This window comes from Carettochelys insculpta, chromosome 3, assembly GCF_033958435.1.
Source record: "Carettochelys insculpta isolate YL-2023 chromosome 3, ASM3395843v1, whole genome shotgun sequence".
Lineage (NCBI taxonomy): Eukaryota > Metazoa > Chordata > Testudines > Carettochelyidae > Carettochelys > Carettochelys insculpta.
Window position 1 is genome coordinate 80,272,008 of NC_134139.1, and position 72,089 is coordinate 80,344,096.

Consider the following 72,089-nt stretch of genomic DNA (forward strand, 5'->3'; position numbering starts at 1 on the left):
GGAGCCTCTTATCTGCCCTGAGCACCACACCACAGGGTATGGAGACATGGTCAGGGGCTGCTGGAGGTGGCTATTACTATTGCCTGGCTCCAGTTTCTGATCTGGCCTTGGGCACGGCCCTGGTGGGGAAGAGGAGAACCAGGGGTCGGGAGATCAGGACGAATGGGAGTGGTGCCATGAAGGTGGCAGGTCTCCTGCATGTGTCCTGCTTTTGCCTTTTGAAAAGGTATCACCCTACTCCATGCAAAGCTTGAAGGGATACACTGGGCCAGTTAACCTATCGGCCACATCTGGAAAAGAGCCAGGGAGTGCTAAAGCTTAATTTGCTGGTGAAGTCCAGCCAGGGGGAGCTGAGTCAGGTTCCATGCAAAGCCAGGAAGATGACAACAGACAAGGGCTACAGGGAAGTAGTCTGCAGTCATTTCCTGGGTGAAGGGGGTATGTGCTGGAGCTTTAGAGAGTAGCCTACAAGTACTCCTGTGAGGAAGGTGTTTGAGCTGCTACCCCCAGAGAAGTGGGGGGATGACTAGAAGCTGTAGGAAGGAATGCAGGAAAGACCAGCAAGGGCCAAGGAGAAGCAGACCACAGTTGCAGGTATAGGGTCTCTGGACGGGAACCTGGAGCAGTGGGCAGGCCCAGATTCCCCTTTGAGTCATTGGAGAAGTGCCACTAAAGGACAATATTGGAGAGGACGGCCTGAGACTGTGCGGCTAGACTCTGGGTCATCCCTGGCAGCAAAAACCATATAATGAGCCAGCCAGAAGGCAGAGTCACAAAGAGGGGGCTGCAGTTCCTGGAACAAGGGGTGCCACAGGGCGAGACAGGACAGGTGAGGAAAGCAGCAAAGGAGGATGCAGGGCCTGGCAGAGTTAATCCCCAGGATAGCTGGGCGGAGGTGCCACCAGCTGTGAGTGAATCCTGTAACACTGTGGGGATGCCTAATGCTCTGAAAGATAAAGACTACTAATGACCCAGAGCCATGAAGAATAGCAGCAACAGCAGGCACTACTGTAGTTTCCATATAAAAGTGCTGCCAGAGCATCCAGTCTCCGTTCTAGGCCTCTCTTCAGCTGAGACTTCCACTGCTGATCAACAAATAATTGCACACTCCTTTGCATACATGTGGACAAGCATCCACAAAGCGCTCCGTTCTCTTGCAAGCTAAGACAGGTTTCTAGAGATGACCGGACTAATACATGCTAGGCTCCAAAAAGATGACTCTGGAAATTCTGATGTCTCAAATTCAGGCACAGAGATGGAAAGGTAAAGGATAGGGCACAAGACTTGGGGGTTAAGAAAACAGGATTCTCATTCCAGCTGTAGGAATTGGGCAAGTCATTTGCCTGTTCTTGAAAGTTTTTGGCTTTCTAAAATGTGCTGAGTTCCATGAACGAGAAGTGCTAGGTAAGAGCTACCATTATTGCAAAGACACCGAAATATTTGAGTTGCCTGGTTGTCTGTTGGTTTCCCCCAATACGTGGCTAACTTGCATGACAACCAGACACAGGGAATCTTTAGTGTTGTAATGGAAATACATGAAGAATGGCCTAGACAGTGGCACTAATCCAAGAATGGCACAGAAGAAAGATTGTTATTATGTGGCACCCTTGCTGCCTAAGATATTCTAAAATGAAGGGATTGTCTCGGTATCAGACAACTGCCCCTATTGTTTGGTTTCCTGCCTATATATGGATTTTACTTAAGACAGGAATCCTTTGTGGTCGGTTTCAACCCTTTTGCACCACCAAGGAAAAGTACCACATCCAAAATGAGTTCCAGCATCAGGAGGTCTGTCCACATATCTTGCAAGGACCAACCATAGACCAGGGTTACAAGAAAAGCAAGACTATTCACAGAACATTGTCATGAGTACTGGGCCATTAAGTTCCTTGAGTACTTTTAATAGCCTTCATTAGCACATCTAGATATATAAACAGGTTTATATTTCATATTTCTAATTTCAAATACAGGAATGATACATGCACACAAATAGAATATACCCATTCAGGAGTTTACAAGATCTCCAGTGATATATTATGTGCTATGTTTTGCAAGTAGTATATTCATTAGGCATACTCCTATTGAAAACAAATTTCCATAAAAATGTGGAGGTGAAACATCATGATATTCTTCTTGTCTGAAGCCACATGAAATAGGGATGTTATCCACTCTATCTTTGTCAATGCAACATTCTGATGGTAGTGTTTTCAGAATGTTTACTCCACAGGGGCTAACTTCTAATCTGATGGCGACACTGGATTGAAGGGTGCAGAGCAATAGGTGTGTTAGTTTGTATTCTATCAAAACAAAAAAGCAGTCATGTAGCACTATAAGGAATAACAAAATAATTTATTAGAAAGAAGTGGGTCTGTCCCATGAAAGCTCATCGCCTAATAAATTATTTTGTTAGTCTTTAAAGTGTTATTTGACTACTTTTTTGTTTTGACTGGATTGAAGGGTAGGAGAAACTCTTGTGAGCAGTTTTTTTCCTGATTTATACAGATTATTTAGAGGAATCCAAAAGATTTGGTCTTCTTCAAAGCTGGTTTAGTGTTTTAAGAGTCTGTGATACATGTGACCAGTTCTGCTCTTCCTTGTCTTGTTTAACATTGATGTAAAGCCACTGATTGCACTTTGAATTATTTCCAATTTGCATTACTTTAAATGAAAGCAGAACCCAGCCCAGGCATAGGTACGTTCCAAGAGCTTCAAATACACGGAACAATTATATTCACAAGTAATGGCAACAATAATAAAACCTAGCTCATCTTAATAATTAGTAAATAAATATTAACCTGATTTTCTACATTTTGCTCCCTATAGTCAGGGGCAGCTAGGCTCTAGCCTAGCATCTGATGTAAATCAGAGCAGCCTCAGGGCTGCTTTAACGAGTGATCTGTTTTCTATGACTCATTATGGGCCATGGGCAACAGCATAACAGGATACAGCATGCTCAGGCCATGTTCCCTGCCCTCCACCTTGCGGGGCTGGGAGCAGAGCTGGTGTAGTTTTGTTATGTCAGTCCTACAGTAACATGGAAGCCCTGTACAGACGGAATTTTCAGGAGGTCATTTCTGTCCCTTTTAGTGACCTTTAATACTGTCAGAGTGGCATAAAGGGGCCAGAGGTTAAATCAGAATTGGCCCAATATCTCTATAACTACATCTCCTTTCTATTTGGTCTGAAAACAAACAAAAAAAAAATCTCTGCTTAGACAAGGCCTAGAAGAACAAGAGCTGTGAATGGGTAATAACTCCATTCACAGATAGGAGAGGAATTCCTATGGACAGCAAGACCCTTTTATCTCTCTCGCTCCACAACTATATAATAAGAATGAAACCGAGGGAGAGGCTGAGCAATGAGGCTATGTAGAGTCTTGGAGAACTCTCAGGTACGTGTCGGCAGGGCCTGCCTGAGCCTGCCTGTGTGACTGACAAGCATTCCAGGGCAGGGAGAGTCGACATTTTCTGATTTTTGAATCACTACTAAGCATCTGCTAAACCCTCATAAAATAGCAAGAGTCAGAGAAGGCTGAGATGTCTGTGGTCTTGCAAAACAGGCATTAGAAGTAAAAGCCAGTTGAAAGTTTTCAAGGTGAACAGAAGGGGGAAACCCCCCCCCCGACATAAATAGAGTCATTTAGAAAAAAGGAAGGAAAAAAGTATATTCCATATCAGAACCTGGGGACAGATTTAAAGGAGTGAATAAATCAACACGGATGTCTGAATTTTGTCCGTAAGTAGACCTTCAATCACCTAGATCCTCACAGACCCCTGAGCAGATGCAGACAAAAGTCAGGTTGGAAAAGACTACAGAAATCATAAAAATTCAATTTAGAGCAAATGTGCATTGTCACAAACTTATTTATACCTCCCAAAAATGGAAGGTTAGGGATGGGATTGGCTTTTAGTTCAGTGTTTGTACAGTGCCTCGCACAAAGGACAATAAATGGTGAGACTTTCCATGTCAGGAGATTGTTTCGTGAGGAGATGAAGAACCTGAAGACCTGTCAACTTTGCCTCTTGTAGGAGGCTAATCATTTCCATTACTAGCGCTAATTCAACCTGCCATGAGGGAAATGGATCTACCTCAAAGCCTTAAGCCCCAGTACTGCAAATATCTTCAGAATCTCAGTGAAGAAAACCACAGAAAAATTGTCTAGGAAAGATGCAGTGCTTGGTTCCTGGCACAGGCTTTACTACTGGGGAGCTGCACAAGCTCATCTAAATTAGACCTCATCCATGACAGAGGTCAAATACTACTCCCAGTGAGAAACTGTGGATTCTGTCTCTGAGTAGAGGTAGTCCTGATTCACCAAGTTGCTTACAACTTGGAGCATTACCACAGATTGACATCTTATGGTTGCAATAGTGAAGAAGAAAAAAAGCTTTCTAGACTTCCCCTAGAGCCATGATACAGGACTTCAAAATTTCTCCATGTTTACAACTGATCAGAGACAGAGCAAAATTTCAACCATAGATGCCCTATTTTTCCCCTTCAGACTCATTTATCACAAGTTATTTGTATGCCAAGTTTAGCACAAAAAAGGAGGGGGGCAACCAGAAGCTTTTTAACTGGTGATTAAGCATAGAAGCTTAACATAAAGGTCTATGAGGTTATGTGTAACCTATTCACCATGTCTATAGCGTTCTTCCTTAGAGTAACTAGAATCCAGCCAGATCTATCAATCAGAGTGGAAATCTGGTCTTAGGGTTGGTCTGTGCTGCATTTGGGCTAGTTCCTCCTTCAACAGTTAATGGGATGACTGCTGTCCTCAACAGCACCTCTCCTGTTCTCATTCCACTTCAGTTCTTCCTCACTCTTTCCTGTCTTCATGTCTGTGGCATGTCAGACTACAGTCCAGTTGGGTTACTGGAAGTGGGAGGCTCACAAAATATCACCCAAACTTTAAAATAAAAAAATCAATCACAGAATTGCCTTTACTGTAAATGGAACACAAAAAGTGCTGTTTAAAATGAAAAAGAAATAACTTAAATGGACGCACGTCTAGAGGTCAAACGGATGAATGTTAGCTGACTATTTACTGCTCAAAGGCTAACCACTTGTAAACAAAATTGAGGGGGCTGAAGGTGACCCTCTGAAGGAAGGCTATTAAAGTTTATGCTCTCTGTAACATGAAAGCCACAAACGTTGAAAGAGCCATCTGTATTAAAGCAGGGCTGAGATCATGTTCATTAGCTGGCTGGCTGTAAATAAAGACTCCCTTTCTAGTACAAAAGGTAATGTGTCAGCTCAAACCACCACAAGCAGGTCTGCGTAAATATTTATTGTGTTGCTCACACTGTGTTGATGCCTCACAATTACATTATAAAATGAACTGGCAAGTTCCTGAAAACTGAGTAATATTAACTACCGTATTGTGTAGGAAAAGCGAGGTAGGTGCTATGTTCATACATGACTACAGGGCTTTTGAGGAGGTGCGGGTTTAATAATCCTGAAATCAGAATGCCAGTTTTGAATGGCACCTTTCACCCATGGAGGAGGTTTTCCTCTTTCTTCCTTTCATTTGGTGTTGAGAAAAGATTGTTGCCCTTGTTATGGTGGTGGTGTAATTCAAGTTATTTCCAGCAGAACTTTTTGCTTGTTTAAAGTTTGGAAGGGAGAAACCCCAGTGTGTTGGGTCATAAAACCACCTGAAATCAATAGAAGGTTAAGCGAAACTTCCCCTGTGGGACATTTTCCTGTAATTGCTCACTTCAGAATTTCTTGCAACTTCTTCTGTGGCATTTGGTAATGGCCCCTCTTGGACGCAGAATTTTCAACTAGATGGACCACAGACCAGATCAGATTTGGCATTTCCCATATGACTATTAAGCACCAAGAATAAGCATTAACTAATAAAGGACATAAAATGAAGACAGTTCCTCCCCTGAAGGACCTTACAATTCAATGTGAATAACAGGTACCTATTGCCATTCCAAGAGGCTGAGGTGCTTGGTGTAACCACACAACTAAACCTGAAGAAAAAGTTTGCATCCAGATCTTAAAGATCAATACTAACCTGGTATGGCTGTCGCCCATTCAGACTATACGGCCTTTGGAAGCTCTCCCGGCTTAGAATAATTATAATAATACATTATCCTTATATGTTGGGAAGGAGTCACTCCCATTCTCAGGCCAGGGTTTACACCTACTTTGGAGCAGATGTGTCACTCAGAGGTGTGAAAAACCACATGCCTGAGTGTCATAATTCTACTGCCTTTAATCCCCACATGTAGATAATGCTCTGTCAGTGGAAGAGCTTCCCCCACCAAGGTAGCTACTACATCTCCTGGGAGTGGAGTTAAGCCCGTGAGATATCTCTCTCTCCTGTCATCTTAGGATACTTATCAGAAGTGCTACAGTGGCACAGACGCATCAGTTTAGCCCTGCCCTCTTTGCTGGAGAGAAATGATTAAGTGGAATCTTTTCCTCCCACTCTGCAAAGGTCGTGGAGGACTCCCTGTTATTAGCCGTGTCTACACGTGCACGCTACTTCAAAGTAGCGGCACTAACTTCGAAATAGCGCCTGTCACGGCTACACGCGTTGGGCGCTATTTCGAAGTTAACTTCGACGTTAGGCGGCCAGATGTCGAAGTCGCTAACCCCATGAGGGGATAGGAATAGCGCCCTACTTCGACATTCAACGTCGAAGTAGGGACCGTGTAGTCGTTGCGCGTCCCGCAACTTCGAAATAGTGGGGTCCGCCATGGCGGACATCAGCTGAAGAGTTGAGAGACGCTCTCTCTCCAGCCCCTGCGGGGCTCTATGGTCACCGTGACAGCAGCCCTTAGCCCAGGGCTTCTGGCTGCTGCTGTGGCAGCTGGGGATCCATGCTGCAGGCACAGGGTCTGCAACCAGTTGTCGGCTCTGTGTATCTTGTGTTGTTTAGTGCAACTGTGTCTGGGAGGGGCCCTTTAAGGGAGCGGCTTGCTGTTGAGTCCGCCCTGTGACTCTGTCTGCAGCTGTGCCTGGCACCCTTATTTCGATGTGTGCTACTTTGGCGTGTAGACGTTCCCTCGCAGCGCCTATTTCGATGTGGTGCTGCGCAACGTCGAAGTTGAACATCGACGTTGCCAGCCCTGGAGGACGTGTAGACGTTACTCATCGAAATAGCCTATTTCGATGTTGCTACATCGAAATAAGCTATTTCGATGTTGGCTTCACGTGTAGACGTAGCCATTGAAACCAGGACCATAGGACAGCATCCTTCCTCTGCTTCCATCCCCTGTCTGGATGAGATTCCTTGCTAGAAACATTTAATTTGTAAAAGCCACAATGGAAAAGTCACTGGACTTGTTATTTTCAAACTAATTGTCCATGGATCAAGAGAGGTCCCTGGTGGCCCTTCCTTTTGGCCCCCAGGACAGAATCCATGTGGGATTTTAGTGTCATGAAATAAATGGAGCTTTGGAAGAAACTTTAGCATCCTAAGAATCTTTAGCTGCTTATCCCCACCTGTAGGAGAGACAGGCGGTGGGGAACTTTTCTACTAGCTCTCTGCTGTTGGAGCTCTCCATATTGCAGGGAAAGACAGCAACACTGGGGAAAAGTCCTCGTGGGGCGATTTCCCCACAGCCTCTCTCCACTGCAGTGAAAGGTTCTAACAGTGGGGAGCTGTGAAAGACTTTTCCTTTTGCCTCCTTGTTGCTTGACACCACAATGAGGATGAAGCCTGCTTTTCAGGGCAGCATGTTGCTATCCACCCGTGACTGGCCATCACCAGAGGGGCATAGTGCAGACATGGCCTTGTTGACTGTAATTTTCTTCTGTAGGTGGCATTGTATAATTAGATGTGTGCATTATGGAGTTATTTTGGCTTCTCCTGAAGTACTGGCTCCTACAGGAGGCAGGGCTTCATCTCCTTGGCTGACATAAATCAGTCTGACTCTATTTCAAGGCAACAGAGCAATACCAGTTTGCGCCAGCTGGTGATCTAGCCCCAGGTACTTAATTTGATAAGCCAGTGGTCTTACCTGGAGAAACAAACTCTTTGCTCTTGCTTTCCCATAATGTGTGCTGAACAGAAAATAGCCCCCCTGAGAAGCCAACCATTCACAACCCAGCCCATGAGTCTCTGTTTGTCATTTTATTTATTTTGAGGCACAAAACAAGCTCTGCAGCTCTTGCACATAATTCAGTATTTCAGCTGCAGAATGTAGGTAATTTTCATTTGAGGTAGAGTGCTGCCACTCACAAGTCACAGCTCTGCCAACTGTTTAAACAGAACAGCACGGCTCTTAGTATTCATTCATGGCTCACCCATTATTCCAACTCAAGGAAAACAGACCTGCCGTGCATAAGTCAGTGTTCCACTGTTCACTGTTGAATGGTGACAGAAGCCTTATTTTAAAGAAGACAAAAACATAGGTCTTAGGGTCTCTGCCCACCAAGCCTGTCTCCCTGAGGAGGGTTAAATAAGAGGAGGCTACATCCCACAGCCTCTACTGGTCTGAATGCTTTGTGTTATTATATCGGCAATAAATAGCCAAAATATTGCTAGAGGAAGAGAACAGTACTACAGGTTGAACCTCTCTCATCTGGCACCCTCTGGACTTGATGGCTGCCAAATCAGAGAATTTGTTGGACCACCGGAGGTCAATATTGTCTAGCAGCATTACCAACACTTCCACTACTTACTGGGCTCTTGGAAGCCATTTATGCATAAATTAGAGCTAAATAACAGCACAGAACACTGAAAGCCAGGACTGGTGTCTGTAAATGAACAATGGGACCACAGAAAACTTGGCTATGCCCATGATAAGTGGTCGTCTGGCTAACTAAAATCATGCCAGATTACGGATGTTGCCAGACAGGAGAATGCTGGACTAGAGAGGTACAACCTGTCGTCCTGTTGCAAGAAGCATAAAATCCACTCCTGTGCCTGTGCACACTATAGACGGTACGATATATCAATCCACCACTGGAAAACATACATAAGCGGTAAAAACAGGGCTCTGAACGGCTGAGGGAATTGGTCAGGAGTGACAAAGTCTTCTACACTAAAGTCATTTGGAGAAATCCAGCAATAACCAAAATACTTAGGCTAACTCAGTCCTGTGGAGGGGTTTCCAGAGCATGGAAACCATTATCTCAACTGGAAATATGGCTGGCAATCTCAGCAGAGGTCAAGGGTTGAGTAGGCAATGGAGAGGGAAGCTGGACTATCATGTCATTTGTTAAGGTGAGCCCTCCTCATCCAGGGTGGAGGCTATCCTGGCAAGGCAATATAGGGAAACCTGCCCTGTTACTGTGGGGAAATACCTGTTCTGTAGAGCGAGGACTTCAATCCCTAGGACTAGTGGTGCAAAATGCAAACACTCTTCCAAAGAGGTCTATGGGCCAAGAACAGAAAAAGTGCAACAGAAACTCCAGGAAATAAAAGAGAGACACTGCAGAACTTTTAGGGAAAACTAGTGTTATGTCTCAAGAGCTGCTCTTCAGAAGAGCAATAATAGTGCAGGGTAATAGCACGTTGGCTATAATATATGGGTATGTGGACAATATAACTGCAATGGGTTATAATTACACTTCTTAGCATTTATCCAACCATTAACCTCAAAAGCATTCTGCAAAGGGTCATTATCTCTGCTTTCTGGGTGAGCCGCTGGGGCCAAGTAGTTTGCCCACGGTCACGCAGGAGCATGTAGCAAAGCTAAGCATCAGAACTGGATTTATTGATTGCCAATCCTCATCTCTCAGCAACCGGACCATAAAGACATCTTTGGGTTTGATTCTTATTTGGATTTGGCTATGGTGCTTCGCACCAGCAGGGCCAATAAGAATGAGGACATCACTTCAGCTGATTCAGATAAGTCAGAACCAGAGGGAAGCCCCCTCTTCTTCTGGTTTTCCTACAGATCTGCACTCCTGGGAGCTGAATCCTGTCCTGAGATGCTGAATCCTGAAAGGAGGTGGATTTGAGCAAAAGAAATAAGCATCATGGCATTGTATTGTCTTCTCATAAGGCCCACTGCATGCCTGTCCTTAAAAAATTCTGAAAAATGACGGTACTCCAAATCATCCAGACTGAGGTGCAAGCAATGTTTAAAAGAGTAGCTGCTGTATCTATGAATTCACTTTACATTAGAGCTGAGTTTCTGCAATTTTTATCATCTGGGATGGAATAAATTTCGTTATGTGCACCGAGGCATCTGCAAATGGGCACCTCCCATGGAAACACATGCTGCTGGCTGTGGGTACTCTCCTAATCTGCTGGGTGGCACCTGAATCTCTCCTGGGCAGCTGCCCTAGTGCTCAGCTTACAGACAAGACTGACTCAGAGTATCAAACTCATTCCCAGTAACAAACTGAATCCACAGAAACCATAGTTATGTTGTCCCTGTGGTTGTTGTCAATGATTTGGACAAACGACATGGAAGCTGTGGTATCAGTGCTGAAATCCACCCCTCTTCATTACAGCTTTTACATGCATCACCTCTATGCCAATAACCAGAGGACTGCACTCTCTGTATGGGTCTACACTAGAGAGTTTTGTTGACAGAAGGCCCCTTCTATCAACACAACTCAGGGAGCATCTACGCATTTAAAGCACTCTGTCAACAGATTCTTGACAGAACTCTGCATTTGCCTCTGCAGTGTTACCCCTCAAAAATTTGAGGCATAACAGCCTCTTGACAGGGTAGACCCTTCTGCCAACAAAGATGATTTCCAGTTACCGGGCAGCCCTCTTTGCAGAGCTGCCATTCCACTTTCTGGCACCAGAGGGCAGTGCAGCACGGCCGTTTCCGGTCGACAGAGCAAGTGGTGCAGATGCAATTTGTCGACAGAGGTTTTGTCGCGGTGTCACACTGTCGACAGTAACTTCCGTCGACAGACACTTCTAGTGTAGGCATAGCCTCTATGGCACATTTTGTGCTGCAAAAATATTAAACAGCAGCAGCAGCAGCTAGTGGTGGGTCCCTGCTTCTTCCAAACCACCTCTGCTCGTTGTGATCTGTTAAGCTGCAGTTCAGAAGTGTGAGCAAGGAGACCGAGACAGGGGCATCATTGGAAAAAAGGAAACAAAAAGGGATTCTCCACTGAGGTGTGGCAATATGCTCAGGAAAATGCTTAAAAGAATCACAGAAATTAGGTCTGGGCAGAACCGGTTGCATCATTCAGTCCCTCTCCCTGCCAAATGCAGACGTGATTCCTAATGTATATTCTCCAGTGTTTTATTGACTCCATTTTGAAATGATGCACATGCTCAGTGCTGACTCAAAAAAACAGTATGGAAGACCCTGCCCTCTATGAAACAGGGATATAAGGGGTGGAAAACACTGCTTCCTTCCAGTGTCACTGACCGGCAAATGTCATAGCCACAGGGAGAGGCCAATTCATAGGGCCTGCCTGCAGCCATGGAGTAACCAACCAGTAGGACAGGGAACAGAACTCACCATCTGCACAGGATGCAGCTGTCTGGCAGAGCTTCTAGTTCACTGAGTGCCTGGGTCACAATTTGACACTTGTGGGTCTCTGCCTTGCTTCTAAGCTATCACTTTTTGGGCTGCAAGGAGTGATTGGTCAGAGTGGCCCATTCCATAGGGCTAGGTCCATTTTGTTCAGGAAAGCATTTTCAACACTGACCTTGCTCTGATGAGTTCATTGCCACATGGTCATTCTCTGTTGCATTTGGGGGGAAAAAAGTGTTTTTGTGCCTCCTGCTGAAGAGTAGCAAACTCTTTGGGACATAAATAGCAACAGTCATAATAAACCTGTTTCCATTCTGGATTGATTGAACAATCAGAGCAGGAACTTTCCTGTTTTTTCGCTCAAAAAGAGTTTAAAAATGGTACCATGGTTTTTATATTTGGTGAGTCATTGAGAAACACTCATCAAATACTCTTCGTTTTCAGGCACAAGGGATAGAGATTGTCTATTTGTTCTCTTTGTGCTGTGCTGAGCACCCTGGAGCCCTGGTCCATCCCCGGGGCTACCATAACACAAAAGATAGAAGCAACAACAATAATTTCATAAGCAAAATGATTAAAAAGATGTTTTTTTCTAACCATCAGCCCATAAAACTCATCTCGGAATCTGAAATAAAATCGAGGTTCAGTCTTCCTCGTGCATCAACACCAGCAAAAAGGAAGACTCTGCAGATGGTATGATGCTCTCGTTTACAGCCGAGCAAACCCGTCGGTGGCCCATGATCTTGCACTGGTAGCACTGACAGCAAGTACTGTTTCTTAAACTGTAGGTCAGAGCACCAAAATGGGTCATGATGGCCTCACCGTCTGGAACCAAAGTCTAAACCTTCAGCTCAGGGAGGGAGGACTCAGTTTATCTGCCCCCTGCTGGGGTCTGTGGTGCTTGGGGTTTGGTTCCCCCACCTGAGAAAGTGAAGCCCATGCTTTGGCCTCCCTATCTAGGGCAGCAGGGCTCAGGTGGGCTCAGACTTCGGTCCCCCCACTCCTGAAGCCATATGATGATTTTTGTTGCCAAAAGGAGGTCACAGTTCAATAAAGTTTGAGAACCCCTGATTTCAAGATAAATCGCCTATGTGAGGCGATAATTTGGCCCACCGAAACTCTACTGATAGTGTCGATCTGCAAGAAAGGAAGAACCCAGCTTGACCTGGAAGAATTTGGAAGGCTGGCAAAGAGAAAACCCATCCCTTTACTTTGAAACAGAGCACAGCTGATATGGAAATCTCATACAGTAAATAGGGACCTGCACTTTCTCACTTTTACCCTCACAATTCATGCAAGAAGCCTGATTCATAGCTGCCAGGCACCTTGGGCACAATGAGTGTAAATTAGATTGGCAACATTTTACATGTCTTCTACACCTGTGTAAAATATTGTACCAGGGCCAAAAGGGTGGTGGATTAAGGTCAAAATACTGATATTTCAAAGAGGTAGATTCTTTTCTTGTTAATCTCTCATGGAGGTAAGAGACAAATGACTAAATAGTTTGTGTGCATAGCACTGAACAGGACCCTTGTGTCTCCCATATCACAAATGTCTCGTTTGCAGCAAGATAGCTCCTGGAGGATGAATTCCTGAATGGCAGCTCCGATCAATTGCTGGGAAAGCCATAAAAAATTGAGGGATTTTAATGGTCAATTAGCAAACCAGTAGGTGGCCTCTGGTGCAAAAGAAGGCATCAGGTGGATGCCAAGAGAATGAGTCCTAGAGGGAATTATGGGAAAGTATCTGAGAATCACGAACACCTGGGTTGATTAGCCAGTGGGTGGGTTGCCAATCCGAATGCAAGCAGCCATCAGGTTTTAGATTATAGGGAAGCTAACATAGGTTGAAAGCATTAGAGGTCAGAGGTTGGGTCAGAGGTTTTTGTGTATGGATGTCATCCAAGTAAGCACCCAAATTAACTCATCAGTCTCTGGTTCAGATTCAGATTCCATGCAGCGTTCTCAACTCCATTTTGTAAATTCAGCCCGTGCAGCTCTTTGGGGGCCTACGCGAAATGGCTGGCAAGCTCAGCCCAGTTCCTAATGAATGGGGTTTGTATCACAATAAACTCTGCCAGAAATTGCCTGGCTTCACCAGTCTCACAGGACAGTGTACAGGTCAAATGGGCAGGAGCCTGGATTTGTCTCTTGCTCAAGGCCAGTGTCTGAAATAAAGTTGAGGGGAACTGATGGAGAAACTTGTGCTGCTACTGGCCATGTGGTCCCTCATCTTATAAATGATAAACTCTACTTCAGTTTCCAGTACCAGCTGCCTTTTTTTTTACCCATCCATCCTGACAATTCAAATCGATTATTAGGATTTTTTGACCCCCCCCCCCAAAAAAAATCCAGCTGTCCTGGGGCCAGAAATGCATTTTTACCAAGCAAATGTTGAGGCTGCTGCACAGAGGTGGAGAGGGGGGACTTTTCCTTTAAGCAGCTCCAGATGCTCTTTTGGCTCTTCTGAGTAGCCGTGTAATTGTCCTGAACCCGTTGTCAGTTGCTATAATTGGCGGTAAGGAACAGTGTCACGTTTCTGGATGCACCATTCTCAATTGAGACCTCTCTTAGAGTGCGGTTGGCAGTTGCAAGCTGGGGAGAGTATCATTGCAACAGATGGTTATCGTACACCTGGGCGTACCACTGCTGTACATCTATGTTAATTTCATCTGCTGTAATTCTCTTGGCCAGCTCCCCGACTAAACATCCGGGCAGCTGTGTAACTATGACTAGGCTAGTGAGGGCAGGGCTGCTGTCGCACTGTCATGGCCCCTCTGACTTCACCCCTTAGCTCAGTGCTGATTTCAAGAATTCCCTTTCTGGACTCCTTTTGCCCTGCACAGTTATGGAACCCCCATGCAGAAAGCAGCTGGAGAGCCCATGCCTGGTATAAACAGGAGAGACACTGGTGGGTTCCCCCTTGTGCAGGTTGAGGAGCTGCCAAAAGAGTGACATCATGCAACTCTCTGGGGAGGCCACCGGATAGTGAGAGACTGTAAGAAAGTCCCTGTTCTTTTTGTGCTGCCTTAACTCTCGCAGTGCTGGCCCTTCCCAACTGTCCAGTCAGATGACTGAATAGGGATAAATTTGGGAGACTTCTTTACGCTCACACTCACCCCTGAGATAAAAGGGTGCAGCACCACCAAAGAGATGTGCCTTTGTATCCCTAGAACCCAAACAGACACCGTCTCTTGGAGGAGCAAGCATCACCTGGATCAATTTACAACTACATGCTTAAAACTGGCTGGCTTTCAGCTTCTGCCAGGGCTGGGTTCAAACTCCACAGGGTTAACAGTTCTAATCAGTCTCAGGCTGCATCTACCCTACAAGATAAATTTGAATTTCAGGACGTTAGCTCGATATTATATCATGCCTGTCTTCACACTTAATACTGTTAACTTGATTTATTGAGCTGTAATATCGATTTTAAATATCGATATTATGGGATGGGTATAGCACCAAATTCAAATTTAAAATCTGGAATCAAGGCTAGTGTGGAAGTGCCGGGTCCCTAATTCAAATTTGTTAGCCTCCAGAAGTGTCCCGCATGTATCCCACAATGCTACGCGGTGACCCTCCAGGTATGGCTGCTTTGTTATGTACTGCTGTCAAGTGTGCAGGAAGAAGGTCAAGGTAAGCCTGTGAAGTTTGGATTGAATCTGAATGTGAATTAAAATTTTAATTGGAATTTAGCAGTGCCCAGCCCTGCAAATATAAAGGGTGGCCATTAGGAAAAAAATTCCTTTGCCCATCATGTTGCACCACATCGGAAGCCATTGCACTGCATAGGTAGCAATTATCGGTATCCCTGTATGGCAATCATGAGCACTCAGGATAACGATCTGCCTAGCACTTCTCAGGCTTGCAGGAGAGCCCCTGCTTGGATTCCCCAGGAGATTCTGGATCTTATTGCCATTTGGGAAGACCAATCAGTGGTTAAGAGACTTTTGGGTGGCCAAGAGACATGTGGCAATCTATGATCAGATGGTGTGCGAGATGGCAGCCTGAGGTTGCTCCTGGGACTCAAAGCAATGCCACGAAGGTTAAAAAACTCTGTCAGGCCTATCAAAGAAACTGGGAAGCCAACCAGCGGTCAGGGGCAGCTCCACAGACCTGCTGCTATTATCAACAGCTGCACATATTTATGGGGAGCGACCCCACCACGGAGGTCGGACTGAATTATAACACTTGTGGAGGCCTGGTGTGGTGTTTGAGGTGAGTCCGGAGGAAGAGGGCAATGGAAAGGAGGAAAGAAGCAACAAACAGGGGACAGAGGAAGTTGTTCTAGACAGCCTGGAGCTCTTTGCCGTAGACCTGGAACCAGTCCCCTTCATGGCAGGCCCTTCCATGGTGGTCCCCCCCACACCAGGACCCTCCACAACAGTCCCCTCCACGCTGGTCCCCGAGCTCCCAGAGCAAGCAGTTCAGGTGAGCATTTATTCTGCATCCTAGAAGCAGGTTTGGGGTGGGTATAGATATAGGGTTGTGTATAGGTAAAGATTTGCTAGCCGTGGTTCTGTGCCCCTCAGAACAGTGTGTTAAAGTTTCTTGGGATGGAGTGCTTCGCCTTTCTGGAGATCTCCTCGAAGGCCTCATCCAGGCACTCTTGTATTTTTTTCATGAGGCCTGACTTGTTGCGGCTTCCATGGTAGCGTGCCTTGCCACACCAGGCAACCAGATAGCGATCCAGTGTCATGGCACCATACAGCATTCGAGCAAATTTTCCAAGCTTTTAGTCACACAGCAGGAGTGCTGGTTCTTTTTCCATATCTGTTAGTTTTAGGAGGGTGATGTCTTCTTTGGCAACCTGCAGAAGCATGGGAATTTGCATCTTTTTTTTCTTAAACATGTTTCCTACCCCCATACATTTGCCTGCAGCAGCTAGCGGGTGCTCTGTCCACCCACAATGCGAGTTGCAGGCTCTGTGGGGGTTCCTGCCCCCATGTCCCTTTCCCATAGCATTTCTTTTCCAGCATTTCTTTTCATTTTTCAGGATTCTCCCATGCCATGTGGCTGCTGGGTTCTGCTGTGCTTTTCTCATCCCATGTCCCTTTCCCCCAGCATTTCTTTTCCACATTTCTTTGCATTTTCCTGGATTCACATGGCACTCTGTGGCTGCCGAGCTCTGCTGGGCATTTCCCCTCCCGTTCCCGCTCCCTCCAGCATTTCTTTTGATTTTCCAGGCCTCCCCGGAACCATGCAGTGGCAGGGTTATGCTGGGCATTTTCCTCCGATGTCCCTTTCAAAGCACCATTTGTTTACAGCTCTCAGGAGTCCCCCTCTGCCATGCGGGGGGTTCCTCTGCTGTGCTTTTCCCCTGCCACGCCCCTTTACATACAGCTTTTCTTTGGCTGTGTCTTTTCCTTTCCATTATTTTTATTGTACATTAAACCCCCATATGCAGCCATCCATTTTTCACTGCCACAGGACACCTGTCCATGACACCTGGTGGTTTCCCCTGCTTTGCAGGCCTCCTCATTCCATGCAAAAGAGGACAATTTATTATGGCTTACCATGTCCACAAAGTAATGTGCTGGATAAATGATGGCAAGTGAGGTATTGTGAAATGCACGTTTACTGTCCCATCCTTAAGAACCCATGTGTCCTTCAAAAGTGTACTTTCAGTGATAGTACACAGAAAGACCCATTCACTGCATTTCAAAATACATGATGTGAATTGTATCCTAGTTTTGAGCTTCATTTTCCGGGACCCAGTGCCCAGCATTCCAGAGATAACCAGAAAATGCAAAAAATGCAAACTAGATCTGATCCTGCAGCACATGGAAAACCCTGAGGCAGAGCACAAGAACCTGACAAAGGATGCTGCTCAGTGGTGTCACAATACAGCTGAGTGGTGTCAGAGTTAAGTAAATTTTAACAAGAGAATGCTTGACCTCCAGCAGCAGCAATTGTCAAAGATGAGTGAGGCCGTGGCAAAGCAGACTGAGGTTGTGGGAAAGCAGACCGAGGTTGCAGCAAAGCTCATAATGGCCATTACTGAGCAGACGAAGATCCTGTGCTCCTTCTGCAGCTGCAGAGGGATTCCCAACTAAGCAGGCCAGCAGCTGATACCAGCTGGCCAGAGTCCCCTGAGAAGAGGACGCCCACCCCACTCATATCAAATCAAATGGATAGGTGGAGGGAGGAGGAGTGTCACTGAAGGCACAGCTGCCCAGTGATACTTCCTTGTCCACAGAAGATGCACGGCTGAGGGAACCGAGTGGGTTGGCGGGGTGGAGGGCAGGCACTGAAGGCACAGCTGCTCACTTCCTATTTAGTGCAACTTAACTCTTTCCCACCAGGTAAAAGCATTCATTTGTTACAGCATGGTATCATTTATTGGCATTATGGCAGAGAAATACACTGGTGCGCTACAGATCAGTCATGAAGGTATTTTTTAAAGCGTCCCTTACTACTATAGCATGAGTGTGGCAACTGGTGGATGGCCGTGTAGATGGCTGTGAGTAAGCCCTGCCTATTGCCCCCTCCTTCAGAATTCCAGGTACACGGGAAAGTCTTCTGCCTTGATTCACATATGTTGTGCAAAATAGTGCATACTGTAATAACTGTGGGGACATTAGCTTCAGAAATGTCCAACTGGGTCACTAAACATCTGAACCTTGCTTTTAAACATCTAAAGGCACATTCCACCACCATTCTGCACCTGCTCAGTCTGTGATTAAAGTTTTTCTTGCTGGAGTCTAGGGCTCCTGTGTAGGGTTTCATCAGGCAGGGAAGCAGAGGATAAGCAGGGTCGCCCAATATAACAATGGAAATCTCTGCATCGCCAATCTTGATCTTCTGATCAGGGAAAAAGTCCCATCCAGGAGCTTTTGGTACAGTCCTGAATTTCAGAATATGCACACATCATGAACCTTCCCTGACCTGCCAATGTTGATGGAGGTGACGTATATCATATCTCATAGAGCTGAACAGGACCCTGGGAGATCATCGAATCCAGTCCCCTGGCTTATTGGTAGGACCAAGCACCATCATTTTTTTTCTTAATCTATTTGCCCCAGATCCCTAAATAGCCCCCTCAAGGACTGAACTCACAATTCTGGGTTTAGCAAGCCAATACTCAAACCACTGAGCTATCTAAAATGGCCTTTGTGATTTACCAACCCCTGCATGACCATGGAGAGGTACTCCTTTCAATTAATATATTCTGAGGCCAGGTGGGCCGGGGCCATTATGGGGCTGTGAGTGCCGTCTATTGCTCCACTGCAGTTAGGAAAGCCCTGGGCAGCAAATCCATCCACTATGGCCTGTACGTCTCCCAGGGTCACAATCTTCCTGAGGAGATGCTAACAGATTGCCTGGGACACCTTCATTACCACAGACCCCACCGTAGATCTGCCCACCCCAAACTGATTTGCCACTGAGCAGTAACTGTTGGGGTTTGCAAACTTCCACAGTACATTGCCACTCACTTATGAACCACTAAAGCCTGACTCATTTTGGTATTGCTGTGCTTCAGGATGGGCACCAGCACATCACAAAGTTCCATAAAGTTGGACTTGCACATGCAAAAGTTCTGCACTCACTGCTAGTTGTCCCAGGACTTCATTATGATGTGGTCTCACCAGTATGTGCTGGTCTTTTGAGTCCAAAACCACCACCCCACTGTCAGCAAAGCATTCATGGCAGCCACTAGCTCTGAGTTCTTGGACTGCAGTTGGGAGATTTGCTTTTCCAAACCATCTTTGTTATCATCATCATCATCATCAGCAGCAGCAGCAGAACCAGTAGGATGGCAAAGTGTCACTGAGCTTTTGGAACTGAAAGTCAAATTGCATGACAGCCGCTGTGGTTGCCACAACGATGAGTTGGAGCGTTTGTGGATCCATGCTTGTGCTGGAATGCTGCAGCAGGAAATGGTACAATGATCAGTTCTTTTTTTGCATGGTTAGTGGTGCAATGAATTCTAGGACAGTGCTTGGCATGCTGGGATTCCAACATGAAACACCCACAAGCAACCGGGGCTAAGGCACTGTGGGACAGGTACCCACAATGCAGTACTCACGCTGTCAAACTTGCACAGGGCAATAGGGAAGCAGAAATTCAACATGGAAAAAAGATGGGTTAAATTTCAAGAACCTTTGTGGACACTTTATTTGAATTCATTGTATCTTATAGTGTAGACGCAGCCTCAGAGGGGTACCCATGTCTGTAGCTTCACCAAAAACAAACAGTCCTGTAGCACCTTAAAGACTAGCAATTTTATTTGTTAGGTAATGAGCTTTTGTGTATAAGACACACTTCAGATTTTGAAGCAAAAATAAGAATACAGGGTATATAAATAGCAGGGAGAGGGGAAGACAAAGAGACGGGGAAAGTCATCTATTATGAATAGCACCAGTGAACAGAATAAAGTACTTTAAGAGGGCTGGGTGCCATTCCTGCAACTATCAAAGGTGGGGAAATTGGGCTTGTCAGTTTAAACATTTCCAGGTTAAATGTTTGCCTTAAATCTGGAGGTTTTTATGTTCATGTTTGTCCTAGTGTACCATAGGATCTACAGACCTGTTGATGTAAAATTTCGAACCCCTTGCCACCAATACGTCTGCCTCCATAAAGAGGTTCAGAAATCCCAATATAATTAATACCTTTTCCTGTTCGTACTGCACATGGGAAGAGATGGGTCAGCTAGCATCTAGATGCTCTGGTTTCTGGAATAAACACAACATGGGAAAGTTTTCTTTTAAACACCGAAATGGTGAGCCAATCTAACTGGCTCCATGCCACCTAACGATTGTCCTCTGTTGGGGAAATCTGTGGCTGCCACTTCAATGCACTTTTTCTGCTTGCTTTGCGCTGCCTTGGCAGTGCAACACAGGCGTAGTCAGTGCCAAGAATTTGACCCTTGTGATCCAAAAAACCAAATTGTTATTTCTTTACTCTCCACATCTCTCCAGATCCAAAGTAGCTGGGCATATGGATCAAGTTAAAATACATCCTGCAAAAATTATGGCAAAACCTCCCTATCAACATTGTTCTTTTCAGTTCGAAACAGAACATTATTCTCTTTCTTGGACCCTATCCACTTGCTTTTTCCTTTTGGCATAGGTGTGGGGGATGTACTCCTTGTTCCTCGGGCAGTGACAAATTAACAATGTCCGTTCCAAAGACGCACATGGAAAGGGAGTAATTTCCTCAGCAAGGGGAGCCTTATTTATTACTCAGAGTGTTTCTCTGCCTCGCTGTTTCATTTTTTCCCTGATTCACATAACTGTCAATCAACAGCTGTTGATAGCATACCTCATCTGAACAACACAAAGGGAGCAGGGACAGGGGAGGAAAGGAATCACCTGTCTTTGCTGCAGCTTGCCAGGAGCTAATGTGAGAAAAGAAAAAAAGTCTTTACCCAATTAAAAGCGAGAATTAAATCTGCTAATCGCAGCCTACATTTAAATACCAGTTTTGATCCAAAATCATGTGCACTTAACGGGTTCTGCAGCTGTTCATAGCTTATGCTGATAAAAGCTTTACACTGCACAGTGTATTTTAGAAATATGTACCTATGGCTTGTTTCAAGCATCACTTATATCATGGATGGGCAATCATTTTTCATGAAGGGGTCACTCCAGAATTTTGGTAAGTGGCCAAGGGCTGCATTTTTCTGTGGATGGAGTGCTGGTCTGGGAAGGAAGAGGGATGCAGAAGGGAGCTTGGGGAAGGGAACTGGGGTGCAGGAGAGGGTGTGGGGTCCAAGAGGGAGTTTGGGTGAAGCAGGGAGATGTAATCTGATCTGGGAAGTGGGGTGCATGATCTGAGATGGGGTTTGGGTGCAGGAGAGGACTCTGACCTTGGGGAGGGGTTTAAGAAGGGTTGCCAGGTCTGGAATGCAGTAGTGACCCGTGTCAGAGGGGAAAGGGGGACACAGAGGCTGCGTCTACACGTGCACGCTACTTCGAAGTAGCGGCAGTAACTTCGAAATAGCGCCCGTCACGTCTACACGTGTTGGGCGCTATTTCGAAGTTGAAATCGACGTTAGGCGGCGAGACGTCGAAGTCGCTAACCCCATGAGGGGATGGGAATAGCGCCCTACTTCGACGTTCAACATCGAAGTAGGGACGTGTAGACGATCCGCGTCCCGCAACATCGAAATAGCGGGGTCCTCCATGGCGGCCATCAGCTGGGGGGTTGAGAGATACTCTCTCTCCAGCCCTTGCGGGGCTCTGTGGTCACCGTGGGCAGCAGCCCTTAGCCCAGGGCTTCTGGCTGCTGCTGCTGCAGCTGGGGGTCCGTGCTGCATATACAGGGTCTGCAACTAGTTGTTGGCTCTGTGTATCTTGCACTGTTTAATGAAAGTGTGTCTGGGAGGGGCCCTTTAAGGGAGCGACTTGCTGTTGAGTCCACCCCGTGACCCTGTCTGCAGCTGTGCCTGGCTCCCTTATTTCGATGTGTGCTACTTTGCCGTGTAGACGTTCCCTCGCTGTGCCTATTTCGATGTTGGGCTGAGCAACGTCGAAGTTGAACATCGACGTTGCCAGCCCTGGAGGACGTGTAGACGTTATTCATCGAAATAGCCTATTTCGATGTCGCAACATCGAAATAAGCTATTTCGAAGTTGGGTGCACGTGTAGACGTAGCCAGAGGGTTTAGGTGATGAGTTGGGGAAAGAGGGGTGGTGACCGGAGGTGGGGAGTTGGAATGTGGGAGGGGTTGGGGTGCCAGAGGCAGGCTGTGTGCTGGGCACCTCACAGCCAGCAACTGGGGGCAGGTTCCCCGCCTGCTACAGCCCCTACAGCTGCTCAAAACAGCTGGAGACTCCCTCCATGTACCGCTCTGCTCTGCACACCTCTTACAGGAAACCAGCCAATGGGAGCATGGATAAGTTGGCTGGGGGCAGGGGTAGGGGCTGGGGCAACATGTGAAGACTCTCCCTCCCCCCAGCACTCACAAGATTTATGCTGCAGCTACAGGGAGCTTCAAGCAGCAGCTGGCAGGGCCTGTGGCTGACTGACGACAGGGCTTGCACTAGCCCAACAACTAGAGCCCAGAACTGATTGACTGTGGGTCTCGCTCTGTCTCTGTGTCTCCAGAGACAGTGTATCAACCCTGTATTTGCCCTGCCCTTGGCTGAAGGCTCTGGGGCTACTTGTCACCTACGTGGGCGCTGTACCCTGCCACAAGGAGAGGAGAGACCATAGAATAAGCTGTGTGGGGCCTCTGCATGCAGGGCCTGAAGGCTATAGGCAGTTGGACGCTTAGGCCTTTAGCCTGGTTGGGATGCTACATCTAACGTTAATCCCACTGGCGATGGCCCACCAATGTAGTGTGGCAGAGTGGCCCTCCCTCTGAACCAGAGTAGGAAGGACACCTGTACCACTGCTACAAAGCAATACTAAAGAATGGCTTAAACCTGACCCTACTTGAGATCACACCTGTAATGCTGTATCTAACTTAGTCTCCATTTTTCTACTAGGCCGTGGTGGTCCTTTGGCCAAATGTCTTGGTAAATGTCTGTTTGCTATACAGGAAGGCGCTAGGAGTAGCGGGGGAAATGAAGGGACTTAAAATTTGTTGCGGAGATGTGAACAATGACGGTGAAAGAACATGTTACGTTAGTTTGAAGAAAAGAGGCTCTCAAAATGTTGCTTGGCTACCTCTGTAAGATACAGTTGCAGCTTGTCATATAATTTTTTTCCAGAGTCTAGGTAGGCTTAAATTCTAAGGGAATGATCTCAGGCTCCTTTCAGTTCTGGCTCCAGAACGTAGTCTATCACTTTCTAGGCTTACAGGTATTGAGAGAGCACTAGACGTAGAGCTCTCAACCCTGTGGTTAAAGTGTGAAGACAGTGCTTCACATCCTTTTATGCATCCTTTAGAGGATGTGAAGCACCATGAAGGAGAGATCCTGAACAGCCTTAGCATGGAAGGTGTGAGCGTTTAATGGGCGTGTCTGAGGAGAGGAATGCTTAAGTGTAGTCTTGATCATGTTAATGAGGAATTCCACTTTCTGTTTCATACTTTAGGCGAACCTCTGTACACTAGGCAGAGGTAACTTGACTACTGCCAAGAAGCACTCTCATTAAATGTCGATCTGGGTGCCACAGTTCCTCTTTTCCTGCTCATCACTTTTCAGCTTGCACTCATGTGCACCACCATACCGGCATGGTGCACAATCAAGTCTCAAATGAGAAGTGTCTCGGAAATATATGGGAAACACGAAGCACAGTCTTATATGGAGTATGGTGAGGAGATAAGGAGGCCCCGTGACTCGTGGTAAGAAAAATAGGAGTAAATGTATGTAAGTTTCAAGACTTCTTTCTTCCTTTATTCTTTTCCCTCTTTTATCCCTAAGTGGGCCAAAGACCTGAGCCATTGTAGATTCTAGAGCACCTCCTTAAAGTTTTGTGATTTCAGCCATTCCATCATAATTAGCTTCATAGCTACAAAGACAATGATTAGAATAGTTAACCAAGGCAATGTTGTAAGAAGGCTTTAAGTAGAATATATACTATCTGTCTGTCACTGTAGGAAGTCCTAGACCACCCAGCCCTTGGCCTAGGGCGGTCGGCAACCAAAGAGGGGTTGCAACACTGGCCCGCACTCAGTTGGGGCGGTCAGCAGTTCCCAGTGCAATACAATACAGGCCCCAGCCCCTCAGTCCAGGGCGGGGCAGCAGTTCACAATGGCAATACAAGCTCAGCCCAGCCCTCAGTCCAGGGCGGGGCAGCAGCACAAGGGCTTAAGCACAGGCACAGCGCAGGCTGGCCCTGTCAAGGAGGGGGTAGGGGGTTGCAGGCCCTCCCACTCCACTGCGACCCGGCCCGGGGCCCTGGGGGTCACTCACACACAACCACGGCAGTGGGGATCCAGGCCACAACACACTGCCATGGGTTCGGGAGCGTCGTTCCCCGGGCCACTTCCTACCTCTACCTCCGCTGGCGGAAGGTCCCAGTCCATCTGGTCAGGGGGTCCCTCTAGGTCGGTCTCCTCCAGGTCATCCACCTTCGGGGGCTCCGGCCAGTCGCCCATCTCAATGTCATTGGGGTAGTCGGGCGGCGGTAGCACGGGGGACCCACAGCGATCCTGGGCCTGAGGGCTGCAGCGGTCCGCTGGGGCTTCTTCCCAGGCCGGGGGTCTCCGCCGGCGTGAGGGCCCTGGCAGGTCTGGGAAGTCCGGGTAGTCCCCCTTGGGCATCTGGATTTGGGGTTGTTGGGAGCCGCTGGGGGCTTGCTCCTCCGGCCTGGCCGGGCGGCTACAGGCCCTCTGCCCTGGGCGCCGGGGAGCTCGGGCAGGCACGTCCTCCCTGCCCGGAGGCCCAGCCTTTAATGAGCCCTGAGCCCCGCCCTGGGCTCTTCTAGACCTGGGCTCCGCCCTCTGAGGGGCGGGCCTCTGGTATCCTAGCTCCGGGCCCACCCACCAGGGCCTCTTCACAGCCTCATCTGCCTCTGAGTCTGTGGGAGGCCATACTGACTCACTACAGTCACACACAACAGTTACATTAAAAGATCATTATTAATGTTGCAAAGTCAAACAAGCCTTCAAAAACAAAGCAACACAGAATTTAGGTTGTTTGTATAATCTTAAAATGATGCCCTTTTGTCACGTTCATTCGTATTATATGATCATGTAGTATTTTGTCAACTGCACCCTGCCTCATTCAGTGGACAGCAGGGAGCCTACTCAGTGAATAAGCAGCTATTCAATATTTTGCTTTCTCCTCATAGTTCAGTGTGTGTGACCCCAGGTCTTATTCACTACACGTTATTCCACTCCTGCCCTGAAAGCAGAATTAAGTTGGATTTTTCTACAGAGCTCATCACTATAATATCTGAAAGCTTCTTGAGCATTAATTGACTTATTTTCACAAAACCCTTGTGAGATGAGGGGCTGATATTATTCCCATTTTGTAGATGGGGAACTGAGGCACAAGTAAATTAAGATAAAAGTATTCACAACCTGTTTTTTCAGAGTACTTAGCATTATATTACCCTTTGTTCAAACTGTGGCTCCCATTGACTTTAGTTGTGTCTGAAAGTGCTCAGCACTTCTGCAGACCTGATCCCCAGGATCTCAGATCAGGCATGAAGAAAATGAGGTGAACACAACCAATGACCATGCATGGAAGTGGTGGTTGTGTGACTTGCCTAGCAACACAGAGGAATTCTGTGGCAGAGATAAGGATAAGCTTTCATTCTCCAGGACAGCATTCAACTGCCTTAACGATGAGTCCATCCTTTCTCTTCCTGAAGTTTCCTGCCAAATTCATTGCACATCTCTCTTTTTATTTATTTATTTATTTGCAATAAAGGTCCCAGACACAAGTCTCTTTTGCTACTTAATTGTGATTCTCCCCTCATGCCCTAAGCAGGTCCATTAAGTAAACTGACTGAAGCAGGGGTCCTGTGGAAGAAATAATTAAAGACTGTAACCTTTAGACCCATCACACACACTTCTGTCACACTATCTGATAGAGTAAGTAATAGCATTGGTAGGTTGTCATTGTCTGTGGACCAACACTAGAAGGGGACAAGACACTCAGTTTGCTTGTGGGTTTCACAGATACTTGCTGATGGTGGAGGAAGGGGGAGATGTGGAATTGTCGGTTCTATTCCAGGTGCTGGATGGGAGTTTTCTCTCATGAGCATGAACTCTTCAGCCCATTTCCTCTCTAAGCCCCCCCAAAATGACTCCTTCTGGTCTAGGCCTCTATTTTCTTCACCCCTGACTCCACATCTCAATCTCATTCTCATCACCTAACCGTCTGCACTCCTCCGCCTTCTCAACCCAGACTCCAGGAACCGCTGCGCTAGAGTTGGAAAATACCTGTCCAGAGATGGCCATCATGAAGTGGAAAAAAGCTTTCCAGTATCCTGGAATCAGGTAACTTGGGTCCCTATCTGTTCCATTTTGTCTGTTTTATTATCTGTCATTTGTATATGATCTGAAGCAGTTAAGTGACAATGATTCTGTGTGAAAATTAACAAATGAAGGTAAAAATTGATTATGACTAAATTGGGTGAAATCATAGAACTGGAACAGACCTCAAGAGGTCATCAAGTCCAGTCTCTTGCCCTCACAGCCAGACCAAGCACCATCAGTATCAAGCCTGTTAGATATTTATCCAACCTGTTCTTAAATATCTATGATGGAGACTCTACAACCACCCTAGGCAACACATTCCAATAGTTAAACACCCTGACAGGAATTTTTTCCTAATGTCCAACCTAAACCTCCCTCGCTGTAATTTAAGCCCCTTGCTTCTTGTCCTATTATCAGAGGCTAAGGAGAATAATTTTTCTCCTGCCTCCTTGTAACATCCTTTTAGGTATTTGAATGCTGATGTCATGTCCCCTCTCAGCCTTCTCTTTTCCAAACTAAACAAACCCAATTTTTTAAAGTTTCTTTCATAGGTTATATTTTCTAGACCTTTAATCATTTTAGTTGCTCTTCTCTGGACCCTCTACAATTTCTCCACATCTTTCTGAAAATGTGGTGCCCAGAACTAGACATAGTGCTCCAGCTGAGGCCTAATCAGAGCAGAGTGGAGCAGAAGAATGACTTCTTGTGTCTTGCTCATAACATTCCTGTTAACGCATCCCAGAATCACATTTGCTTTTTTTGCAACAGTGTCACCCTCTTGACTCCTCCTTAGCTAGTGGTCCACAAAAATCAGTATACCCTTTTCTGTAGTATTCCATGCTCAGGAGTTACTTCCCATTTTGTATGTGTGAAGCTGATAGCTCCACTTCACGTGCAGTACTTTGCATTTATCCCTATTGTACTTCATCCTATTTTCCTCAGACCATTTCTCCAGTTTGTCCAGATCATTTTGAGTTCTGACTGTGTCCTACACAACACTTGCAACCCCTTCCAGCTGCGTATCATCTGCAAACCTGTAAGTGTATTCTCTATGCCAATAGCTAAATTGTTGATGAAGCTATTGAACAGAACTGGCCCCCAAACTGACCTCTGTGGAACCCCACTTGTTATTCCCTTCCAGCTTCAGTCCTGCCTCAGTTTCCCTTCCTACAGTCAGACAGGACCGTTGCAGTAAATCTTTGAGCCCTGGGGCAGGATGTGAGATTTTCAGCATGGCAAATAACACTGTAGGTCGCTCACTCCTGGGTTTCCTCAGGGACAGGAGTTTGCCCTGGTTCCCAGGCTGTGGATGTTGCTGCTGCAGCATGGTGCCCACCTGCACAGTCAGGGATTTTATTTTAGCTAAAAATGAGGCTGCCTATTTCTATCCTAGCAGGCCTGTGAGGCGCTGAGCATCTGCCGTTCCTAGGTGGGAGATGCAAGTGCTCCAATGGGCGTTCCAGGTGCTCGGAGAGACTCAGCCCAGTATGCAGAACATGCACATTATTATGAGATAAAAACACTGAGGAAGAACTCACTAGAACATCAGAAATAGTAATCAAGGAATTACAAAGGCCGAATGATAGCAGTTCATTATTTTGTTAGGAAAAGGATCTACCTGACTCATGTTGCTCCATACAGATCGCACATGAATAGGCTCCAGAGTTGCTGGGGTGAAACATTACGAACAACAGGTATTTTGCTCAGTCTGCCTGGTTACAAGGAAAAAGGAAAGGTTTGTAAAATGACTTTTGAAAAATCTCATCTGCCTAATGAAAGACGGGGAGGGAGAGATATGAAAAATGCCCTGCATGTAGCTGTTTCTTTGTCATCATAATATGAAGGCAGCTTTTAAAGCTTTTCATTTTATGGCCATTCTAATATGCTATAGAGAAACTAACCTGAAGGTAGCCTAGGTAACTTTGGCAAAAAAACAAAACTAAAAAGTTCTATTTCCTTTATACATCATTAATTGGCAGGCTACAATTAATTAAAGCATCTTCGTCTTTGACTGGCCTCAGACCATCTGTTTAAAGTATGTACCCGTAATTGACATAATACACTAAAGGCAGGACACATTTAAAAAAAACAAAACGATAGAATTAGAATACATTTGGCCTTGTGTTCTGGAGGTTATGTTTCAAGCTCTCATTCTAGAGGCAGAATTTTTTGGACACTTTCTTAGTACTGCTCCCTCTGTCCCCTACTGTAGCAAAACATAGTCACACCATTCATCATATAAAAATAGGCTTACGAGGGAAAAAATGGAAAAATTACCCTTCCCAAAATAATAGGCATGGGGTTTGGTAGCATTGATATTTTTGAAAACTGAAGCAGCTTAATTATTTTTCTTACCTAATCCTTGAGCATAGAAACATATTTGGTTTTATAGGACTATACCCTATTAAGACTTGGGTGTATTCCTGACTTTGACTGTTCAATTATATTGACAGGTTTCTTGCATGTTGGTCCTGATAGACTTTTACTAATACCTCTCTTTCTCCCCATCATGCATGCACCCACTGACCCACATAAATACAGGGGAGGCCATTAATGTCTTAGGTTTCCCAGGTGTGACCGTGATGTCCCACTTTTTGGGGCGTGAGGGTCGGCATAATTCCAGGCCCATTGAGCCAGTCGTTCCACGAAAACATGAGAGGAACCATCCAATATGACGGCGCATTATCGGATGCTTTCAGAATCAGGAGCGGCGTCAAACAAGGATGCGTGCTTGCTCCGACATTGTTTGGGATCTTCTTCACACTCCTCCTGACGCATTCCTTTGGATCTTCAACAGAGGGCATCTTGCTGCACACAAGATCTGATGGGAAACTGTTTAACCTTGCAAGGCTGAAAGCTAAGTCTAAGGTGTGAGAAGTCCTCATCAGAGACATGCTGTTCGCAGACGATGCTGCTGTAGTGTCTCACACAGAAGACCAGCTTCAAAAAATGCTGGATCGGTTCTCCAAAGCGTGCAAGGACTTTGGGCTTACCATCAGCCTAAAGAAGACGAATGTACTCGGTCAGGATGTTGCTGAATCCCCATCAATCAGCATTGACAACTATACATTAGAGGTTGTCCACGAGTTCGTTTACCTTGGGTCCACCATCACTGACACCCTGTCGTTGGACACTGAGCTAAATAGGAGGATCGGAAAAGCGGCCACAACTCTGTCCAGACTCAGCAAGAGAGTGTGGAATAACAACAAGATGCACACTCACACCAAAATGCAAGTCTACAGAGCCTGAATCCTCAGCACCCTTCTTTATGGCAGCGAGACTTGGACCCTGTATGCCCGCCAGGAAAAGAGGCTGAATGTCTTCCACTTGCGCTGCCTCAGGCGCATCCTTGGAATATCATGGAAGGACAGAGTGACCAACACCGCCGTCCTCGAGCAAGCTGGAAGCCCAACCATGCACACCCTCCTCAGGCAGCGTCGACTCCGCTGGCTTGGCCACATCCACAGGATGAACGATGGAAGGATTCCAAAAGACATCCTGTATGGTGAGCTAGCCTCTGGCAAAAGACCTCCCGGATGCCCCCAGTTGCGTTACAAAGATGTCTGCAAGAGAGTCCTCAGAGAGGTAGACATCGAGCTGGACAACTGGGAAGAACTAGCAGACGACCGCAGCAGATGGAGGCAGGAGTTACACAAGGGCCTTCAGAAGGGCGAGTTGAAGATCAGACAGCTAGCAGAGGAGAAGCGAGCACACAGAAAGCACAATAAAGACTTGCCAGACACCCACTACATCTGCAAGAGATGCAGCAAGGACTGTCACTCTCGTGTGGGTCTTTATAGTCACAATAGATGCTGTAAATGAAGTCCTCAATTGAAACTTTAAAGGGCACGATCCATAGTCTATGCAGACTGAAGGATGCCTACTACTGATCATTCTAGTGACACCAGGGACTTGTACCAGATTCAGTAGATCTGGCAAGGTGCCCACTTCTGATGCAGATGTAACTTCTCATCATTTCTCCACTGCTGTTGGTGCCACCTATGTCTGGATTGGCCTGAATGCTCTGTTTTTCTCTCTGCTGACTCCTTCACTGCATTGGGCTGGCTCACATACAAAGGAGTGGGAGGATTACCTACTCCCACAAGGTAAGATATGTGGGACAGAGAAGTAACTGGGGTGGGGGGAATGAGATGGAGAAGATGAATCTGGACTTGGGGGAAAAAATACTGGGGACACTATGATGGGAGAAAAATACTTGCCTATCCTCAGCTAGCAAAACCCTTCACTCTCGTCCCATTTCTGCTGGCAGATATTTCAGGTTTGCTTTCCAAATATCTGGCCACACTAAATTTTCCACATGCTCATGGGTTTGTAGTTTCTGTGTCTATAAGGGGCCATTGTGATCGCCTAGTCTGACCTCCGGTATAGCACAAGCCCTAGAACTTTCCCAAAACAATTCCTAGTGCATATCTGTGAGAAAAAACAGGCAATCTCAACTTAAACAAAAAGCAGTCTGTAAGTACCTATATGGGGAGCAAATATTTAACATTGGGTTCTTGTTAACATTGGGTTCTTCACTGGGTTCTTCAATCCAGCAAAAAATTATGGCATGATTCAATGGCTGGAAGTTGAAGCTAGACAAATTGAGATTGGAAATAAGGTGTACATTTTCCTAGTAGTGAGAGTAATTAACCATTGGAACAATTTGCCCAGGCACAGGGCATGGTGGGTTCTTCATCAGTGACAGTTTTTAAGTTGAGATTATCAGAGAGGTAGCCGAGTTAGTCAGTATCTTCAAAAACAACAAGAAGTCCTGTGGCACCTTATAGACTAACAGATATTTTGGAGCATAAGCTTTCGTGGGCAAAGAACCACTTCATCAGATATATGCAAGCAAACCTTTGCCCACAAAAGCTTATTCTCCAAAATACATTCGTCTATAAGGTGCCACAGGACTTCTAGCTATTGAATCATGCCATAACTTTCTTGCTGGATTGAAGAACCCAATGTCAAAAAGAACCCAATGTTAAATATTTGCTCCCCATATAGGTACTTACAGACTGCAGTCAAGTCCCCTCCTGACCACTGCTTCAAATCAGTCTCATAACACTTCTGTAACCCCATGCCTCTTTATCAACTGCTTTTGAAATTGTGAGCACCAGAACCAGACACTGTATTCCAGCACCAGTGGCACCACTGCAAGGGTGCACCTACCCTATGACATAAAATCGAATTTATTAATATCAATTTTGTAATTCCAGAAGTTATGAAGTAGATTTTGACCATCCTCACCTCCCCACAAAGTTGACTTATTGCTGACACGCTCTATTGGCAAACATCGACTGGTGCAGTAATGCATTGTGGGAACCTATCCCACAGTTCCCTCATCTCTGTAACATTCTAAGTGTGCTCGCTGGTCTTTGACATCATCTTCACACATTGCCTTGTCCTCACTGCCCTCCTGTGTTAAGGCATTGTTAAGCAAACATCCCTTTTCCAGATGGAAGGAAGGAAGGAAGAGTAGGGCATCAACAAAGATGGCAAAGTTAACAGCAATCTCTTTCTTCTGTAACTGAATTATGAAGGATTTTAAAAAAGTCAGCAAGCGTGTATCTTCTCAACTGGCCATCCACTGACTGTCCCCACTCCCATGATTGCATCTGATCCCTGAAATTAACAAAGGGTCAATGAAAAGCTTGAAGAAAGAGTTGTTAGTAAAGTTTTTGAAAAAAGAGAGTTGCTGTGGGGAGGGTGTTTGGCTTCCCAGTTCATTATGCAGCTTCCATGCATAGGCTGTGTTCTCAATTGGCCATCCACTGACTATCCCCCCCACTTCACTTGATTGCATCTGATCTCTGAAAATAAGACAGGGATAATCTGCATTTTCAATTGGCCCTGCACCCATTCTTCCCCAAGTAAAGGGGTGAAAAGTTAGAAGAAAGAGGATAGCAAAGGCTAGGAAAAAAAGATTTTTGTCTTCCCTCTTGACTACACAGACACGGCCAACACGGGGATGGCAGTAAAATCTCATACACTGCACTTATAATGGAAACAGGAATCTCAACTGGTTCTCCAGCCACTCAGTGTTCCCTGTGTTTTTGGGGTGGGTCAAAGCATGAGGAAACATATGAAATGTTAGGAAGAAGATTTTATAACTGAAATATCAAAGATTCTGCACAAAGCATCAGGTGTCTGTAATGGGCAGCAAGCCCTGAAAATATTTTTTTTTGGCAGTGGGGGGGCCTATGATCTGCAGGTGCAGACCTGGTTGAAATGTTCCCCTGCCCCCTGAAAATCTTAGTCACCGGGGGAGACTTCAGTGGCAGCAAGTCTCCACATATCTTAGTTGCCAGGGAAAACTCCCCCCACCACCAAGTGGCAGAAAGGACCTGAAAATATTTTTGGTGGGGGGCCAGTTAAGTAGTCTCTCCCATGTGGTAGAAAGGCCCCAGTTGTATATTTAGGGCAGAGGAGCAGTTGAAGTAGTCACCCCCGAATATCTTAGCTGCTGCGGCAGATTTCCCCACAGTGGCAGCAAGCCCCAAATTTCTTAGCTGCTGGGGAAAACTTCCTCCAGGTGGCAGCAAGCCCCACAGGTCCATTGCTGGGGCATGGGGTATGGGGGTAGGGTTTCAATTGGGGGACAGTTGAAGTAGTCCCCCCCCAGATATCTTAGCCACTGGGGGAGATTTCTGCCTGGCGGCAGCAAGCTCCCAAATATCTTAGCTACCGGGGGAAACTTCCCCCTGGTGGCTGCAAGACCCCCCCAAATTCTTTCCCACCCTTGGATCCCTAAAAGTGCTCAGCTCAGGGCATGGTGCTGCCTGGCAGCCTGGTCAGCACCGAACAGCAGACACGTCGTTTTATTGGGTCGGGGGTTAGCCACGTGATGTGGCTGAGTGCAGGAAAGACCCCGACTGCCTGGCGCCTATGGGGGAGGGGTGAGGGCCATACAAATATAAACCACTGAGAAGCAGTTTCCCGGCTTCTTATGCAATCAAGACTCCCATAACAGCCTTGCTGCCATGTGGGGCAGCAGGGCAGTGGCTGGCACCAGGCAGTGCAGAAAAATATACCAAGTGGAGAGACGGAGCCATGAACCCCCAGCTGGGGCCATTTGTAACGGGTAGATGCACTCACAGCGCTAATAGCAAAGAAAGACAGACATTCCTTAGGCTCTCATGCAAACATGAGCCCACAGCCACAGGCTTCTGGGTCTCCATTTGAAATTCACAGTCTTCCTGTTACCTACGTCCTGCGCACCTGGAGAGCGGCAGCCAGAGCAGAGCGCTGAGGGGCATTGTGGGTTACGTGCGGGCACCTCTGGAGGCTAATAATTAGATTTTAAGACAGGGCGCTCCCACACTGGCCTTTAATCGAACTTTTGAATTTGAGCTTCACGCTATGCCCAGCAGGTACCAACGATATTCTAATATCGATATTAGTACACCCCTAAATCGAGCTAATGGTATTTAAAGTGAAGACAGCCATGTGGTAACATTGAGCTAACTGCCATAGACTCAAATTTATCTCCTAGTGTAGATGCAGCCCCAGATACAAAGGTAGAATAACCTCTCTACTCCTACTCCAGATCCCCTTGTTTATGCTTCCTGGCTCACACTAGCTCTTGTGGCCACCGCATCACACTGGGGGCTCCGGCTCAGCTGATTATCCACCATGACCCTCGTTTCAGACTCACCGCTTCCCAGGACAGAGTCCTGCTGAAACAAGCCACATTTTGCCAAACAAGTTTTTCCCCTCTTCAAGATTTTCTTTGTGAGCAACTGGTAGGGTTTTGGGCTACTATCAATTAGGCCCCAAACATAGTAGCATGCGGCATTTCTACAGAAGGAAAGGTGGTTCCTTCTTGGATCTAGGACATCTCTTGTAACCTGAGAAGACTAATCTCACAGATAACAGTGATATTGCTTTACCGGAACTGGAAATTGTAGTTTTGGACAAGAAAAAAAATTAAGCATGCTTCTGAGCTGATCTGAGCTGGAGCTTCTCTTGGGAATTCACAGTGATAACCACCAGGCAGGATTAGGCTCATTAACCCAAAACAAGGTTCTTTGGAAAGCACCAGACATTCTTCTCAGGAAAAACTCACCCTATAAACATCCATGTTTAAAGGGTTATGGATATTTAGCTTACAAAACAAGCTCACTTCTGAAAAAAGATTTCACTTAGAAAATTTGTGAAAGCCATAGGTAGCCTCAGAAACACATGCATCTCCATCACCTAATCCCACTGCACCCTCCTGGGAGAGTAAATGTGATTTAGGGGGAAGGAGAGCTCAGTGGTTTGAGTATTGCCTCCCCTAAACCCAGGGTTGTGAGCTCAAGCCTTGAGGGGGATATTTAGGTATCTGGGGCAAATAGGAAAGCAGGCATAGAACCCATCAGCAACAGTGAGACATCCTGCTATGAGTGCAGGGGACTGAATTAGATGACATCTCACAATCCCTTCCAGTTCCATAAGATATGTATATTGCCATTTTTTTCATTATTTAAGACATCTAAGTTCCTGTATGGAAGTACAATGTTTAAGAGACCAAGTACAGGCTGTTGCATTTGCATTGCTCAAGCTGGAAGGTTAGAGACTGTATAGACAATGCAGTTGGAACAGTTCAGAACTTGTGAGCAGGGAACCTGAGTTTGATATTTTGCCAAGATTAATAAGTCAGAGACACTCTGAAGCAACATCATAAGTAATACCAAAGAAGCTGCTGATGGAAGTTGATTGACTCTGGGTAGTTGATGGATGACAGCCAGGTGGATTAGGCAGAATGGTAGCCTTGGCTAAAAACATAAACAAATCTTTCAAGTTCTGTTAAATGACTAACTCCTCCGCTTACTTTTCAGTCCTTGTTACCACCCCTCTACTCAGGGACATGTGTGTCCATTTGGAAGTTAACACACGCTGTGCAGAATTGTAAATGCCAGCATTTGTACAATTCCCTGGCAAGATGACACTGCCCCATCAACACCCAGGGACGTTAAAGGAAAAAATTTCTAGTGCCTTTCCCCAAACTGCTGGTTATTATGATTGAAATTTGTATTTATATTAAAGTAGTGGCCAAATTCTCCACCTGAGATTGGAGACCATTCTACTAGCTGCTGTCTCAATACATGCTAAGAGGCTGCCTATGCTCTGGAGCGCATACAATCTAGATACACAAGACTGACAAAGGTTAGGTGAAAGGAAGTCCTATTATTCCTATATTACATGTGGGGAATGGAACTATTGAGACACCAAGGTTACATCTACCCAAGAAGCCTCTGTCCATAGAAGTGACTGTTGGAAGGGATTACCTGGAACAACTTCTGGAGACAGATTTAATCTGTATGTAAAAGCGGGTTGAAAGAGCAAGCCATTCTGCTGAGAGAGAACAGCCAGATGGCCCAGCCCTCTCTCTCGACAGAATGGCTATCAGGAAGCGCTGTCAGCAAAAGGCCTACTGGAGCATCTACATATCAGTTTTGTCGACAGAACGCTGTTGAGAAAGCCTGTGTACCTAAACGGGGAGAGGTATAACGCTGCTGGTGGATGTGCCAGGTTTTGTTGGCAAACTGTCAACAAAGTGCATTTTGCGTGTAGACGCTCCACAGTCTTTCATGACAAAAACCCAGACAAAAACCTCTCATGTAAACGTAGCCCAAGTGACTTGGACAAAGTTTTCTGGACAATCTGTGACAGAGTCTGGAATCCAACCCAGATCTCCATAGTCACCGATACTTAGAAATCCTTCCTTTCTTTTCCTGCATTATCCCTTCATGATTGTTTTGCGGCAAGCTAATGTTTAGAACCAAGACTGCAGAGGACGTCATCCTGACATGGTCAGCCACATGGAAAAGAGACTTATCTGAGCAACTGGTTGCTTAAGTTGGAAGCCAGTTTTACCATCTGAGAAAAAAAGGAAGGTGTTTTTATGGATCAACAGAGCACACTGAGATGATACGCTTATGAACCTGTATTTTAGTTCATTCGTGCTCTTTTAATTCTGCTCTCTGCTTAGATAGAACCATTTATCTCAGTATAGGCCATCAGACATTGTGGTTTAAAAATACATTTTGAAATTAGTTTATCTGTAAAGCAAGAAGTTGGCCCCCCAAACAGAGTGGTTTAGGCTGGATTGGTTTTCTTAAATAAGTAAAAACAACCATAAGCATGATATGAAGGAATGCGTCCCTTACAGTTAGCTGGAAGTGGGGAGGGATGCTGGGTGTGTCTCTGTAAATACAGTTTTCTCCTGCTTTGCTTAGGTGGTTTAGAAATTCTGCAGATGGAGTGGTATTTTGCTTACCGTAATCAAATTAATTTGTGACCCAACACCAGTTATATTTGTATGGAATGAAGAAATAGCTAAAACATGGCTACCAGTGTTTGTAACTGTGTGGGATTAGGTAGGACCATACTAAATTTGTTGCAAAGGAAAGGACTCACAGTTACCAGAAAGAACCTTGCTAAGCAAGTACTCAACTTTCAGGCTTCTATGGGAGTGGAGGATGAATTGTTTTGGAGATGCTGATTTTAGAGGTTTTATATCTTTGTAAGAGACTGGTAGAATGGAGAAAAAATGTTAGCGCCATCCTGTAATAAGACTTTATCATCTGTTGTTGTCATATAGAGAACAGAAATATTTATTGAACACTTTTGAATTTTTTGCATTATTATTCATAATTTTACCATTTCTGTCTAATAATGAACAAATGCCATTTATTAGGATTCCTTTTGTTCTTAATATACTTAAAACCTGTTTTTCACTGACCTTAACTCATCTGGTCATAGACTTCTACTTATGTCTCTTTGCTTCCCTTTATACATTTTCTGAAATCCCAGTTACTCATTTGCATTCATGCCTATCAACTTACCATTTTCTTCATCTTTATTTATTTATATATTATATTACAGCTGCCTTCAGTTTCTGTCTAAAGCAGGTCAGTTTTTTAATACATACAGCCTTCTTCCTCAATTGCGGTTTTGTGGCTTTGGTGTATTTAGTAAAGCATTCTTAAATAATTCCCAATTATTCTCATTGGTCTGAGTAAATGCCTTCCCTTCTACCTGCTGATTTGGCTCAAAAATGTTTCCAGCACTGTGAAATTGGCCCTTTTAAAGTGCGAAGTGTGTATACACACACTCCATCCCACCTATCTGGATTTAATGGTTACATCTCATCGGAAGTAAAGTACAGGGTAAACCTCTCTAATCTGGAACTCTCAAGTCCAGCAACATCTGTAATCTGGCATGATTTTAGTCAGTGGGATGACTACTTGTCATAGCCAAGTTTCCCTGCAGTCCCATAAAATTTGTTTACAGCCACTTATACTCAGTATTCTGAGTATTTTCTATCTTCTTTTTAAATTCTCTTTGTCTCAGTTATCAGGATTCTCCAGATCTGAAGAAGTAGGTCTGTCCCACAAAAGCTCATCACCTAATGAATTATATTAGTATTAGTTAGGTTAATATTTAAGGTGCTACAGGACTGCTTTTTGTTTTGTGATGATACAGACTAATGCGGCTACCTCTCTGAGAGTATTCTGTGATGTTATTTACCCCAAACGTCTTCTTAGAGCCCAGTGAGCAGTGGAAGTGTTGGTAATGCTGCTAGACAATATTGACCTCTTGTGGTCCAGCAAATTCTCTCACCTAGCACTGGTCAGGTCTCAGCAGTGCTGGACTAGAGAGTTTCAACCTGTTCTTTAATAGCAAATCACTTTGAGGGCAGCAATTGTCTTTTTAACTCGTGGTTTTACAGTGTCTAGTACAATGGGGTGATGGTTTGGGATGAGGGGTCCTAGATACTCTTGCTAACACTTGACTTAATTATGATATCTAAAGGGCTTGTAGCTCAAGCTAATAAGCCTGTAGGTAAGAAAGACCCATCCGTACACATACAGGTTGAAATTTGGGCCCGTTAAAGTGAATAGTTTGGCCACTGCTTTCAGTGAGGCCAAGATTTCATTCCCAGTCTTTATAGTGCTTTGGGGTCCTTTTAGGTGTAAGATCAAGGATCTAGGTATAATTTGTTGTTACCATTATTGTGAGTTTTCCTGAAAATAGATGCATGAAACAGACACACGCTCATAAAGCAGCTCATATAAAAGAAGGGTGCGACTGAAAGAAGCAACACTTAGCACCAATACTAAATCTATTTAGGCCCCTAAGTATGCAGATAGGGTATGTCTACACAGCAAAGTTATTTCGGAATAAGAGCCACTATTCCAAAATAACTATTTGAGCATTTGCACAAGTAGCTGCTATTTTGAACTAATTTCAAAATAGCAGACTGCTTCTTTTGAATTTGGCAAACCTCATTCTAGGAGAAATACCATCTATTCCGACAAAGATATTTATATAGATATTCCAAAATAGATCTTTTTGAACAGGGGCAGTGTAGACAGGGAAGAGGGGCTATTTCAAAATAAGATATTCCAGAATAGTGTATTCTGAAATAAAGCAGTTGTGTAGACATAGTATTTCAGATTAGAGCCCCTGGAAGCAGTGCTTATTTTGAGGCTTCCCTGTAGGGTGGACACATTCATAGAATCATAGAACAATAGAGCTGGAAGAGACATAAAAAAGCCATTGAGTCCAGCCCCCTGCTAGACGCAGGACGAAACCCATCAGATCAGCCCTGCCAGGGCTTTGTCAAGGCGAGACTTAAACACCTCTAGGGATGGAGACTCCACTACTTCCCTGGGTAGACCATTCCAATGCTTCACCACCCTCCTAGTGAAAAAGATTTTCCTAATGTCAACCTGGACATTTCCAACTGCACCTTGAGACCACTGTTCCGTGTTCTGCCATCCATGACCACTGTGAACAGCCTCTCTCCAGACTCTTTGCAGCCCCCCTTCAGCAAGTTGAAGGCTGTTATCAAGTTCCCCCTCAGTCTTCTCTTCTGCAGACTAAACAGTCCCAATTCCCTCAACCTTTCTTCATAAGTCGTAGGCTCCAGCCCCCTAATTAGTTTGGTCGGCCTCCACTGGACCCTCTCCAGTGTATCCACATCCTTCCTATAATCGGGGGCCCAGAACTGGACACAGTACTCCAGATGCGGCCTCACCAAAGCTGAATAAAGAGGTACAATCACTTCTCTGGATTTACTGGCAACTTCTGTGGATCTACTGTTATTCTGGAATAGTTCATTTTGGAATAATAACTCTGGAATAAGCTATTCTCGAATGACTCTGCAGTATAGACATACCTACAGGCACTTAGTGGATTTTCAACCTAGGTCCAGGGCTGCTTCTACACTCTCACTCTCCTGTCTGAGGCAGCATGGTAATGAGGCAATTCAAAGCAGGCTAATGAGACACTAACGTGCATATTCAGCACCTCATTTGCATAATGGCAGCTGCACAAATTTCAAAGTGCAGACTTCGAATTGCAGGTTGACAGCGTAGATGGGGGCAGCTTTGAAAGAAGTGCCCCACTTTGTCATTCCCTTACTCCCACAGAACTAGATCAGAGTAAGGGAATGTCAAGGTGGGGCGCCTATTTTGAAGCTGCCCCCCCATCTTCACTGTCTATCTGCTATTCAAAGTATGCACTTTGAAATTCACGGGGCTGCCATTATGCTAATGAGGTGCTGAATATACCTATTAGTACCTCATTAGCCTGCTTCTAATTGCCTCATTACCATGCCCCCTCCAATGGGAGGGTCAGAGTGTAGAAGCAGCCGAGGTGTCTAACGTCCATGTTCTTTAAAAATCTGGCCTTGACTGTCCTCAGTTTCTACGAATTTCATTGGGAGTTAGTGATACTGAATTCTTTGTAGGTCGTGGTCCCATGAAGTCAACCAATGCACATGGGTAGCTTAAACGGACTCAGTGGCAGGGCTGAGAAGATGTGCAAATTTCACACAGAAACCAAAGAACATGACTAATAATTGCTGCCCATCTAAAGCTAGGATGTCCAAATCTCTACTATTTGTCATGCAGGGGACTCGTGTGTGGTAGCCAATGTAGGAATGAAGTCTTGAACAAGGTGCTTCTTAACCATACTCGTAGGCTGTAGTGTTCTCCATGACGGTAGTCTTAAAGTGGCAGGGCACTGTATCATGAATATAGGTAAATTATAGATTTTAGTTCTGCAGCTAGGTGAGAAATGTTTCAGTGCTGAGGTTCACAATGGGAGGTGGGTCTCCACCCCAGCCAGGTCAATAGGCTGAGCTAAGGCCCAGATGGCCAACAACCATTTTGTGGTGGTGGGGATTTCCTTCTGGGACTGCAATGAATGGAAACTCAGCACAGTGATGCAGCTGGTCAGGTGGCAAGCCAAGACCTATGGAGAAGAATGAAAATTTCCCTCCACATATGACAAGCCTTAAGATGGGCCCTGGCAGGGACTTTCTTTGTTCTTCAGTCATAATGAGTTAAGCCTGCCTGGATTGGGGGCCCATCCCCCAAAGGGATGACGTGGATTTAGTAGTGTCCATCTTGGATCTTTTGTCTTGTGGTCTCCAAAGGTCCACGTCCCAGGATGTGGACCCCAGTAGGCAGATCTACAATGCTCCAATGACTGAATCTATGTAACCTGAAATGAACTTTCAGATATTTTCAAGAATCAACAAACACCACCACAGGTCTGCATCAGTAGTTAAAAATGATGCAGGTAAAGTATTGATTTAACAATTCTTCTCTTTAACCCTGTTCTTTCTTTTGTATTAATAAATGTTTAGATATTAGATCTAAAGAATTGGTAAGCATGTTGTTTGGGTAAGATCCAAGTATATATTGACCGGGGTCTGAGGCTGGGCCTTTTGGCATCTGGAAGAATCTGTGTGGTGTTTGGTGAAACAGGCTTAAGAGCCTCTCACCTGAATTTGGGTGTTGTTAGTCTGCGCTGGTATAGCAGCTGAGAAGTCTGTGAATTTGCTTGTGTGACTTCCAGTCAGAGGGGCTGGCAGAGGTGCTTTTGTGGATTGGTTTTTGTGGTTGGATTTGCTTTAGCAAGAAGGAAATCCCAGATGAAGGCTGTGAGTGGCCTGTATTTTAAGCAAAGGTACCCTGGATTGACTTCTCTAGCTGTGCCCAGAAATCCCGTCCTATTACAGCTTGCCTTCCCCACTTCCCGCAAACCTTCTGAACTGTAAACCAGTGTCTCACAGACCAGAATCCCTAGCTAATATAGCTGTCTGCTACTACAGCCATTTCTTCAGTAGGGATTACTCAAAAGCAGTCATCATTTATTAATATTCAAAAAAATGTTAAAGAGAAGTTTGTATAATATAGTTCTTTGTGTTAGCACAAACTGAGGGGGTTGTATATTTGAAATTCACTGATAATTAAAAAATCAAAAACATTATTCCAATCCTGCAGACTTCTCTGTTACTTGATTTGCAAGTTAACTTTCATAGTTTGTTGTACAATGAAGCAAACAATCTGAATACAATCAAACAAATCTACCTAACATGCATCACTTCTTTGAAAGACAATGTGACAAGTTCAATGAATGGCCTCTAAGCCTTCAAGTTGCCCCGTGATCTCTGGACTCCATCTTCCTCATTCCTAGAACTTGATGAATTAACACATTTATTATTTCACATGCATGTACACAAAATAATTCCTTCACTGTTTTTCCTGGATCCCTGAGTGATCTTCTGCAAGGATCAGACTCATTTTAAGTTGTAGTCAAACACCATGGCATTTCACTTGGAGTAAAATATTCTCTTTTTCGAAAGCAGAATAAACTGTCCAATTTCTTGGTGGCAAGGGGCTTTCCACAAATCCCTTTAAAACTGATGGATTGATGTTGTTGACCTTTCTCCTGGCAATCTCGCCATCTTTTCATAAATAAAGTAAGCCTTACAGCTTCCTTGTGAAATTGATAATATGCCCATCAGACTAATGTAGAGTCTGACCACTTGCAGAGCATACAGCAAGAACTTCCTCTTTGAGAAAGCATTCCCACCTTTGTAGGAATATCAAAATGACTGAATAGAACTGGTTGATCTCTGAGGACAGCCACCTTACCCAGACAGGGAGAAGCTCATAAAACTTTGAAGTCTACTGAAGCTCTTCCCACACAAGTGTAATTTACCGGGGAAGCACTGAGATACTATGGTAACAGGTGTTGTAGGAAATCTCTAACAGACACAGGGTGACCATCCGTCCTGTTTTTTCCCAGGACCATCCCTTACCTAAGCTGTCTCACAGGGCTCCTGACTTTTTAAAGAAAATGGGCTAATCGTCCCATACCTTGTGGGGCTCCTGTTCCCTGGCACCCTGTGCCTTGGGGTGGCAGGCTCTCCTGCCAGGGAGCTCCTCCACTGGGGGGGGGACTGCCCTGTTCCCCAGAGCTCTGCACCTTGGGGCAGCAGCTTCTGCTTCAGGGGAGCTCCTCTGTGGGGCAGCTGCCCCATTCCCTAGCACCCTATGGTGGCTGCCCCCTGCTGCGGGGGAACTCCACAATGGGTGAGCTGCCTTGTTCCCTGGTGCCCTATGCTTAGGAGAGGCAGCTTCCACTGCCAGAGAGCCTCTCCATGGGTCTGCTGCCTTGTTCCCCAGCCTCCCACACCTCAGGAAGACAGCTCCTGCTTCCCACACTGCAGGGAGGCAGCTCCTGCTTCGTTCCCTGGCACCCCCTGCTGGGTGGATTTGGAACAACCCCAGCCAGGGGGTTCTGGAGGCCTCATCTCCACTCCCCTTCATCCCTGGTGCCTCCCCACTGGAGGCTGCAGAGCATCCATCCCTGGTACCTCACCCCAGAGCAGCAGCCCCCATCACCAAGGAGCCCTAACACGGGACAGCAGCCCTGCCCCCGTTCCCAGAGGCAGGTGTCCTGTAATCATCATAGGGCAATGTGGTGACACTAAACAGACACCATACATAAATTTCACAGAGGGATAGCCTGAAGACACAGGAAAGGCCAGGCCTACATTTTCAAAGGAACCTGCAAATCTGTGGTTCCTCCATTTTCTTCCGCAGTGCCTTATTCTGTCTTGCCCTGTACCTTGCCCAGTCAGTCACATCAGAGCAAAGAGGGAGGCTGGATATTCAGCTATTTCTTCCAGCATGAAGAAGTATATTGAGGCTTCACCTTCACGAGTCTCAGGCTGGGGTCAGAGGAGCTCATCCTTTGAAACACTAACCTAAGATGCAGTGAGGGCCTGTCTGGGAAGAGTTTTGACTAGGATTTGTGTGAGTAGCACTCAGGGATAACCCTAGCTGATCCAATAGTACTGCATTCAGAAATGCCTAATTCTTGGCAGATTGATCTTTTAGGGTCTTCTAGGCAAATCGGGTTTCATCTGTCAAGAAGGTACCACTTGGGCCCCAGCTTATGTGGCATGAAGCTAGGACTCTCACCTGGAGCAGTGATTTGGGCATGGGGTGGCAGGGCCTCGAAAGCAATAGCTGCTGGAAGAGCACCTGCTGTTGCTTCTAATCTGTGTACTGCTGGTGAGGCCCCTTTCTTTCCCCCTGCTTCACTGCTTTCAAGTAGTAGCAGAGAGGGATCGAATGATGAGAGAGAACGTACATGAGAGATTCAGGGTTAAATGTGTCTCTCTTTCTGGGCAGAGGTTCACTTCAGGGATTTTGATTTAATCAAAACCGACACCTATTAAATTAAATTGTCTGTTGGCAGTTCCGTCTATGGGGTTAACCAGCAGTGAATTCAAACGTTCAGTACAACAAGAGTTAAAATGAACACACCCTTTTAAAAAGTAAAAACAAAGGGTATCTCCATTTGCTCAGAACTCCCTGCATGGCTTCCAGTCAACAGAACTTCCTTGTCTCTCTCTGGCCTTTGAGAAATGCCCTCTTGAGTGTCTGAGCATAAATAAACCCAGCTACAGATAATTAGCTCTCAACCGGAATGCATCCCTGAGCTGCCTCTGAACCCTACATAGGAATTAATTCCTGAATTACCGACAATTGGCTGACTTGATGAGACCTCATTCTGATATGTCAGTGGGATGGGGTGCAGCAGCAGTTCCAGGTCCGTTCCAAGTGGTGCCTGTACACCCCGTCACACTGTGCACAAAAAGCTCTTCAGCTAAGCACAAGCAGCTTACGTGAAACATGGCAAGAGAGAGGAATTCCCAGATAAAACAAGCTTCCCACACGTTGGGGTCTACTGACAATACAGTTCATTGTTCTTAAGCAGAAACTCTCTCTGAGAACTTGTCTCCACTACGCTGGGGATCAATGTTGAAGAGATCCGTCCCCGCTGTCGATTTATCGCCTCTACTCCAGCACTAGAAATCAATCTATGAGAGCGCTCCTGTTGATACCAGTTCTCCACCAGGATGCAAAGAGTTATTGGCATTAATGGGAGAGCAGCCCGCACCGACCTTACCATGTGTTGGCTTCAGCTGCACGACTTGCATAGCTGAAGACGTGTAGATTAGATTGATGGTGGGGGTTAGTGCAGAAAAAGCCTGAGGTGTGGTGATGTGCAAGGCGTGCAACAGCGAACCCAGACATCCCACTGGAATCACTACAATCGGTTCAGTCTCCTCTTGCCTGGATATTTCTGGGACCATATTGATATTAGTCAAACATTCAAGATGCTGTAATTGTTGCTATTAATAATAATAATAATAATTATTATTATTATTTTTCTCAGGTACGCATAGTTATATTAAATCATATCAAGAAAACACAAGGATCGGTTCTTCAAATATGCAAGTACAGTACAGTAAACCCTCAATTTTATGGACTCTGATTTAGCAGACTTCAGAAACAATGGACAACCCCATTGCTCCCAAAGTCCTCTGGGGTCCGTAAAATCCTAACCCTTCTACTCCTGCCTCCTTGCCCAGAAAAGTTGAAGGGACTTACCAAGGAAAGTGGATACAGTAAACCTCCAATTTATAGGACTAATGGGCAGGGAGGGTTGTCCATTAATCCTGAAAGTCCATTAAATTTGAGGGTTTACTACCCACCCATCCCTGCTTGGCTCCCCCAGCCCTGGTCCACTTCTCTCCAATGGCCACCTCAAAAATGTCAGGGACTCACCGGACTGGGGCCACTGGAGCCAGAATTGCTGGAGACTGCCGCACAGCTGGAGCTGCTGGACCTTGGCTGGGACCCGCCACACAACACACACAGCGAAGCTGCCTCGTCATGCTGACTGGAGGAGCCGCCACTGGAGCCACGTGCAGTTGAAGGGATCTCACCATGCGTGGCTGGAGAAGCCACCATGGACACCAGAGCCTCCCTCAGCTCCTCCCACCCGGGTGGGGCGCATATGCGAGTGCTGTCTACCTGGGTATGTGCCCCATCCCTTTTGAGAGGAGCATGTGGCAGCTCCAGCATTGATGGCGGCTCCTCCAGCCACGCACGACGAGGCAGCTTCAGCCGCGTACATGGTGTGGTGGGTCCCAGCTGCGGTCTAGCAGCTCCCGCTGTGTGGCAGTCTCCAGCAATTCCGTCTCCAGTGGCCACAGTCTGGTGAGTGCCTGACATTTTTCAGGTGGGCACTGGTGGGAGGCGGACCGGGGCTGGGGGAGCCAAGCGGGGATGGGTGGGTAGTAAACCCTCAGATTTAACGGACTTTCAGGATTAATGGACAACGTTCCCCACCCATTAGTCCTTTAATTGGGGGTTCACTGTATCCACTTTCCTTGCATATTTAGCTAACAGGTACAGTTAGCCGCTCGTATGAGAATACCCTTTCCATTCGTAAAATGGCAAGATGAGCTTTCCTTCTTTATAGGAGCTATGACTGGAGTCATTATAATAGAAAATGGAACAGCAAGCTTGACACGTACACCAAACATGGGAGTTAAAGGAATCAAGGACTAGCTAAAAAGGTTTAACTAGCTTCCTATCTTTCTGTTTGGACAAAAGTAGTATAATAAATTTGTGTGTGTGTGTGTATGAGAGAGAGAGTGAGAGATCCAAAACAGACATATGCATTCAAAGAAAAACTTAGAAATGTTTAATAAAACAAATGAAACTATATTTATGTCATCATCACCAACAATACTAGTTGAATAATATTTGCATTCAATATCTCATTATTTTCCAGTTTAGTCAAGGTCAGAGACAAGGGTCTAGTGAAATCCTACAGAAAAAAACAAAAACAAAAAAAGAAATAACAGAAAGATTTCTGATGCCACATCTCCATGGTAGCACAGCTAATTTGGCAGGATAACCAAGCACACAGAAAGAAAGAGAGGTTATTTACAAAGATATCTTTGATAAAAGAGGGTTTGGGGGAAAGGAAAAGAGTTCAGGAAACACAAGTCAAAGAAGTGGCCTAAATCTTTAAAATCAATTATTTAAATGTGAAGTGAGAGCAAATAACAAGTAAATAGATAAAACTTGAATCACTATATACTTTTAGTTTCATCTTTGTTTGTTCTTGTACAGTGCTATAAACCATGCTGAATGCCCCCCCCCCGGAATAATATTAGTGGCTCTGTATATTGTAGCCACTTCAGTCAAGGCCTTTTGTTTTGAGTCACCTGCCCTGCCTGTATTGGAGTACTTTTTATAGCCTGGTTGTAGCACAGAGACCTAGTTTAGCCCAAGACATGAAAAAGGAAGAGAGAGAGAGAGAGACTCAATTCGTTCTTGTGCTTGTTGACAGAATAGAAACAAAAAAAAACCAATCTGGATAACAGGTGAATTAAAAGTTTCAAAGAATGCTATATAACTATGAAGCACTTCTCATTCCATGTGACTCCTAAACAACTTGCAAATGATCTACTTCAAAGAGCTCTAAAATGCAGCCTCCTCTGGGGTGGAGAACATCCATCAAAAACACACACAAATACTTGCACTGGATTAGGGCATAAAATAAAGTTAGCCTTGGACACCAATGCAAACCCCATCCCCACCTTCTCTCACAAAAAAGCTCTAACTATTAAAGTCCATCCAACACGCTTGCAACAACCTACATGAAATTCTTTTTTTTTTCTTCCTTGGAAAGGTGATGGATTGAGTTGCCCAAGGATGTTTATTTAGGTTATATTTCTCTAGCAGTGGGTTGGCTTGGGGTAGAAGTTAACAGTATCAAGTCTGCCAAAGGCCACGTTACAAGTCTTTCTCAGTCACTCTTCATGTAAAATCCACCCAACAGCACGCTGCAAAGGACTATGACTGCAGAGTTACACCAGAACAGTGATTCAGTTAAACATAAACTGCGGCAGACACAGACAGTTTGTTTAGCTTTAGCCAGCCCTTCTAGCAGCAAAAAACATACATTGTCTTCTTACAATGTGGTATGGTACCAGAGTGCGATACAACAGTAGAAAGCAATGCCAGCCTTAGTTGACTGCCATTGGTGAGTTCGCCTTGTCTGAAGAAAGTTATTTTTTTCCTCGTCACTTTTTCCCTTAAGAAGTATAAGCACCCTCGGGTGGATGATTGAGCACGAGCAAACTGGGCATTTTGGGAAAGGTTCCTGCATCTGAGGCTTCATTCATGGAGTGACTGCAGGTGAGAGCCGTAGGCCATGAGCTCTCAGTGCCTCCAGCTGAACTCTGTGAAGCACAGCCGCTGGACAAGTCTTGTTAGTCATTCACCCTCCCAGTAGGAACCAGTCAGATCATGTCACATAGAATCGTAGAAATAGAGGGGACCTGGAGAGGTCATTGATTATGGGCCCCTGCTCTCACAGCAGGACCAAGCCCCATCTAGATCTCATCCCTGTTAGCTGTCTGTCTAACCTGCTCTTAAATATTTCCAGTGATGGAGATTCCACAACCTTCCTTGTTTCAGCATAAGACAAGAACAGCTTGAATTTCAGGGTTACTAGTTCCTCTCCTGAGAGCACAGCTCTAGTGCATGATTTTCTTCTAAACGCTTGCCCAAGTAGAGTGCTGGCCTGTGAAAACGGCCATCTGAGAATATCTTCGTATGACTATTTCCAAGAGCACCTTTTCAAGGAACTTTCTCTCTCTGGCTGCGTCTACACTACGAGATAAAATTGAATTTATTAACATCGATTTTGTAACTCTGGAATTTATAAATTCAATATTGACCATCTTCACCTCCTCACAAAGTTGGAGCAGGCAAACATCAACTCTTGCAGTAGTGCATTGGGGGAACCTATCCCACTGTTCCCTCATTCCCATGGCATTCTGGGTATGTTTGCTGGTCTTTGACATCATATTCCCACATTGCATTGCCCTCCTCCCCCTCCCATGTTAATCAAGCATCCATTTTTCCAGTCAAAAGGAAGGAAAGGTAGGGCATCGACAAAGATGGCGAAGTTAACAAAAAGCTCTTACTTCTGTAACTCAATTATCAAGGATTTTATAAAAGTCAGGAAGCGTGGGTCTTCTCAACTGGCCATCCACTGAGTGTTCCCCCCGCCACCCCCGCGGGCTTGCACCCGATGACTGAAAATAACACAGAGACAATGAAAAGCGTGAAGAAAGAGTTGATAGTAAAGTTTTTGAAAAAAGATAATTGCTGAGGGGACGGTGTTTGGCTTCCCTGTTCGTTACACCACTTCTGTGCACTGTCTGTGCTCTCAGAAGAGTTTTGTCTTCCCTCTTCACTACACAGACATTGCTAACATGGGGGATGACAGTGAAATCTCATACACAGAACTTATAATGGAAATAGGAATCTTAACTGGTCCCCTCCGCCCACTGTTCCCTGTGTTTTTTTTTGGGGGGAGGGGGGTCAAAGCATGAAGTAAGAGGACAGGAAAAAGATTTTATAATTGAAATATCAAAGGTTTTGCAAAAAGCAGCAGGTGTCTGCAATGGGCAGCAAGTCCTCGGAAATATTTTTGGTGGGGAGGCTGTGATCTTAGCCACCAGGGGAGACTTTCCCCCACCCCCAGCAGCAGCAAGCCCCTGAATATCTTAGCTGCTGGGGGAAACTTCCCCACAGTGGCACAAAGGCCCCCAAAATATTTTTTTGGGAGACAGTTGAAATAGTCTCCCTGGCGGCAACAACCCACTGAAAATCTTAGCTGCTGGGGAGACTTCCCTGCTGCCGGCCGCAAGCCCCTGAAATTCTTCCCTGCCCTTGGAGCCCTGACCATGCGCCAGCTATGACATGGTGCTGCCTGGCAGCATAGTCAGCACCAAATGGCAGGCACGTCTTTTTATTGGGTCGGGGCTATTCCTGTGATGTGGCTGAGCACGGGAAAGACCCTGACTGCGTGGCACCTGTGTGGGGGGAAGGGGTGGCCCATAAATGTAAACCGCCGATAAGATGTTTCTTGGGCTCTTACGCGAGCATGACCCCCACAACAGCCTTTTTGCCACCTGCTGCGGTGGGCAGCAGCTGGCACCAGGCAGCACAGAAAAAAATGCCAGGTGTGGAGACAGAACCACAAACTCTGTGCTGGGGCTATTTGTACTGGGTAGTTGCTCTCCCAGTGTTCATAGCAAAGAAAGGCATTTCTCAGGTTCTCATACAAACATGAGCCCCCAGCCAAAGGCGTGCTGCTCCTGCTTTGAAATTCACAGTATTCCTGTTGCCTGATTCCTGAGCACCTGAAGCGCACTGGCCAGAGTGGAGCACTGAGGGGCATCGTGGGTTACATATGGGACGCCTCAGGAGGCTAATAAATTTGATTGTGAGACGTGGCTCTTCCACACTGGCCTTTAATCGAACTTTTGGAATTCAAGCTCGACGATATACCCAGCAGGTACTGACTGTATTATTTTGATACTAATGCTCCCTAAATCCAGCTAATGATATTTACAGTGAAGACAGTCATATGGTAATATTGAGCGAACTGCCTTAAATTTGAATTTATCTCATAGTGTAGATGCAGCATCTCTTGCTCTGTCTGTCTGTGTCTCTCACACACACCTATGATGTAAAAGCCTATGACTGTGGACTTGGCAAGTTTCTGACACAGCTCTTATTAGTGTTTCTTCTAAAGTAAATGGGAGTCTGAAAATACGACTAATGGTAAGTCGTGCAGGTCCTCTTCTTATTGCTCTGTGTGCTAGCAATCTAGACCGCCACAGTTTCTGGACAAGAGGGATTGCAGTCCAAAGAAATAAAGACCATTTCAGTTTCCAACTGGAGCTTTTACTTCACCTGCAAACCTTCACCCAACAACCTCTAGATGTTTCCCATTTATGTTCACCTGCTCTGTGTCACCCAGTTAAATTGCACAATGCCAAGAGCATTGTCATCAGATCACGGCACAATCCCTTTTACAGCTAAGCTGTGACAGCAATGGGGGTACAGAGGTAACAACAACTGCCTAGGTTAGTTTTCTGTTACTCTTGAAATGCTTCTGAGCATTTATTTATTCTGAGAAGACATCAAATTTGGAAAATGTCTAACATGCAGTAGAACGCAGTAAATGGAAATAGAACCATAGAGTCAGAGAAATGGAGGACTGGAAGGGACTTCGATTAGTCATCTAATCAAATCCCTTGCAATGAGACATGACTAAGTATTTTCTACACCACCCCAACAGGTGTTTGTTTAACTGTTTATAGCTTATTTATAGATTTTCCAATATATCTCTTTGGGCCAGAAAGGAGAAACAGGCATTGAATCAATAACTACTGTCTATAGGTTGGGGTGAGGGCAAATGGGCTTTCTAGTCCAATTTTACCTAAAACATTTAATTTTACTAGAAACATTTTATCATCTGAATTTTTATGTTAACAGCAGCAAAAATAAGAGTTGAAAGAAATCAGCACCGTCCTGTGCTGACACTGATTTACCAGTAACAGCATTAAGCAACAACAAGATTTTCCCAAGCAGTTCCACATGATACTGGCTTGGAGAAATTTTTGGATGAACTGAGAGAGGTACATTCTATAATTTCAAACTTCGGAGACTCTTGCAGTGTCAGTTTCCTGTTCAAAGGCAAGTGGTAATTCTCCTGTCGAGATGCCAGGAGCATGTGACAGCTCAGTCATATTTCAAAACAAGATAATTCTTCACAGGACTGGAAAAAAAAATTCCCTGAGCAAAATTTTTTTAACTTTACCCCATCCCCTGATGTACACCGTCCTCTAAAGTACATGACTTTCACATTTATGCAATTCTGCTTGCAATTTCACTTCCTCTTAGTCCGAGGTTGTTCTGTGGTATTTATTTGTCCCACAGGCTGCAGGAAATTCCCTCCCCTACAGCAGCCCTACAAACTCCACATTGGAATGCGCCTAAACTGGAGGTAGCTGAATCATGGGGGCTATGCAAATAAAAGCGCACTTAATAAGAACACTATAAGAGTGAACAGGCCTAATCAGTGAGAGCAAAGAAAGTCCCTTGCAGTTCACTTCCTCTCGTGCAGCGTTTCCCAAACTAATTTGGCCACAGAACACACTTGAAATATATTGACGGAACACATATCTGCTGGTTGGTGAGGGGTGGAGGTTTTCATACTGAAAAATTGCCACATGTAATGCTCAAAAGTTGATTTAAAAGAGACAGGTTTTTTTAGATATCTTTTATTTTACAGAAAACAAAAAATAACAAGAGAAATTTTCTATACTTATTGGAAGATTGACGTGTTGCGGTCAATCTGGAGTTCAATTTTGCGCATCTGGTGAAGACACAGCAAAATCAACGCCTCTGGGCTTGGCCAACAACTCCTGTACTCCATGCCATAGCATTTAATAAGGGACAGCAACATGAGACTAAAGCGGCTCGGACTTCACTAGGGAAGTAAGTCAAGTCTGATATATCGATCCTAGCTATGCAAATGTTGTAGTTAGAATTGCGTATCTGAAATTGACTTATTTCCCTAGAATAGACTTACCCTCAAACTAATGTCCTTCTGGTAGAACAGTTAGTAACCTTATAATTAAGTATAAAAACGAAATACAAACTCAAAACAAAACATCAATATAACAGCTGAAAAAAGGATGGTTTGTGTCCTTTTTTTTGTACAAAAATAGAAAGGACAGTATTTTTCAACAAGGACTGCTCTTCCTTAAAGCTTCAAAACATTTTTATGAACATGAAAAAAATTTAGAACAAATTAGGGGCGGAAAAATATTTTTTTTAAATTTTGTGTTTTTATAAATTTGTTATTTTTACAGACAACTGTTGGAAAATAAAAATAAGTAACATATGACACTTTTTAATGGGAAGAGTGTTTTTGTATATTTTGGTCACAAATCCGCTTAATATTAGGAATGATGCTGGAGAGTTGGGTCTTTATATCAGGTACAGCATCGTGTGATTTCTCTGAACACAACTTGTGCTGAAACAATCCAAATTGGTTATTTTGGGCACGAGTCGTGTAATGACAACCCTACTGTTAGGCATGCATTATAAATATTAATACACTGACAATCTAAACACTATTCAAACACTTTTGTATTTTTGATACACGCAATTTCATATTTAATAATTTAGAAAGAAAATATTGTTAGTGTCAACATTTTTCTCGGATTCCCTAGTCACATCGCGTGAAACACCAGTGTTCTGCTGAACTCAGTTCAGGAAATACTGTTGTAGTGTCATTCATGAAGAGCTAGGGAAAGACTGCCTCTGTGGCAGCTACCAAGCTCTTCCTCCCAAAGCACTGGAGCACTGTGCTGCTTACAGTCATTATAAAGTTTATTATGACATTGCCTCTATGGCACCTGAAGTGGGTTAAGTATAGAGACCTACATAATGCTATGTTAGCATCTCCTCAGCCTTTACAGAATCAGAGAGCCTGGCTCTGATCTCATAGGCCGTGTCTACACTAGCCCCAAACTTCGAAACGGCCATGCAAATGGCCAATTTGAAGTTTACTAATGAAGTGCTGAAATACAGATTCAGCACTTCATTAGCATGCGGGCGGCTGCGGCACTTCGAAATTGACGCACCTTGCCACCACGCGGCTTGTCCCGATGGGGCTCCTTTTTGAAAGGACCCCGCCTACTTCGAAGTCCCCTTATTCCTATGGGCAGATGGGAATAAGGGGACTTCGAAGTAGGTGGGGACCTTTCGAAAAGGAGCCCGTCTGAACGAGCCGCGCGGCAGCGAGGTGCATCAATTTCGAAGTGCCGCAGCCGCCCGCATGCTAACGAGGCGCTGAATATGCATTTCAGCGCTTCATTAGTAAACTTCGAAATGGCCATTTGCGTGGCCATTTCGAAGTTTGGGGCTAGTGTAGACACGGCCATACAGGTGTAAAGGTGGAGCGTGTCAGGTGAAGTCAATGGCTTTACACTGACATAAAACTGGTATGTAAGAATTCAGATAAAAGACAGAAGAGATCACTATGTTCATCTAGCCTGGCCTCCTGCAAAACACAGGCCATAGAATTTTATCCAGTGCTTCCTACAGTAGAAGAAATTATTCAACCCTGTGGGCTGCTCTGTGGTTTCTTTGGGGTCCCTGTACTGTGTGCTGTCTCAGTCTGGATTAAAGCAGTTCAGAAAACAAAGGGTGACCTTTCTCGCCCAGAATGAATAGGCCAGTTTAGACCACAAGGCCTGTAGCGCATGCACTGTGATTTGGTTTATCGTAACTTGAGAAAGCCACACCACAGACATGAGGATTCGCAAAATGGTTTCACGAGGAGCCCCCAGTTTAAGTGAGAACCTGTGTCTAGCGTATACAGAGACCCCAAAAGAAGCGAAGAAGAAAACTCCAGGTGATTCCTACCTTTGCCCTGCTGCACAGGGGCTGGACACAATCCAGAGAGCTAGCATGCAGAAAGCACTAGGAAAGGGGACCCTGCTTTCTCCACGGATCAGAGCAGTTGGGCTCAACGAGGGCACAGGTACTCCATCCTTGAGGAGGGTGGCCGAGCTCTGGGGCTGACAAAGCTCTCTGTATCACTGCCTCCTTAGGTGCTGAACCAACATGGGGCTTCTGGCAGAGAACTACAGTGGAGTCCTTCCCAACTACCTGCTTCTGAACAGCTTGTTATACAGCACGGTTTCCCGAACTGGGGGCTATGAAGAAATTCTGGCAGGGGAGTCGGGGGGGAGAAAGGCAACCCAGCCCCCCCCGTCATTCTCCACACCTGAAAAAAAAGGCAGTTCTCAGCCCCTGCCTTTTCATGTGGGCGACCCAGTGCAGCTGCTATAAAAAGCAGGCAGTTGGCGAAGGCCTACATGGAGCTAGCCGCCTCCTGCAAAGGTGAGTGAGTGTGGGTTGTGGGGGAGGAAGAGGATGGGTTAGATGGGGGCTGGCAGTTCCTGTCTTTGGGGGAGGGGAGGGGCTCATGCAGGCAGCTCACAGTGGCTGGGGTGGCTGGCCCCTGGTAAAAAAAGAATGCAGGGGGGCATGAGGGTTTCTCAAAAATCAAAAGGAGTGGGGCGTGATGCTGTAAAAGTTTGGGAACCCCTGGTATACAGTGTGTCAGCCCTCTCAGAGGGGTAGCTTTGTTAGTCTGCAGCTTCACAAATAACAAGCCGTCTTGTAGCACCTTAGAAACTAACACATGTATGAGGTCATGAGCTTTGGTGGGTAAGACCCACTTCTTCAGAATCCAGGGTTTCTATAGCAGGGAGGGAAGACCAGTGGATGAAGTAAGTTAAGTAGGAATAGCTGAGTTCTCTGTTGAGGCTGAGGTTAAATGTGTCAAATTTGCAAACGAGTTCCAATTCAGCTGTCTCCCTCTGTTATCTTGTGGTAAAATCCTTTCGTAGAAGGCTGTCCACTTTTAAATCCGTTATTGAATGTCCAGGGAGGTTAATGCGAATTCCAGGTCCTGGTATGTCGGATTTATGTCCTCTCATCCTTTGCTGCAGACACTGTCTGGTTTATCCAAGGCCGTTTCTACACAGGCCACTTTCTTCGAAAGTGGTGTGGTAATACACGGCCCAAAATATGCTAATGAGGTGCGGATGCAAATTCCCCACACCTCATTAGCATACGGTCACGTGATTTGGCGTCCGAAAGACCGTTCTTCCAGACTCCAAATCACGTGACCGTATGCTAATGAGGTGTGGGGAATTTGCATCCGCACCTCATTAGCATATTTTGGGCCGTGTATTACCACACCACTTTCGAAGAAAGTGGCCTGTGTAGAAACGGCCCAATAGACATGGCAGAGGGGCACATGATGGCATGTATCACATTAGCGAATGTGCAGGTGTATGAGCCACTGATGGGGTGGCTGATGTGTTTAGGTCCTGTGATGGTATTGCTTGTATAAATATGTGGCTAGAGTTGGTAACAGGGTTTCTAGATGGATGTATCAGCGGGAAGCCTGAGTTCTGCTTCTAGCCTTGCTCAGACATCCTCGGAAGTGGCTTACACCGGCGTGGGTGCCTGTTGCTTTGTATTTCCTGGATGCAAAGATGCTGCATTGTGCTCTCTAGAGCAAAGCTGGGAAGAAACTTAAGTTCTCTTGCCTCTCCATAGCCTACTCACACTGGACCAGGCACAACTGATCCCTAAAACTGAAAACATGCGGCTGTCACAGTGTCTAAAAACAAAACAAAATACCTGCAAGAATCAAAACCTTTTGTAAATAACATCCAAGCACATTTCTCATGCTGCCGTCCTGGATGAGTTCCCACTGTAAACTTAAGAGCAAAATCTTAACGTTGCCAAATTAAGCCCTCTGGCAAATCTGTTTTTACTTTAGTAAAGTTCAAGCCAGGCTGCAAAAGGGGTGAAAGAATCTCCACAAGATTGCCTCCAGAGGAGAGGTGGTATCTGCCGGGCTTGGAAAATGAGCGGAGGGAAAGTGGTTTGTGCAAATGAATAGAAATCAGAAAATTAGACTGGTAACAAACATGAGGACTCATTGAGGCTGAGTCTTATGGAATTACTCCGACATAAATCTCACATGAGAGAGTGAGCCAGGCCTTTGTTAGGGATTTGCAAAACATTCATAGAGACCCAAGAATGCCCCTGAAATCTGTGAGATTTCTGCATTTTGTTACCTTGATACACCTTGGCCTTGCTTAGCAATATTCCTTGAACCTGGGCATCTTCTGTTCAAGTAATTCTGAACCTCCAAACAAACAAGAAGGAACTGGTATGGTACCACCCGTATGAAATGGACTTTGCCTCTGGTAAAGAAAGACTACGTGGAATAGTCTCAATACGTTGGTTATCATCGTGAAATATTTCCATTCTCCCAGCCAATGCAGATTTATTCCCTAAAATATACCCTCAACAGTTGTCTAGAGTTCAGTCCTGTGAACGAGTATTGTGAAATTAAATTAATCAAGCATGTTGGGCTCTTTGAACAGAAGGCACTATGGAAAAGCAAAGGATTTTTATTAAAGCACTTTCAGACCACTGATGAAAGTTACAATACTAATGCCAATTATTATTTTGTATTACCGTAGATCCTAGACTAGGAGCGGAGAACCTATTTGGGTCAGTGGCTACTGATCACAGAAAAATCAGTCAGGGGCCACATAAAACTGAAAAACAACAAAACAAAACCCCACAAACCCCTCAATTTTGTGGTCCCTGCCTGAGAAAACTCATTCCTCTTGCTCCACCACCATGGGAAGAGAGTGAAGAAGGAGGGACTGAGGTTCAAGGCTTCCCCCGAGCCAGATTAACTCTTCAGGGAGCTCACGGTGGACCAAAATGGGGGGCAGGGGTGTTCAGGGTTCAGTGTGCTGGCAGAGTCTTCTGCAGAGCAGGTGTGAGATCTGACCTGGAAGAAGGGCACAGGAGCAGGCTGAGAGTGGGTGTTTGGCGTTTGGATGGGAAAATGGGTGCAGGAACAGGCTGAGTTTGGGGATCTGGGCAGGAAGAAGGTGCAGGAGCAAGGTGGGGGTGGAAGAGCCTGAGCGGAAGCGGGGTGAAGGGGTGGGCTGGGGGTGGGGAAGTCTGAGAGAAGGGCGGCCCTTGCCTCCCCCGGCTGGGGGAACAGCAGCATGGAGAAATGCACCTAGCAGAGGCTTTTCTCCCACTGCTCCCAGGCACCAACTCTGGCTGCTCTGATTGGCTGGAATTTTGGCCATACACAGGGGGAGGAGCAGAGGCACCATTGCTTCTCTGGCCCGGGAGGCTCCGGGCTCCACACCCCTGCAGGACAGATGCTGGGGAGGGGAGCCCTGAGTCTTGGGAGCCGGATCCAGGCAAGCTGCAGTCTGGATCCATACTGTGGGTGAGAGTTTCCCCACCCCTGACCTAGACATTCCAACCAGTACCAGAATCCTTGTTGTATTAGACACTGTGCAGGCACATAGTAAAAACAAGTCTCCACCCTAAAGAGCTTAAAATCTAAATAGACAGACAAAGAGTAGGAGGAACATATAACAACCAGCTAATAGGGACCCGAGGCACAAACCAATTAAGTGGCTTGCCCAAGATCACACGGTAAATCTGTGTCAGAGGCAAGAACTGAACCCAGACCTCCTGCGTCTATCTCACCCTGTAAAAAAATCATTACTTTTAGAGAAACCAAAAACTTTTCTGAAGCTTGTTGAATTTGCGCCCCCCCCACCTTACATTTAACTATATTTTGAGATTTGAACTACTGCCACAGTCTATTGGTAACTTCATTTTTTTTCTTGCTCGTGTAATAAAATCTATAAAAGTATAGTAGGAAGGAGAGGTGATTTAAAAATAGCTGATTGATTAATATTAGTGTGTAACCTGTGTAATTTACTTTGATAGAGCAGCTGAAATGTGACCTAAACTTTTTGGAGGAAAATGTTTTTGATTTATTGAAGGATGCAATAAATAAAAACTATTATTTGATTTTTACACTCCCAGGTAACTATAACTAATGCAATTAACCTCTCAAATGCTGCTGATTTTGTCATACCACAGGACCCAACAGAAATGTAAATGGGAAAGCTCTTCTGGAAAATAGAAGGGATGTTGAATATTATCTGGGCTTCTTGTTCCCAAATGATGCACTGTTACTACACAGCTGCTTCCGGTCTATTCATTCATTATCCCTTTACAGACCATCCCTCTCCTACTTTCTAGACTTGATTCAAGAATGATTTGCCCTCACTCCCTCAGCCAGTCTGCATGTTAGCTCCAGAACCTATAAACTCCTAAGATAACTTGAAGACCTTTGAACTAAATCCCCTCTGAATTCCTTTGCCACACACTACAGCTTCCTATGAGGGTTTCACATTGCTTTCCCAGCAGTGACTGTCCCCTCAGCTCCCACGAGGAAACTCAGCGTTCTTTGAGTGAAGACAACACATGGGGAATGTGCTTACCTTCCCACTGTAGATGAAGGGGAGGGAAGAATCCTGGGAAAGAAGCTGCTACCTCTGACCTTAGGGGTTTGATAATTTACCTCAGTTCCATGAAGAGATGATGGGTTCCACAGAGGTGGCCACAATTCACAGCTGTCACAGCTGCCTTCCTAAAGCCCAGAGTCCCTTTCCTCTCAAACATATGGGAAGGTGTCCCCCTTGTGCTCCAGCTTAACCTGTCCTGCTGATCCCTGTCTAGACAGTAATGAAATCCTGAGAACTCATCTTTCCACCGACCTCAGGGAGGACTGTGTGGGCTGTTTCTCTCCATATTCGGCCCACAGAAAGAGATGTAAAAGATCTGTTAAGTCATGTCATCAACCCCCTTCCTTTCCTGCCACCAGTCCAAGGTTCTCCAGATGGTGTATTCTTCGGTGTTTTACCCAGGCTTGTTTGAATGACACACAAAGGAGACGGCTTCCATCACTTCTCTTGAGAGACTAGTCCAGAATATATAATAGACTCTCACTGGTAGGAATATTTTTCTTGAGGTTCACCATGCACGAGAATATATTTATTAGCAAAACATTATTTCTCTCTAATCCCCACCCCCTGCTCCACACACCATAAACAATTCCTCTGCCTCCTTGCAATTTACAGCATTAAGAGATTTTTCATCTCCCAACCTTCTGAATCTAACCACATTATAGTTATTGGGCTCTTAAGATCTTTCTAAAGGAATCCTTCCAGGTCCTTCCTGACTTTTGCTGTTCCTCTGAATTCCATCCCATCGGTTGCCATTTTTCTGTTACCAAGGTGTCCAGAAGTGCCCACATTTCAGTGGGGTGTCCCAGGTTCTGTATAGAAAAGGATTGCCCCATTCCAGTTCTCTCAGTAGAATGCTACAACATATACAGCTCCAAACAATGCCAGCTTCCTTTGTTGTTATTGCCAAAATACATCCAGTTTGCTACCTGAAAGCAATGCCTTATCTTTACCGGCATTGCTGCTCTTTAAATTTCCCAGATCACTGAATAACTGTTTCCCCAGATGTCATAGTTTGTTTTTATCTCCTTTTCTGCATCCCACATTTCTAGTCTCTCTTTAGGTTGCCTTTATGTTTATTTCTGTCTATAGGGGTGTTTGCATCACCTCCAATTTTAATATAATCTATGGACATGATGTGTTGTTATTCTTTCTTCCCACCCCTGCAGCACTTGACTGGAGCCATCCCCCAACTCAAACACTGCACTTGATAATTACCTATTTGCTTAAGGTCTTTCAGCCAATATTTAATCCATGTGAGACTGTTTATATCCGAGGCTGAATTTATATTTCCAGTATAACCTCATGAAGCAAGGTATCAAACGCCCTAACAAAATGCTTGCCAGACTGCATGCCCTTTGTTGTAATTTGATTTCAAAAGCTATAAGGTTTGTCAGATATCACTCAAATTCTGCAAGGGGGATGGCCTAGTGGAAGGAGTCCAGAACTAAGTACCAATATGAGTTCTGACACTCTCTGTGGCTCAGGCCAAGCCATTCAACCTCTTTGCTTCCATTTTTCCATATGGGAAGAAATATAATCACCCTGTAAAATGGGGATTAGAATACCAGAATCTCAGACGTGTTGAGGATTGACTTACTTTCTGACAATGATGAGCACAACCTAAGTACTGTTATTTTAGTACTTACAGGTCTGTCAGTGACCAGGGCTCCAATCCAGCAACATGCTTAGGCATGAGCTTGACTTTAAGCATGTGAGTAAACCAACTAACTTCTCTGGGACAATTCAAGCAACTTAAAATTAAGACCATGGGGTTTGCTGAACCTGTGCCTATGTGCTGAATGCTTTTTCTTCTTAATATTTGTTGTGTCATTTTGATTTGAAATTTGATTTATTTGATAATAATTATAAAGTTCACTGAGGGGTTTTTTTTGTCAGTGCTATAGCCCCACCTCAAGGCCCTCCCAGCCCTGTGTGTCCTGGAGTTTTCACACATAATTACCCATGGTTTGGTGTAAGTTCATTAGCTAACTCCCTTAGCAATCTGGAATGGTTTTCATGTGGCCAGACTGATCTGTATACTTTCAGTTTTCCCAAGTGTTCCTGTAACAGCCTTTTCTCCACAGCTGCAGGGATAATTAGAGATGAATGGTAATTATGCAGTACCCATTTGGACATGTGCTGGTCCATGATGATCTGAAACACCCCTCACAAAGGAGCTGAATTTACACCTTTTACACTCCCTCACCACTACCTTCTGTTGCACAGGTGCTTGGTAGGCTGTGGGGTCCCGTGATCCTGGCTCGCTGAGAGTTCTGCTGTGCCTTTAGACATTGGCCTGCCCTGTGCTGGGATACAGCGTCACTTTCCCCCTCCCCAAAGGGCACTCCGGAGGACATTCTGATTCCGAATGATGTCCTTCGCGCAGCAGGAGTGTGCCTGCTGCTACAGGCCTGCAGAGAGAGCAGCATAGGGTATACCAGCCGTCAGCAACCCCTGGCACAGGTGCCAAGAGCAACACACAAGCCAATTTTCATTGACATATGAGGCAAGAGCTCAGCCCCATACTTCCTCCCCCATGCAGCTGGGAGCTTGCTCAAAGCCATGCTGCCTGCGGATTAACACAACACCAGCTATTGCTACCAAGCACCACCATAAAGCTCTGCCTCTTAATTTATTTATTAATGAAGATGTTGTAAGTAGGACTATCAGTGACTTGAAAAAGTATCAGTTGCACCCCAGACTGTACATAGAGGTCAAATTTCAGTGCTCCGCCTCGGAAAGGTTGCTGACCCCTGTACTATACTGTCTCAATCGAATTACTGGCCAGCGGGCAGAAGGAAGGCAAGACTCCTTGGGGAAACGTGTGGATTGCAAACTCAGTCAGGTGACTTGTATGTTTCTCTCTTTCTCCCTGCCCCCAGTGAGTTCATGCAAATATTCCTATTGACTTGAATCATGTTCTGCATAGCCTCTCTCTCTCCCTGGGTGTTTGGGGAAGGACATACTGAAGAGGTGGTCTACTAGCCTGTCCATATATGGAAGATGTATTGTAGGTTTTCGCAGACATTTGTGAAAGTTGCATGCTTGCTAACACACAGTGTCATGTATGTCGGGACTCCCTGAGAGTGGGATGAGTGGCAATTTTGTACATTAAATAATAATAATATAGAATGCTGTTGATGCTGTGTGTGACTACCAGAATGACTATTGTCTACTCACATCCACCTACAGCTTTGCAGACTCTGGGCTGTCTGTGATTTTTCTCTGCCACCTTTGCAGCATGTATTTCCATGTCTGCCAGATGAGAAGTATGGACAATATTATTAGTACCCTGGTGAATTTATACATCACATAGATACACCCTAGGGAACTACGCGGAGAAGCATCAGAAATGCGCCTGCCACTGAAAAGAAGGTGGGGTCTAATCAGTGGAACTTACATACAAAATTTAACTGAGCTCCTTCTGCTTATTTAATTCATAACCTTTTCTTTGCTTGTTCACCAATTGCACTTGCTTTTTCATTTTATAAACAGCATTAACTAAGTATACACATTCTTGCTGATGTATTATAGATACAGAATTACACACACGCACGCACACACACACACACACACACACACTTGTACTTTGATAATTAGTGGGGTTGTTAATATTTTGCTTGGAACAAATTTCCTGAGGGAACTATAGCTGAGCTTTCAAAGTAATTATTCTCAAACTAAAGCAAAGCATAAATCTTAGCCTAGGAGCAATTTATTTTTAAAGGTGAAGTAAAAAGCTTTGGTGAAATACATGTTTTAAAAATTGTTTCAGATCCTAAATCATTAACTGAGCAGGATAGCGGGGAGATGGAAAGGGCTCTGTTCTGGTTCTGTGAACCAGAGCTGTGCTGGCTGAGCAGGGGGCCCCTGGAGGCATGGTTATGCCTGTACAGTGGAGGAAGAGGCTACATTCCTCTTTGGGTGCTTGGGAGCTCTAAAGCTGCAAGGCCAGTGCACAGGGTGTGGGATCATGGTCCCACCCCTCTCCTGTCCTGACACATCCTTCTGAGGCCAGGAGGTTTTGTGAATCTTAACTCCTTCTATCCCCTAGGGATCATTTCTCTAGCCATTGCTACCTAGGAGTTATTCCTACTAAAGTTGACTAGAATAACTTGTACACAGCAATTGGATGAGCAGGACCGGAGATGTGCCATCTTCCAAACTTTGAGTGGCTCCTGGGTGCAGGGAGGAGGCTATTATCATCCCTTCTCCACTCAGTCATACCTGCCCAGGGCAGCCAGCCTTGGTGTTCAACTTGTGTTCAACCTCCTGCTCTGCCACAGATTCCCGGGCGACCTCATGCAAGTTACTGGGTCCCTCAGTTGCCCACCTGTAAAAGGGGATTTGCGGGGGATAAACATTAAAGACTGGGAGGTGCTCAGATCCTGTGGTAGCAGAGAGTCATACAAGTGCAGGAAATAGGTAGAGAGCAGGTCCAACACCAGGTCAGAAGGATTCCTGACTGCAAATTATTTCTCCTTCCGCTTCCTTGCTCTGACCTCAGTTCAGCATTCTGTGTTCCCTGAAAACTCTGGTCAATTCACAATCACTCATGGGGTAAGGGACACAGGGAGCAATACTATCCACTCCAGGTGTTTGCTTTGCCACCAACTGATGTCAGTTTCATTCAGAAAAATTTCAGCACTCTGTCCATTCTTGTTTGGAATGCTGGTATTTTTTAAGCTGTGTCACATCCTTAGGAAGCTAGAAAGCAAACGTACCTGGATATTGCACAAAGCTTATCAACACCACACATCTAATGTGTGCCTGGCAGGGAGCTTGTGCTCTATTCTGATGACAGAGTGGTGAGACACAGAACAGAGGCAAAATCATTGCTGTGGGATCAGCTGCTTTCTTGGGTGTGGACGGCAAAGCGTGATACCTCATGGAGTGGCAAAAAGGAAGTCGCGCTGTTCATTCCTGCCAAAGGCTAAGGTAGGCATCTAATTGGAATGAGGAACTGTATCTTTTCAAAAGCAAAGCAAATGAAACCATTAGAGATACATGCATGAGTCTCAGAAAATCAGAGGCATTTCCGTCATTTCCTCAGGAGTTACTGCAGCCAAGAATGGGTCAGGATTAGGTAAACAGCAGGAGCAGCTCTGGCTCCCGTGCAAAACAGACAAATTTCATTTAACCTTCCATGGAACTGATAAAAGATTAGGCTGCACCCCAGCTTAACAGAGCTACGGAGGGGATTTCTGGAGAAACTGTTCCTACCTGCACCCTCTGAATAGGGCCATCCAGATTACACTGGGAAGGGTAGGAGCTACATGCTCCTTATCAAGAGCAAGTGGGTGAGGAGTGGATGGAGCCATGATGTGGCACCTGCTCCCCCGATCAGGAAAAGCTCATATATTCCTCTGGGTGTTGAAGAGGCAGCCCAGCACAGCCTGGGCCACTTGGAGAAAACAAGCTGAGGGAGGCTGAGGAAAATGCCAGGCAGAATGTCCATGGAGCCCACACCTGATCACCCCAACCTACTCCCACAAGGCCTGGCCTGAGGTTGTAAGGGTCCCTCGCTGAGGAATGCCTCTGGGAGGACCTCATGGTGAAAGCCAGTAACTGGGACAGGCTGCCAGGCTCAGAGCAGAGAGACACCAGCTTTCCCTTTCATATGAATGGAAGGGAAGAAGAAAACAGCCAAACCCTCACTCTTGTCTGTGGTGTCTCAGTTGGTTCTGTACAACAGTGAGGGCATCGATCTCTACTAATGTCACTCTGGTAGAGGGACCAGAAGGAAAAACATGCTCACCCTCTCTCATTCCCCTACCTCTGGGGAAAGGTTATGATCTGCTGAAAGTCATTTCTCCGTCCAGAGGTGTAGATCATTAACTCACATGAAGTTATGAGAATTACGTCATATGGTTGTCACTGAAACATACTGTAAGTTGGGGAGTCAGCCAGATATTAGCTCCTCAGAGGCAACAGCAAGGAAAGTAACCAACACCTGGGGTGGGTATGAAAAAAAACATTAAAAGTCATCATCCAAGTGAGGTGCTACAATTTAGTGACTCACCTTCATGAGGCCAGGGGAATGGCTGAGCGTGGCCTGAAAAGCCAGTAAAGCCCCCAGACATGCCTGGACGTGTGCTCCCTAAGCCAATGGGACTGCGGGTATAACACAGAACACAGAGGCCTGATGCTTGGCCTTTCTCTTTCACCCGCCTATGGTGCAAGCAACCAGTACACTAAGAGGACTGAAGATTCCAAGTGAGGGGACAGGCCCAGATTTCAAGAGTGAAATCCGTGTACTATAGTCTGCAAAATCCAGTAGTGAGAGGAAAAAACACTTGTTGTAGCTGTTGCCCAGTCTAATAGGGATGAGACTGCATGTTTGTATCTTCTTTTCTTTTGGTAAGTATGCTGACTTTTCGCCTGACAGCCATCATCACTTAAATTCTGTCTTTGGCGTCCAAAATATTGTTTGACTGTGTATCTTTACCACTGAGTTTACCTGGAATGTTTGACAAATTTGCTCAGGGGTTTTACAAAGCCTGGTGTATAGTCACTTTCAATGGATGAAGTGGTGAACCAATTAACACATTAGATGGTATATTCCTGAGTTACCACACTAGGAGCTGGAGGGGTGGGGGGACTTGGCTGGTGCCTTTCCCTGTGTGATTCCTGGGTGGCTCTGGGAGCATCATGTAATCTGGTTGCGTGTGAGACACGTCACATGAGGTTGTGTTGAGTGATAACAGCACATGCCGGGGCTGCTGCCAGTCTCCAACAAGGCTTTGTGAGAGGCAGCCCAGGCTGGAGAGAGTTACGGTTGCACAGTGATCCACAGTCCCAGCTCACACCCTGGGGAGGATCCCCATCGCAGTGCTGCACAGATACCGTGATAAAATCCCACTGCCACTGTGCACTGGAAACCTTGGAGCCTGGGGCCAATCCACCTGGCAGAGCTGCCCTGTGGCTGTAGACCCTGGAAGCTCTGGGATGCTCACTGCATGTCCTGGCAGGGATCTAAGCAAGTTTCCATTAGAGCTCGGTCTAAGATTGGACAAAAGTTGAACCCAACGCATTTGTGCAAGATCCTTTGGGTATCTGGCTCACTGCACTCATCAGTACAGCTCTTTCTGAGCTGCTCCCTGTGCTGGAGTTGTCAGTGGCTGGTGTAGATACTGATGTAGGTTAGGGAAGCCTTAGCAGTACAGCAACAGGAATAGCTTGGATGTAGGACAGGCCTGGCCTGGGTCCCTCCCCTATTGCTTGGGTGCTGTGAGGAGGGTGACATAGAACCAGTTATTCTCCTGCTGGGTGATCGGTCATGCTAGACATTTCCCTGCGGGGGGCTGCGTGAGGTGTTTCATAGCTGCTTGGTGTCTTCTTTGCACTCAAGGGGCCACAGCGCATGGAAGAATCTCTCGCCTTTGTGTTCTCTCATTCACTGTCACAAGCGGTGTGTGGGGTGCACCGCCAGTGTCACCCTCCCCACACACACTGTCAGCTCCGCACTGCTTCCGATAAGTACGGGGCAATCCTGCCCCTCTCCCAGGGTGGCACAGCCCAGAAGGCTTGCATAGCTCTCAGGCTGTGCTGTCCCAGAGGAGTGGGGTGAGGGCCTGCCCCATACTCAGTGGAAACAGTATAGTGCTTTTGCAGGGGAGATCAGGAGTGGTAGGAAGCATGACATAGGTGAAGCAGGGATGGGAGGGGAAGGGGAGTGGCTGGGGGATGGGCAGGGGCTTGTGGCTGGTGTCCCCCCTGCATTGAAATCTCCACACTGGTCCCCTTTGTGCACTGAGCACCTACTTAAGGGCCAGGTGGAATTTGATCCAGGCACACGGTAAAGAAGCAGTGAGGACAAAGTTACGGTGCAGTACATATATACACCACAGGCCAAATTCTATTCGCGCTACACCTATGCAATCCCACTGTAGTCGATGTGGTTGCACCAGCATAAATGGGAGGAGAATTTGCTCAAATATACATAGATTTATTTCTACTTGTATTGCTAGGGTGCTAACAGCATACTAGGGTGCATTAGGAGGAGCATTGAGAGCAGATTAGAGGAGTAATTGTTCCCCTCTATTCGGCACTGGTGAAGCCACATCTGAAATACTGTGTCCAGTTTTGGGCCCCCAGTATAGAAAGGATGTGGATGTGCTGGAGCAGGTTCAGCAGAGGGCAACAAAAATTATTAAGGGGCTGGAGCACATGACCTATGAGGACTAGCTGAGGGATCTGGGCTTGTTTAGTTTACAGAAGAGAAGATTGAGGGGTGATTTAATAGCAGCCTTCAACTTCCTGAAGGGGAGCTCTAAAGAGGATGGAGTGAAATTGTTCTCAGTGGTGTCAGATGTCAGAACAAGGAGTAATGGTCTAAAGCTGAAGACAGAGAGGTGTAGGTTAGACAGGAAAAATTACTTCACCAGGAGGGTGGTGAAGCATTGGAATGCATTGCCTAGAAAGGTGGTGAATTCTCCATCCCTCGAGGTTTTTAAGTCCCGGCTTGACATGGTCTTGGCTGGGATGACCGAGTTGGAGTTGATCCTTATTGAAGCAGGGAGCTGGACTAGATGACCTCCTGAGGTCCCTTCCAGCCCTAAGATTCTATGATTCTAAATTTTGTAAGTCTTGTATGCTACTGATAATGAACCATTCCCACCCTTAATGAACAGACCTTACCAGCTCTAGATCTCCCTTTTAAGGGGACCTCCCTCTTTAAATACTCCTCTGAACCGCCGCGCCCCCTACTCATGCATCTGATGAAGCGGGTCTTTGCCCAGGAAAGCTTAAGCTCCAAAATATCTGTTAGTCTATAAGGTGCCACAGGACTTCTTGTTCTCTTTGCTCCAGATAGAATTTGAAGAATGCGCCTATGTAATAGTGTCCATTGGGCAACACAGGGCAATTTAGCTTGTAGCAGAGAGAGCAAGAGTGAGCGTCCATCTGCTGACATTCTGAGACTAAACAGACTCTTTTCTCATTAAAGCACTGTTTGTGTTGTGGAAGTACTGGAAGACACATTTCCAGTCCATGGTCCTGTATGTTTACTTGCCGTAAGGGGCTTTGTGGAGGGGAGCAAAGTCAGCCTGACCTGGTGATCCGAAGTGTTAACTGCTGTCATTAACTCTTCCTTTTTCAGCCATCAGCTGGAGTTGTGAACCTCAAGGGGCTTTAAAAAGATCCTAGACATATGCTGTGGAATGCTCATCTCCTGCATTATATTTGATCGAAGGGCTTTTCTAACAGACCCTTCACTAAATACTTAATTTGCAGATGGATACCATGGAAATGCCAACATTTTATTGCCCTTCTTGTAACCAAATAGTCTTCCTCATAAAAGTGAGCTACAGAGATTCTCTGCCTCGCTGTGTATGACGCTCCTAGGTTTATTTCAGTTCTTTTGATACTGATGCATCCCCAACACACACACACACAAACACCCCCCCCATTATTCACTGTCTTCAGACTGTATAGAATCCATCAACATAAGCACAACCCAAGAACACACACAGTCACATGTCTATGCCTGCTTCCTTGTTCTTTCTTCTGCTTCTATGGAAGTGGCCACGGAACCAAAGGAAGAACCTGGAATGACACCAGGGAAGACACATTATTTTTCTGGGTGACCACTGGCTTCAGTTAAATTACAGTGAGATTAGAATTTTCTAGCGAAACATTTGGCACAATTGTGGTTCCCAGGCCAGGTGGGGAGCTGTTTGAGCTCACTATATTAAACTGTTAACTTTGTTACATGCTTCTATTGAAGAAGGGGTGAAAAATAATCATTTGCAATGTAAGTAATTGTATAATAGAACAATTATATTCTAAATGGTTTAACAACAAATGGTTTTCCCGGAAAGAAGGTATTCATTTTATCTCAAAAGTCTATACTTTATTAAACTTTTTTTAAAAAAATTATTATCTAGTTGGTATCCTTTATATGAAAGTATGATCCTTTGGATGTTAAAGGCAACCAATGAATAAATCAAAACATGCACTTACAAATTATCTGTAATGTTTCTGACACTGAGAATCAAAACATATGCTTACAATGTATGTTTAGATTTCATTTAATGATGGGAAAATCTCAAACGGTTTGGAAAGTCAATTTGCTTTGGCTGACACCAAACATGGAAAATGTGAATATGTCTTTGACTTCTAGCAAAATTCCCGAGTTTGAGACAAGCAGGGCTAGAAATCTCAAAGAACAGAGATTTTCTTCTGAAATTTCCTGTGTGTTCTTCTTCCCCTTGGCGCAGAAATGTCCTCAGACGACTCTTAAAGTTCATGACACTGGCTGAAATGCAGAGCTAAGCTGGCTGATGTTTGGTAAAGCTCTATGATATGGAGGACAGCAATGGCATTCAACTACCAAAACACCTGCTCAGTTGGCTGACGATTTTTCTCAAAAGAAAGCCAGAATGTGGTGCCTACATGAAAGAAAAACCCCTTCATTTGTATAGACAGCTAAAAAATATAAATAACTTTCCCTCCTTTTGCTTACAAATTTAGATCTAGAGCAGGGATCAGCAACCTTTCTGAGATGGAGTGCTGAAATTTGACCTTTCGACCTCTATGTACCGTGGGAGTGCTGGTGATACTTTTTAAATCACCAACAGTCCTTAAATCATGATGCAGAGCTTTACTCTTTAGGTGGTGGTTGGTAACATCAGCTGGTCTTTTGTTAATCCACCGGTGGCACGGCTTTGAGCAACCTCCTGGCTGCATGGGGGAGCAGGGGCAGGGCTGAAGTTCCACCTCGCAAGCCAATGAAAATTGGCTCACATGCCACTCTAAGCATGCATGCCAGTGGTTGCTGGTTCCTGATCTAGAATATGGTTTTTATAGCCAGACACACCCTGGAAAGGGGGCAGAGGCCCGACGTTATGGCCAGCACATCCTGAGATCCCCCTCAGGACTCGTAAGGAGCAACTGCTGTAACAACAGCTCAGCTGCCCGTGCAGCCCTTGTGCCCATACCTGTCTGTGAAGAGCAGTGGCTGCTCTCTCAGATGGGATTGTGCCCAGATGGTGTACATGGGAAAGGGGGTGAAAGGTCCTCTTCGTGCACATGTGGAAAAGCATGACGGAATCCTTGCGGACATAGCCTCTTCTGTGGGTGGAGCAGGCAGGAATGCAGTGATTCTGGAGAATCCGTCAAGATGGGGGGGCTGTCCCCTGTTCCTTCCCAATCCCCATTGCAAAGGATGCTAGTGTCCGAGAGCCTACTCCAGCCAGGGTACTAGCCAGGGAGCTGTTCCATTCCCTTTCCCATTCCATGACCTGGATGGAAGGATTCAACCCCCTTCTTTGCTGGAGAGTTTTCCCACTGCCAGCTGAGTTGTTTGGGTCAGTGCTAGAGGCAGGAGTTGGACTTCAATTCTGGGACAAAGGGCTCTTAATTGTATTTACCTATAGACAATAAAGGGAGCCAGTACTCAGCAAGCTCCCTACCCCCACTGAATCCCATGGCTGAGGCTGCGGAGGTGCTGGTACTCAGTACTAGCAAGTACCAGCACAAAGAAAAGCACTGACTATGGAAAACATTACATGGAAAAGAGTGAAATTTCACACTTGATTTTGATCTGTGTCAGAGACCTGCTTTCAGTCGAGAATAGTTGATTCTCAGTGACTAGATTATTAATAATGAGCTGGCATTTACTTGTTTGGCATGAAAAAAACCTGCCTTATTAAAACAAGACTTGGATTTAAATGCATAGTTCTATTCAAAATACCAAGCCATCATTGAAAACATATTTATTTTAGGTTAACAATTATCTAGGGGCCCAGTCAGGCAAACCCTTAGATGTGTGACTAGGTTCTGACTCAGGCATGTGGTCTCAGTAAAGTCAGTAGGACTATTTGTGTCAGTACAGATGACTCATGTAAGTAAAGACTGAAGGATCTGTCCCTTGGGGAGTTGTATTTATGACTTTGTTGTTAACTCGCACAACATATGTTTTCAATACGCAAATGGTATTAATTCAGTATACAATAGCTTCTTAATTAACCTCTAAACATCAGAGGCACATTCATGCATCTTAATTTAAAGCATTAATATTTTAGGCATCTCATCAACATAGCCACATTCCTCTGTGTAACAACCAGCTCTACATACGGCAAAGAGTAAGGGCTGGGTGATGTTGCTCAAAGACAATCTCCATGGAAGCATAGTGGTGATGGGGGGAAAAGAGTATTGTTCCTATTTTCGGACCAGGTTAGAAGGCTTGCTGGGATACCCTATATTCAATAATGGGACACGGTCCCTATGACAAAATTCCCACGGAAGTATGTCATATGAGGTAAAATGCGTTGTGTTTCTGACTTTCTGTGAATATTCAGATATTGTCTTTCCAACCATGAGTATACACGCAAAAAAGCCATGAGCATACATAAAAGTATGAAGGAACAAATATTTGCCAAAAACAAATTTTGAATTCTGCAAACTTTTTAAAATGTATGTATTTATTTATATTAAATTTCCAGACTCTCATGTATTGGTTTATTATGTAAACCATCCAAACAAAACAAAAATGTTTATGTTGTCTGAATAATTAACCAGTATCTTGTGAATTAAATACTCAACATTTGCAGCCCTGGCTATTGGTTAGTTTTGATTTTTATTCATTATTAACTGATTACCCCTAAAATGTGGTTGGAATTATACAGACAAACTATACAGAATACCAGCCCCAAAGAACTCACAGTCTAAATGAAGCAGGAATCAACCTGTGACACTGATAAACAATGGAATGTACTGAGAGGGAAAAGAAGTGTGACTGGCAAAAATAAGAAAATATAATCCTGTTGTCACTTAGGGCTGTTATGTGCATGTTTTCACTCTTCCATAAGGCTATGTCTACACTAGCCCCTTCCTTTTGGAAGGGGCATGGTAATGAGCCATATCGGCAGATGATAATGAGGCACTGCCATAATATGCAGAGCTCCATTAGCATAATGCCAGCCATGCGCTGTTCAAAGTTCCGATTTCGAATCATGTGCCGCCCATGTAGCCAGGGGTTTTTCGAAAGGACCCCACCCCCAGACTTAGAAAGCCCCTTCTTCCTAAAAGCCAAAGTGGCAGTTTCAAATCGTGTGTAGCTGGCATTATGCTAATGAGGTGCTGCATATTCATGGAAGCGCCTCATTAGCATCTGCTGATGTGGCTCGTTACCTTGCCCCTTCTGAAAGGAAGGGGCTAGTGTAGACATGGCCCAAATGTGTGGTGGATTTGAGAAAGAGAGCAATAGAGATGCATTAGATAGATCGCTCGATAGAATGAAAATCTGTGAATTTGTGGGGCTAAATTATCCATTTGTTTTTACTGCTAAACATTTTGCTGTCTTCGTCCTTTTTAGCTCCCTGAAAACAAAGGGAGAAGGTGAGACAATACGTAGCCTTAAGAGTCTCTCCAGACTAGAGGAGAGATCTGTAAATATACAGGTTGAACCTCTCTATTCCAGCACCCTGGGACCTGACCAGTGCTGACTGAGAGAATTTGCCAGATCACGGGAGGTCAATATTTTCTAGCACAGTACCAAATTTCCTTATTGGGCTCTTAGATGATATTTAGAGGTAAATTACAGCTAAATAACAGCACAGAACACTGAAAGCCAGGACTGGTGGTTGTAAGCAAACTTTATGGACCATGGGAAACTTATGGGAAGTTAACTTCAAAGTAAGGGCAATGTGTGTAGACTCTGCTGGCTACTTTGATGTCGTGAATAACTTTGAAGTTAACTGCAAAGTTAGTTCCTAGTGTAGACGCACCTCATATATAGTCCACAAACAACCGCATTTCCATATGTACCTTTCCACTATGAGGCAGAAAGCCCAATGAAACATTTTTCTTCCTTATATGGGCTGTAAATCCCCTTCTCTATTTACCTGCCTAATGTGCCTCAGAAAT